We start from the raw sequence: 72,089 nt of genomic DNA, 5'->3' as shown, positions 1-72,089 counted from the left end.
TGGTGGCCCAGAGACAGGTACGCACCATAGGCTTTCAGAACACCAGCTCCTCCAAGGTGGACAAGCACCAGAGGAAAGCCACCAAAACGCTGGCCATCATCATGGGCGTGTTTCTGTCCTTCTGGGCGCCATTTTTCATCTGTAACATCATCGACCCCTTCATCGGCTACGCTGTACCGCCCGCCTTGTTCGACACACTCGTGTGGCTGGGGTATCTGAATTCCACCATCAACCCGTTGGTGTACGCCTTCTTCTACAGTTGGTTCAGGAAGGCATTACAAATAATCGTTTCCGGGGCCATCTTTTGGTCTGACATGTCTGACACAAAATTGTTTGCAGAGTGACAGTTATTGCATGTTGAAACCTTCCGTAAGTTGTAAGGCCATGAAAAGGAAGGCTTTTAAACTGATGGTTGGAAATTCATAATAATTATATATATTTTCCCCATAACAACTGTTAACATTTAAATTAATATTATATATTTTCTTTCAAACTGACAACATTTTGATAATGATATTTACCTAGGTGGTATTTCGGATCTCTGGCTTCGAAAGTCAGAACGTATTGTTTTTTAATCGACTATTAAAAGTGAATTGAAAATTTTTGTACTGTGGAAGAGGCAATGTTTATTTAGCTGTGGTGCCACAAATCAAGCAAAATGTATTTTAAGATGTACCACAAGCACTGGAAAGAAACAAATGTGCAAATAAGTGAAAATGCCTACAGGGAAGAACAGGCACACAAATAATACACCCATTTATTACACGGGTCTTCTCAATGCCGTGGAACGCTCCTTTTACTTGCATGGGCCCTTCACAACTTCCGGTGGTGAATTATATTTGATAATTCCCCGTTGCTAAGTATAATTCACCGCTGTCAAGGAAAACAAAGGATTTTTTGCCTATATTGACGTCTTTGGTATCACTCCGCAAGTAGTCCGGTAACTTGTCAACCCCAGCGTCTTCGGTTGCTAAGCGACGTCAACGTCTTTGGCGGACAATTTCTCTGCTGATCAACACTACGAATGCTCAGCATCTCAGCATTCGTAGTGTACCAGTGTACCAGCATTGCTGGTAACAAATAAATTGTAAAAAGACACACCATGTGAAGTTATTTTTTCATTTTTGCAAATAGCCGTGTAATAAGCAGGATAATGTAAAGAACGTCGCCGGTCATTATCGAAAATAGGCTTATTTTCCCGATAATGACCGGCGTTCTAAACATTATCCCTTTCATAACATCCATCCATATCCACCCATATAACCCATAGGCCTATATTACACCCATATAACATCCATACACATCCATACATTGTCTGTCATTATAATAATCCCATGCCATATAACACCTTGTATCTCTTAGAAATATATATATTAAAGATGACAACAATTTTAATATAATAAACAAAATACCTCCCTCACAACATTTAATCCATGCTGCTTTGTGCTCACAAATATGACACATAGAATAAGGAAGCATAAAGAACCCATGAACTGCAATTGATTGATTAGACTATAATGTTTAGACTATAATGCATGACAAAGTAAGTGTATGTGTGTGTGATGAAAATTATTTTATTGTAAGACATTCATGTTGGCAAAGCATTTGGTTTATTGGAGCAGGATGATGGGAAGGCCCAGTGGCAGTATTCACCAAGCATCTTCAGAGAGGCAATGGTTATACATGATCCTTATTGGGAAACTTTCGAATAATAGACAGTAACATCACAACAAAGACTTAGGTTTAATATTAATGAAAATAAGGTGAGGGGAGAGACGTATGTGGAGACTGTCATTGACTTGTTCAAGTCCACTCTTCTTAATGAAAAATCGGTGCTAAAGGACTGTTAAAGGGTCTTAATAATAATAAATAATACATTTAAAAAAAAGGCACCGGAGGGAAATGGCCCAGTCAGAGCAGTGGCTGACTGGTTTGTCCATGTTGTCATCTTTAAATTAGTTTCATTATAAAAAGCCAAGGCGTGATTATTTATTTGGGGACATTCTTTAGTTACGATATGGCTCAGATACATAGTATAGGTTTACAAAACTTTAATAAAAATTTGAAAATTTAAACTGGAATTTATTTGAACAATCACTTTGTGGAATGAAAACACTGAGCCAAAAAGTTGTGATCATTATGTCTCCTGTTGTCTGCCCCTGTTGTATTTTCCATGTTGCCATCAGCGCCCTTTCCTCAGAGATTGTTATTGCATCTTGCAACAGAGTCTAGGGAAACGGCCCACTCAGAACAATGGCTGACTGCTTTCACCCTGTTGTCCTCTTCAGTGACTGGAAAGGTTTTGTTATGTGTTTAATTTAATGGGTCCCAAGGTGCAAAGGTGCCAATTCTGAAATGGTCACATTCAAAGCCTACTTCCGTGACATGTTGTCATTAGTTTAGAGAATAGTAAATGTTCACTAAGTTACAACTTGAAGTCTAGCATAAGTCAAGTTTGAAGAAAACTGGGGTGTTTTGACCTCCTTTTAAAGTTCTTATAGTCTATTAAACAATATGATTATCAAAACAGAAACTACAGAACTTTAAATATTGTTCTAATAATGTTATTTCAAATTTCAAAAATTTGGTTTAAACAAGGGCATGTCGACCAACCAATTGACCAACCGACCCGAACTTGACAGCCCTCATGACCTTGGATATTTACCCGTCGAACAGCCAATCCCAACACGCCCAGAGAAGGAAGGTTGTTAGGACCACACATTTGCAAACCTGTTTATTTGCACACATTTTGTATTGTTGTCTGAGTAACAGCTACTTCTACTTATGCACATTGACCATCCATTCCACTTTTTCTATCCTAGGCTAGGTATTGTGGGTGCATGGTTTTGTTTAGGTGGGATATGTATTCATACATGTGTTTTGTTGTGTTGTGTTGTGTTGTGTTGTGTATGTATGCTGGCTGCTGGAACACCTCAATTTCTCTGCTCTGATGAAAAAAGTATATCTTATTTTATCTTAAAGACCACTACACAGACAAATCAATAACTGGTCTTGACCACTAGCTTACCTCTTCTCTCCCATTGAACCCCATGTTATTCACCGGCCGCCAACACTTCAGCGGAAGTGAATGGGAGTCAATGGAGGCTGAGGGAGGAAGGTCCTCCCTGAAGTAAGCAACCATGGTCGGTGAACAGACCACTGATTTGGCAACAATCCCATCTCCCTTTCCCGTTATATATTGGCAACAGGGTTAAGTGTAGCGAGGCTTAAGGTGCTCAAATACTTTGAAATCCCACATTTTCCCCCACTGAAAAGGTCGCCCAGGACAGAAAACAGAACAAGTTTCTCTGTTATTGGTTTCGCCTTGTTGCTGTCTGAGGGAAGGTTCTTTCAACCTTTTTAATTATTCCAGCAATATCTGCAGTTGGGGCGTTTTGATCTGCTTTGCAGCCATTTCTTGCAAAAAAACCTGGTGTGGTTCCTGTTATTTTTATCGTTTTATGCTTAATTAAGGGTGTGGTTTTAAGCCAACCAACAGCATGGCAACCCATTGAAAAATTTGTGTTCCAAATTTTGCATTTGACTTTTGGACTATTCCGCTCTTTAAGTTTGCAATACTTCCACACTGCTGACATGACCATTCTACAGTACCTCTCATTCTTACGCAACTAATTGGCTACTACTGGTTTTACTACACAATGACACGCTGTACGTATCAGATCATGTTTTCTGTGTTGTTTCCAGCGTTCTGGGCCAGTATCTGCCCGATACCGGTGCCGTGTATCGGGACAGGACATCCCTAGTTCATATAAAATCATTAATGTGGCATAGTTTACTCAAGAACACTCTCTCAAGTCCAATCTCCACTCACTCTTCTGCAGAAAAACCCAGAAAAGTGGAAAACATGAATAATGGATGACTTTGAATACTTGAATTGTTTAATGGCTAAATGTGAATGTTGTTCTTGACTGACAAAATATAAATCAAATCCTGGAGTAAATATATTGGTGTTCAGAAAACATATATGTCTTACTGTTCTATAAATTTCCATTTGAAGCTCTTTATCTTATACTGAAGGTGAATTATTTGTTTTAAATTGGCTTGTAATTGTGTTTGGCATCGTACATAATAAACCAAGGAGTCCCTTGACCAATTCAACAAGAATTATTAAACTAAAGATACCACAGCAAAAAGGTGTGGTCCTTATGTCTCTCTTTCTCAACGCATCTTGCCCTCAAAATAGTCCATTGCCAACCTCAGCCTTCTCCTCAGAGATTGTTGTTGCATCTGGCCACAGTCCAGGGAAATTGCCCAGTCAGAACAGTGGCTGACTGTTTTGTTCCTGACGTCATCTTGAAATGTAAACATATATGAGGCACAGCCGCTGTATCCACTGAGTTGACCTTTTCAGATATCTGAGGTAAGCCCCAAATAATGCTGTATCACTCTTTAAACTACTTTTCACCAAGTAAAATTTGAATCATAAGAGTAATGAAAACGGTTATTAAATAATGTTTCTATCTTTACTAAATATTTGGGGATGTTGCTTAAATAGCCGAGTTGTAGGTAATATATTAATATTATTTGTATGTAACCACATCATTATTTTTTTTACCATTTCAATTATTTATGTATTAATAATTTACCCTATTCTATCCGGTTTACTTTCAGAAGTATATTTGAATAGGTGTCCTGCAAAACATTTTTATAATACTAGCAATATAGAAAATGCAGAGACTGTAAATACAGTGGATAGGATAAGCATAGACAAGGCAATTTTTCTATGGTTTAGCACACAGCAACAGAAATGAAGTCCATTCAACTTTTAAGTAGTTTAGTTGCTCATAAATAAGGATTTCTTTCCTCATTCAGAGATCAAAAAAACTCATCCTAGCATAGACAAGCAGTTTTTCTATGGTTTAGCACACAGCAACAGAAATAAAGTCCATTCAACTTTTAAGTAGTTTAGTTGCTCATAAATAAGGATTTCTTCCCTCATTCAGAGATCAAAAAAACTCATCCTAATTATAAACAACTATAACCTACATATAGTTAACTAAGCTCTCAAGTAGTATGTGATGTAGTGGTTTATTAGGTTTATAAGGACTGTGGCATGACTTTTTTGACCCTCTGAATGCAGAATGTTTAGCAACTTGTGTAAACACATATGTTGGGTATGAACATCCAGAAAATTACATGTTGTCATAACTGAATAACACTAGATGTTCCAGATATTATCATCAGTAAATCCTTGCTGTCATTTGTCACCGTAATTTATCACTGAACAATGGCAAAAACAAATACATTATTTTATTTATAACATTATATATTGCATAGTCTATGAAAGCTTTTCCTAATAAATTACTTAAAGATTGTATATGGGCACTTTGTTTATGAATAGAATTAGAACAAAACTAACATGTAAACAAAGAAGTGACAGTTTACTAATGATTGCATCACTAAATGGATTGGGCTATGAAGAGGTCCTGCTGTACCACATTGTGACTCATCAACATGATTGACTCATTTAACCATGTGCCATGAGCTGAAAATTATACACGCTTGGGTGAAGGCCTACATTTAGCAACATTACAATGTATTGTCCATTGTAAACGCTGGCAGAATTCTGTCAATCCTCTCCTGATTATGATTGCTGACGAAATTACACAAATCTTATAATATAGCATTATTAAATGTGCTTTTATCATCAGAATTGTATACCAGCTCTATGACACAAGATGTTTCTGCACACGATTAAATTGTCTAATGTATATTTTGTCTCAAGTCCTTTGCATATAGGTGCAGAAACCCCTCAATCCCCCCCCCCCCCAGAAGAGTGACCCCATTTACTTAAACCCTGTCACCCCCCGCTGTTCAGTTCCACCGCCTTTTCTTAACTTCCTCCCTCCCTCCCAGCCTCCCTCCCAGCCTCCCTCATCCCCCCCCCACACACAGACCGATGGAGCCGGAGTTCTGCTACGGGAATGGCTCGTGTCTGAGGACGGTCTACCCTGTTGCTGTCCGCATCACCCTCTACTTGGTCTTGGGGTCTGCGGTGGTCCTCACGGTGCTGGGGAACCTCTTGGTGATCGTGGCTATTTCTCACTTCAAGCAACTCCACACGCCCACCAACTACCTGACCCTATCTCTGGCCATGTCAGACCTTCTCCTGGGGGTGATGGTCATGTTCCCTGGCATGATTCGCTCTGTCGAGACCTGCTGGTTCTTCGGGGAGATGTTCTGCAAGCTATTCATTAGCTCAGACGTCTTGCTGTGTACCGCGTCCATCTTGAACCTGTCCTTTATATCCATCGACCGATATTATGCTGTGTGCCACCCTCTGCTCTACTCCCGTAAGATAACCGTTCACACGGCAGTCATCATGATCCTGGTCACGTGGTGTGTCTCTGCTGTGGTCGGCTTTGGGATGGTCTTCCTCAAGCTGAATATTTTGGGAATTGAGGAGTTCTACTATAGCAATGTGCCATGTGATGGAGGGTGCGTTTTGTTTCAGAGTGGGGTGTCCAGCACTGTGTCATCCATTCTATCCTTCTACCTCCCTGGGATCATCATGATGGGCATCTACCTGAAGATCTACATGGTTGCCCAGAGACACGTGCGCACCATAGGCGTACAGAACACCAGCTCCTCCAAGGTGGACAAGCACCAGAGAAAAGCCACCAAAACGCTGGCCATCATCATTGGTGTTTTTCTGTCCTTCTGGACGCCGTTCTTCATCTGTAACATCATCGACCCCTTCATCGGCTACTCCGTTCCACCCATTTTATTCGACACACTCGTGTGGCTGGGGTATCTGAATTCCACCATTAACCCGTTGGTGTACGCCTTCTTTTACAGTTGGTTCAGGAAGGCGTTTCAAATGATCGTTTATGGTAGCATCTTTCGGTCTGACATGTCGGACACAAAATTGTTTGCAGAGTGACAGTGGTTTCATGTTAAGCCACATGGAAGATGTGGGGCCATAAAAAGAAGATATTTTTAACTGATGGGTTGAAATTTAAACCAATTGTAAATGTTCTCTCAATTAAATCAGTTCATTTATTATTTAAATCATTTTACAAAAAACCCAAATCACCAAATACCGTTATTTATTTTGCTATTATTTATCCTGGATCTCTGGCTCTGAAAGTCAGTGTTATTGTTCCTCAAGACTGTCTGTTTTCCTTTTGTGCTTTGGGAAACACAATGTGTCTGTACTTTGTTTGTTTCAATACAAAGTGTGACAATGGTAGCCTGGCTCCACTCGCCTAAGAACTTCCGCTCAATTTGCATTTCCCTTCAGTACGACGTCTGGGTTTGCGGTATATCCTTGGGTTTTCTCTGTCCAAATTTTGTGCGTCCAATCAGCGAACAGAGGGAGTGGCTGAGAACAATGACGTTAAAGTCAGCTCTCGTTGACGGACATCTTCACGCACGGTGTTTGGTTTTTTACAGCCTGCGCGAAACATGATTCCCGGCCGGTCCAAACGTTAGCGATCCAGAGTGGCACTGGGCAGATCCAATAGTTTTAAACTTCAACAGACACCCGCCTTCAATTGAGTTAACAATTGAGTGGGTCCAGACTCTCTGTGCAAATGCATTGAAGTACGAGAGTCTGGTAGGAACAGGCTATGACAATGGTATGGTACCAGGCAATTGAGCCAAATGTCTGGCAAGATGTACCAAAAGCACTGCAAAGACACAAATGGGCAAATGTTAGAAAGGCACACTATGGACTACAAAATAATGGAATACAAAATATAAAAGGCCCACTACATCCACATTATACAATACAATCAATTGTTGTCCTTCATGACAACAATTCCCGACAAATTCATGAACTACAATTGATAAACAATATGCAGAATATATTGACTGAAGGTAGTTGTTGTGTATTTATTGTTTAAGTTTGTCCCTCCTGGGACGCGGTCACGCCCTCTCTTATGCTACGTGCTGATGTTGTTGGATGTGCCTTCTCTAAGTTCAATACTAAAGCAGTGCATATCAAATGCTCACGGTCTCGTGTCCTTATTAGTTGTTGTATTGAGCATGATATCCTAGTATACAACAGTAGTGAATGAAGGGGTGTGTGTGTGTGTGTGATGAAGATTATTGATTGTAAGAAACTTAAAAGCATTTGGTTTAATGGAGCATTATCATTGTAGAGACACATGCAGCATTAACCAAGCATCTTCAGAGACAATGGGCATACATGATTGTTATAGCGGTGGGCTGATGGTCGATTCCATCGACTATCGATGAAAGATGGATTCCATCGTCGATCGTATCAAGTTGCAGATGAAAAGGCGTTTTTTTTCTTTTGCAATTGTTTTTTTTATTGCCAGAAAAACAGCGCTGTGGTGGGCTGTGTTTGGTGTGGTGGCTAATTTTACAGCTTAAAAAGCCCCCCAAATTGTAATTGAAGTTAACTGGCACAGGTGGAAACACACTCTGTAGCGCTCACCTGACGTATTCACTCACTGCTACGAGAGGAGAGGAGGGGGGAGGGTCTCGAAACCTACCGGTCTGCTCGCATGGCGAAATTACATCACACTCTGCTGCATGTCACCCTGAAAGACAGATGGTCGCTCATCTATGTGTGTGTGTTTATGTCTGTGTGTGTGTGTTTATGTATGTGTTTGTCTGTGTGTGTGTGTGTGTGTGTGTGTGTGTGTGTGTGTTTGTGTGTTAAGACAATGGTCGAGCCGTTGTGTGTGTGTCTAAGCCGCGTTAACATGGGCAATGCGTAAGAACAGCCTGTGGGTGATAAGCGGTAGTACGATGGAGCCACACACCCAGGCCCCCGGCATTCCACATCTCAGAAGTGAACAGAGGTCCCATGTCAGAGGAGACATCAGAAGGGGGGCCGAGGTGCCTATGAACGCCCGGGCCACGTCAGAGGCCATAGTGGACACCAGCGAGACGGCCTCTGGGTCCCACCAGGTCCACATGAACGTGGTCAAACCGCCACTCCGGCAACGAAAAAAGTTCCAGTGGAGCAGTCGCATGCCGATGCACCTTGGAGCGCTGGCAAACCACAAAGGTCAGAGCCCAATCCCGAATGTTCTTCTTGAGGCCATGCCAGATGAACTTACCGGCCACCTGCTGCTCCGACGGCCTCCGCCCAGGTTGTTGCTGTGCACAGCATCGAAACCCTGAAGCCGCCAACTACCAACTAACGGGCGTGACAGGCCTCGGCTGCCCCGTGGAAACGTCACACAGGAGCGTGGCACGGACGCTGTTGAACTTGAAGTCCTCCAACTGGAGGCCCATGACAGATGTCCTCAGAGCCTGGACTTCCAGGTCGGAGGCCTGCGATGGCCAGAGAGAGGCAATCAGCCACGTGGTTGTCCTTACCCACAACATGATGGATGTCCGTCATAAACTATGAGATGTAGGCCAGCTGGCGCCGCTGACGGGCACACCACGGCTCCGAAACCTTCGCCATTGAGAACGTCAATGGCTTGTGGTCCACGGAAATTGAGAACACCAGGGCCTCCAACAGGAAATGGAAGTTAATAATGGTGAGGTAGAGGCCAAGGAGCTCTCGATGAAAGGTGCTGTATGCCCGTTCGCAAGGGCAGAGCTGCCGGCTGAAGAACGCCAGCGCTGTCCACCAACTTCTCATGCACGGCACCAACAGCATAATATGAAGCGTCATTGGTCAGAGTCATCGGCACAGCAAGCAAAGGATACGCCAGCATAGTCGCCTCTGCGATATGTGAAGCGGAGCCGTGTTAAGCGGGGCAGCACGAAGAACACACAACCATTCTCATTTTCTGAGGTTCGGGATGAACTTTCTCAAAGCAGCCGCTCATCTTATTGCTGACCCAATCTCAAGGTTATTCAACCTGTCTATTCATCTCTTCACCTTCCCTTCTGACTGGAAATCAGCGTTGATATTTCTCCTCTTTAAGGATTGCTCTAGCTCCGACCCAAACTGCTACCGGCCTATTTCCATCTTGCCATGCTCAGCTAAAGTGGATTATTTTCTTACCACAAATCACAATCTGTCTGATCTTCAATCTGGGTTTTGTTCTGGCCATGGATGCATCACAGCCACGCTTAAGGTCCTTGACGACATCATTATTGACTTGGACAACAAGCAAGTCTGTATTGCCAGCTTTATAGACCTAGCCAAGGCGTTTGATTTAGTTGATCAATGCTCTCCAGCATTGGTTTATCCCCCACCTGTTGCAACTGCTTTGCCAGCTACCTGACTAACCGGATCCAACAGGGCAAGACAGAGAACATCCTGTCTGAGCCACTTGCCATTAATGAAGGGGTGCCTCAGAGCTCAATATTGGGTCCTACCCTCTTTTCCATCTATATTAATGATGTGGCCAAGGTTGCAGGCAGCTCCCGGATCCACCTTTATGCTGATATCACTATCCTGTATGCTTCTGGCCCTTCTCCCTGCTCCGCAGCCTCCACTCTTAAAGACTTAAAGTCGAACTGCTGTTTAGCACTCTCTTCACAACCTCCACCTTCGGCTCAACTAAAAGACTAAATGCATCCGTTTCGATCGCAAAAACAAGGACCCCATGATTCTTTGTGCTTAGCGACTCCGAACTGGATTTTGTCAAGTCCTATAAATATCTAGGGCTTTGGCTGGATTCTTCCCTTTCATTCTCTCCATATTAATAATCTTCAGACTAAAGTGAAAGCCGGATTGACATTTCTCTTCCATAACAAAGCCTTCTTCACACGCTCTGCTAAACGTACGCTTGTAAAAATGACCATCCTGCCGATCCTTGACTATGGTGATATAATCTATAAAATGGCTTCAAAAACAGGGCACCACAAACTGGACGTTCTTCACCATTCAGCTATCCGCTTCATCACCAATGCTCCTTTTAAAGCACACCACTGTGAACTTCTCAAACCGCTGGACTGGCCCTCCCTCCAAACCCGCCGACTCCGACATTGGCTCCAGTTTATTTATAAGACAATCCTGGGCAAGACCCCGTCTTACCTTTCCTCCCTTCTCCATCTCTCCAGAAGCACTTACTGCACAAGATCATCTGAGCTTATCAAACTCACCAACCCACACTCCAGGACTACCTTCGGCCGAATCTCCTTTCATTAATAGAAGCTTTTGATTGGAACACCATTCAAGACACGCTCAAACTTACAGCTTTTACATCACAGTCTGCCTTTAATCAGAAACTTAACAATGTTTTAGTAGACCCCTCCTGCTCCTGTTGATTCCCCAGTTTCTCACACCCTTCACACACAATATAACATTCACACATATTAATTATTATTTTTCCAACCAGGCACACGCATCAGCTGGCATACACACACGCATGCATTCTCGCACAAGCACGCGTGCACACACACACACACACACACACTCACACACACACACACACACACACACACACACACACACACACACACACACCTTCATTTTTATGTTGTCTTTTATTTATTACAACCTGTCCAGACCTTTACACTCGTTCCATGACAATTTTGAGTACATTTGTGTTGTCTATTTTCTTTCTGTACATAGGCTGTTAAGTTAAGTTAAGTCATTATTTTTCTAAGTGAGTCACACTTGTTTATTTGTTATTTATACCTGTTTCTGTTGGGGCTTCTTGGACCAGATCAATATTGTAAATAAGAAACTGTTCTTAATCCTTTATCTGAAAAACAAAGGTTAAAAAAACTCCTTTAGTAAAGCATACTTCCCACGGGCAGGGGGTTCCTCAAGAATATACATAGCCCTGACTGCCATCTAGCCACCAAGAGCGGAGACCACAAAATAAAACTTGGTTTCATCCACTGTAATCCCCTTCAACGCGATCTGGCCTCCGCCTGCGCAAACCAGGGTTACATGCTGCCATTCCGACGTGCTGCCATTCTGACGTGCTGCCAGTCCGACATGCCGCCATTCCGACATGCCCCCCATGCCATTTCAGTATTATTTATTTGTAATTGATTTGATTAATTCAAAATGTTGGTGATGATGATGTATGAAATAACCCATTCCATCAATTGACGGCTGCATTTTACAAATGTGTCACTTATTTAACATGCCCTGGTAATGTATAAATATATTATGAAACTTAAAAATGGACCATTTATTCGTTAGAGTTGGAGTTAAACTCAATGCAGGACCTCTTTTGGAGTAGATTGGATGAACATTGGAATGAAATTAATTGTTTGTGGTGCAGCGGCAGAATGAATCAAGGAATGGGCGCAGTTAACTTCATTTCGGCCCAAAGGCAATACAATGCACTTTACAAAGGAGTAAGGTGAGAATATAGCCTAGACCCACCCCTTTCTACACAAATTCTCGAAGGGGATCAATAAAAATGAACCTACAGTTTTTGTCCATTGAAGGCAAATCCGTTAAACATAGACTGTTAAAGGACAATTTCACCGGTGGAGACATGAATCTATTGAAAGTGGGTCATATATGTACAGTGTTGGGCAAGTTACTTCAAAAGAGTAATGCATTATTTATGACTTGTTAATGTCATTTCAAAGTAATTAGTTACATTACAATATTACTGTCTTTGAATTGTAAGACATTACACTACTTTTACATTACTTTTGCATTACTTTCACCAAAATAGCAGGAAATATGGATTTGGTGTTCTCAATAGATCTTGTGTTCAATGCAGCTCATTACACAGCAGGAGAGCTCATGTGATCTACCGGTCACACCGGTCACACGGTAACGTCCAAATCCATACCGTAGCACAAATTCACACCGGTGTACTATTTATACAGTTTATACCATACACCCCTATGTCCCGCCCACTGGCACTGATCTGTAATGTGCTTTTAGTTTTTTAGAGCCCCCCCCACCTTACACTTCATACTTTAAATGACGCAAAAATCGTAATTTTACGTCATTTAAAGCAGGAAGTGTTATAGGTAGATACGGATCTCTCCCGTCTCAGGGGAAAATTATGAAATGATGCAAGACCATTCAAAAATATGACTGGGTTTTTAACGATACAAAGCTTAATGCAAATGGGTGAAGTGTCCCTTTAAACAATATCCAACCAGCTACAGCAATTTATTGATATTAGAAAAATGTCATTTTTACTTTGGATACTAATAAGACGTATTGAATAATTTAAGTGATATATAGGCCTACACATACAAATCATAAGTCAGAACGGGCTACATTTGGCTGAATTATTAAAGGTATAAGTAATAAAGGTAATATGAAGAGCCGTTTGGGAGACGAAAGAGCCGGCTCTGATTGGTGAGTTGATCCTAATGATCCGGCTCCCTAAAAATAAGCAAAATTCCTACGTCTTGGGCCAAAGATCCACAGCGAATTAGGGTCGGCGACTATCCCCAATAACGAATGTCAGTGTAAGGACACTACAGTGCATGAATGCTGGGACGTTTGAAAAAAAGTAAAGTACCGCCACTCCAACAATGGAAACAGAAATTGCCGAAGTGGAGGGACGTTTGACAATGGAAGTGTCGCCACTCCAACAATTAGACGTCAATGTCAGAGTGGGGGTATGTCGGAATGGAAGGCGGTCCCCGCAAACCAGACCTGCGGCTGCTGCTCCCAAAACTCTGGCAGCTTCAGGGAGACTGCCATCACCGGAGTGGCAGCCACAGAATCGTCTGCAGAGTCCATTACTCCAACTTGCGTGTCCTTAAAATCCAGCATATTAGAAAAGTAATCAGGAATAACATCCGAAAAGTGTCAAGGTCACCAATGTAGGGGAATGCGTAGGAACAGACACGGAGACTTTGTTGCCGGTGAAAATATAAAGGAACCGATTTAATTCAGAAAACAGACTACCGGCACAGTCAGAGATGTGTCGCATAAATAAAGCGTTGCACCACCACGACCAACGCATTCTCACATTCTCATTCACTCCGAGTTCGTCAAAAAAACATATTCATATCAAATCAAGTGAACTGGCATAAAATAGGAGAACCCAATGGGGAAATGAGGTGCAGAATGAAAGATTGATAGTGAAGCTCAGCTAAGGGGAATAAAGCGGTTGCAGATGGGAGCGGCAGGATCTGTGAAGTGATGAAAAAGACTGAGGACATTTGTTGGACAGGGGCAGGGCAAACAGTTAACTTTGCCTGCCTTTCACAAAATCTTGTGAATGAACCAAACCCTCTATTTAACAGACCCAATTGATGGCTGGGAGTGAGTTCTAAAAAAACTCACTGCATTATAGGTTGCATTGAGTTCTAGTCCCGCAATATGAGTCAGTGCTCTCTGAAAAACAGATGACGGCGTGTCGGTCAGGTTGACCCCTTATCACTTACAGATTGACATGGCCCAATCTGTTCTTGCAGGGATGGGGCTGGGATACTGGTAGATAATATAAACTTGGGTTCCAAGTAATTCATGTTTTACCTACTTGAGGAACCTAATGTTCTGTAGGTTCTAAAAGCATAATGTGAGTATGAGGGTTAGTAGCTTCTTTCTGATTTGTAGGAAATTTACGCCAAGACAACTGCTTTAATCTTATGCATCTCAAACAGGCAAAGCACATCAACAGTCTAGATAGTCTTTCACGTACCCTCCAAAGAAGTACTCTGACATCAGCAAATGGGATAGGCAGTGTGGGCAACATGGGGAAAATATCAGTCAGTTATGCATTATACCCTAAAACAGAAGTATCAGATCACCCCCCTTCCCCTGTAACGTTATCACATTTGATTATCAACTAAACACATAGATTTGGGATGATAGTTCTGTAGCCGGAGGTTTGGTTTGTACTCGTACTGTTGAATCATACCGATAAACATTACAGTTTGTAGCTTTTTATCTAATACTGATGGGCAGTGTTTTTTTTTACATAGTGCAGAATGAACCAAGGCTACTTTTTCCCTAATTGGAAGTAAAACTAAATATTTATGAACTCAAACAGAATTTGTATTAATGGGAAATTTTAGAATGAAGATACGGCCCAAAAAAGGGTAGTTCTTATGGCTTTCTTTCTCAAGACACCTTTGGCCTCAACATGGACCATGTGGCCATTCAGGGCCCTTTCCTTAGAGATTGTTGTTGCATCTGGCCAAGAGTCCAGGGAAATGGCCCAATCAGAGCAGAGGCTGACTATTTGTATGCTGTCATCTTGACAACATACATATATAAAAAACATGCAGCTAGTGGCCACAGAGTTTACTTCTCCAGCCAACTGAGGTAAAACCACATATGGCGTTTACACACTTTAAAGTATTTAAACTGTAAGTTTATATTTGATAGCTGAGAGTGGTAAGTATTGTATTGATTGTATTGTTTTGATATTATTTGAGTGAAAACATTTGTAATATTATTATTATTATTATTATTACTACTACTATTATTATTATTATTATTATTATTATTATTATTATTATTATATGTATTAAACATATATTTTTGTTATATGACTCAACACATTATGTTACCAAAAACGTTCAGAAGTATATTTCAATAGATATCCTGCTAAAACAAATGGCATGACATGCAGAAAATTTTAAATTAAACATGCAGGGACTGTAACGGCTGGATTAGAAGAGACAATTGGGATAATTATGTGGTTGAACATATATAATACATGTTACAGTTCAAATATGGTCAATCAAGCTCTTAAATTATAATTGTTTATGTAGAATTGTGGTGTGACTATCTTTGCCCTCTAAATGTGGAATATTTGCAACTTGGGTCAGTACATATTGATGGTAAATAGGCTGATAATTGCTTGTTGTTATGACTGAATGCAATACAATATGCAAGATCAAGTATCTTGTGTCTATTGTCAGCCCTGTCATATCCTGTGTTGTTTATGGTGGCCGAGGAAATTACACATCTCTGATGATGTCAATATCAAAGGCGTTATCATGATCAGAATTGTATACCAATTGTATCACACGATGATTCTGAATGTGAGTCACATGTTTCATGTCTGATCCTTTAGGTCCTTTTCATATGTACAGTGGGGCAAAAAAGTATTTAGTCAGCCACCAATTGTGCAAGTTCTCCCACTTAAAAAGATGAGAGAGGCCTGTAATTTTCATCATAGGTATACCTCAGCTATGAGAGACAAAATGAAAAAAAAAAAAATCTAGAAAATCATATTGTCTGATTTTTAAAGAATTTATTTGCAAATTATGGTGGAAAATAAGTATTTGGTCAATAACAAAAGGTCATCTCAATACTTTGTTACATGCCCTTTGTTGGCAATGACAGAGGTCAAACGTTTTCAGTAAGTCTTTACAAGGTTTTCACACACTGCTGCTGGTATTTTGGCCCTTTCCTCCATGCAGATCTCCTCTAGAGCAGTGATGTTTTTGGGCCACACGGATTTTCAACTCCCTCCAAAGATTTTCTATGGAGTTGAGATCTGGAGACTGGCTAGGCCACTCCAGGACCTTGAAATGCTTCTTACGAAGCCACTCCTTCGTTGCCCGGGCGGTGTGTTTGGGGTCATTGTCATGCTGAAAGACCCAGCCACGTTTCATCTTCAGTGCCCTTGCTGATGGAAGGAGGTTTTCACTCAAAATCTCACAATACATGGCCCCATTCATTCTTTCCGTCATACGGATAAGACGTGCTGGTCCCTTGGCAGAAAAACAGCCCCAAAGCATGATGTTTCCATCCCCATGCTTCACTGTAGGTATGGTGTTCTTTGGATGCAACTCAGCATTCTTTCTCCTCCAAACACGACGAGTTGAGTTTTTACCAAAAAGTTATATTTTGGTTTCATCTGACCATATGACATTCTCCCAATCCTGTTCTGGATCATCCAAATGCTCTCTAGCAAACTTCAAACGGGCCCGGACATGCACTGGCTTTAGCAGGGGGATACGTCTGGCACTGCAGGATTTGAGTCCCTGGCGGCGTAGTGTGTTAGTGATGGAAGCCTTTGTTACTTTGGTCCCAGCTCTCTGGAGGTCATTCACTAGGTCCCCCCGTGTGGTTGTGGGATTTTTGTTCACCGTTCTTGTGATCATTTTGACCCCACAGGGTGAGATCTTGCGTGGAGCCCCAGATCGAGGGAGATTATCAGTGGTCTTGTATGTATTCCATTTCCTAATAATTGCTCCCACAGTTGATTTCTTCACACCAAGCTGCTTACCTATTGCAGATTCAGACTTCCCAGCCTGGTGCAGGTCTACAATTGTGTTTCTGGTGTCCTTTGACAGCTCTTTGGTCTTGGTCATAGTGGAGTTTGGAGTGTGACTGTTTGAGGTTGTGGATAGGTGTCTTTTATACTGATAAGGAGTTCAAACAGGTGCCATTAATACAGGTAACAAGTGGAAGACAGAGGAGCCTCTTAAAGAAGAAGTTACAGGTCTGTGACAGCCAGAAATCTTGCTCGTTTGTAGTTGACCAAATACTTATTTTCCACCATAATTTGCAAATAAATTCTTAAAAAATCAGACAATGTGATTTTCTGGATTTTTTTTTTCATTTTGTCTCTCATAGCAGAGGTTTACCTATGATGAAAATTACAGGCCTCTCTCCTCTTTTTAAGTTGGAGAACTTGCACAATTGGTGGCTGACTAAATACTTTTTTGCCCCACTGTATATCAATTATGTAATAATGTCTCTTTCAGGTTGCTTGCGGAAAGCATTCTTGATTGACTAAAACCCTGTCTTACCAACCTTACCTACCTCTCTCTCTCTCTCTCTCTCTCTCTCTCTCCCCACCCACCCCCCTCCCAGGCTGATGGAGCCGGAGTACTGCTATGGGAATGGCTCGTGTGTGAGGACGGTCTACCCCGTCGCTGTCCGTGCCATCCTCTACTTGGTCCTGGGGTCTGCGGTGGTCCTCACAGTCCTGGGTAACCTCTTTGTGATTGTGGCCATCGCTCACTTCAAGCAACTCCACACGCCCACCAACTACCTGACCCTCTCTCTGGCCGTGTCCGACCTCCTGCTGGGGGTGCTGATCATGTTACCCGGCATGATTCGCGCTGTCGAAACATGCTGGTTCTTTGGGGAGATGTTCTGCAAGGTTTTCATGAGCTCAGACATCTTACTGTGTACTGCTTCTATATTGAACCTGTCCTTTATATCCATCGACCGCTATTATGCCGTGTGCCACCCTATGCTCTACCCCCGTAAGATAACGGTTCACACGACAGTCATCATGATCCTGGTCACATGGTGTGTCTCTGCTGTGGTCGGCTTTGGGATGGTCTTCCTCGAGCTGAATATTTTGGGAATGGAGGCGTTGTACTATAACAACTTGGCGTGCAAAGGAGGGTGCATTTTGTTTGTAACTGTAGTCGCTAGCACCGTCTCGTCCATTATCTCCTTCTACATACCCGGGGTCATCATGTTGGGCATCTACCTAAAGATCTACATGGTGGCCAAGAGACAGGTGCACACCATAGGCCTACAGAACACCAGCTCCTCCAAGGTGGCCAAGCACCAGAGGAAAGCCACCAAAACACTGGCCATCATCATGGGCGTGTTTCTGTCATTCTGGACGCCATTTTTCATCTGTTACATCATCGACCCCTTCATTGGCTACTCCATTCCACCAACCTTGTTCGACATACTCTCCTGGCTGGGGTATCTGAATTCAACCATCAACCCATTGGTGTACGCATTCTTCTACGGTTGGTTCAGGAAGGCGTTTCAAATTATTGTCTCTGGACGCATCTTTTGTTCGGACATGTCGTACACAAAACTATTTGCAGAGTGACAGTGGTTTCATTTTGAAGCCTCCAAAAAGATAAATGGCCAAAGTAGAAAGGCTTATCCACTGACGGGTGGAAATTTTAATAAAGTACAAATGTTTGTCCCATTAACTGTCTTTATTCAACATTAAAACGAAAATTTTATTTTTCCTGAAACACAAAACCACCCAATGCTTATATTATATTTGGTATTAGTTATGCCCGCTGTGTATTGAGTTTCTCTATACCTTTTTCTTTTCCATGACAGAAAAGTCTTCGGTTGGGGCGTCTGCTCTGCTTTGTTGTCGTTTCTTGCGGAAATTCCTGGTGTGCAATCGACTTTTGTACTTTACCCACAGTAAGGTTGAAATACTTCAACATTGCTACAGGTACCTCTCACATGGTACCTCACATTATAATGTGACTAATGTGATACTACTGTTATCATGTGACACGCTGCGTGTATTGGATCTTGTATTTTTGTCCCCTCAGATCCAGCGTCTGGGCCAGGGTTAGGCGAGACCCACGATCCCGTGGGTCAGAACGGGACATCCATAGTTCAAGTAAAATCAATAATGTGGCATCGTTCACTAAAGTGGACTCTCTTTAACCGTAGAAACCTCCAGGAAAGTGGATACTATTAATAATGGTTGACTTCAAATACTTTAATTGGATTACGGCTAAATGTGAATGTTGTTATTGACTGGCAAAATATGAGTCTAATCTGGGAATAAATCTATTTAAGATCAGAAAACCTATGTCTTACTCTTCCCTACATTTTCTTTCAAATTACATTTCCATTTAAAGCTCTTTATCTTATACTGATATTCTTGTTGTTAAGTATAACATTGTACATAATAAACAAAGGCAACTTGTTCCCTTGAGCGAGGTGAAAAAAAAAGTAACAATTTCAGGAGAATATCATGTAATATGAGAATTCTTAGAATAAAAATAACACATCAAAAATGTGTGGTCCTTCCTCTGTTTCCTCTGTATCCATTGTGCCATTCAGGGCACTTTCCTTAGAGATTGTTGTTGCATCTGGCAACAGAGTCCAGGGAAATGGCCCAGTCAGAACAGTGGCTGACTGTTTTGACCCTGTCGTCATCTTGGAATGACAATATATATAAAGCCCATCCTGCTAGTATCCACTGAGTATACCTCTGCAGCTGACTGAGTTAAGCCCACATAATACTTTATTATACTTTAAACTGCTAGTCTCCAAGTCAAATTTGAAATGGAAATGTTTATTAAGTAATTGTGTACCTTTATCAAATATTTTTTGATGTTCCTTAACTATTACAGGTTTTGTAGGTAATGTATCAATATTATTTTCGGTAACTTCTTTATTTATATACCATTCAAATTATTTTTGTTTTATGAATAACCCTACTCTATCAGATTTTCTTTTCAGAAGTATATTTTAATGGATATCCTGCTAAAACCACTCATATTACTGGCAATATAAAAAGTGCAGGGGCTGTAAAGACAGTAGATAGGATAAGCAGAGACAAGAGAGATTTTCTATGTTTTATCAAAAAAAGTCGTTCCTCAATCCTTAATTATCAACAACTAACAACATAACAGAAATATAATCAAGTTAGCTCTTAGTAGCAAATTATGTAAGTAAGCACATATGTTGGATGTGAACAGCCTGAAAATTGCATGTTGTCATGGATGAAAACAGTACGATGTGACAGATATTATTAAGAGTCAAGCATTCCTCTCATTTTTCTGTGTCATTTATCGCCGAACGATAGCAAAAATATACATTGTGTTATTTGTAGTAGTATATATGGTGCAGTGTATGACTTGCGTCATCATGATTAGAATTGTATACAAATTGTATGGCACATGATGTTTCTGCATCTTATTCACATGTTTCATGTCTGATTTTCTTCAGGTCCTTTGCATAAGGGTACCCAAACCCCACAGCCAATTGTTGTTTCTATATCAATGATGTAATCATGTCTCTTTCAGGTTGCGTAGAGCGTTGTTGAATTTACCTAAACCCTCTCTTTCCCATACCTCTCTCCCTCTCTCTCTCTCTCTCTCTCTCTCTCTCTCTCTCTCTCTCTCTCTCTCTCTCTCTCTCTCTCTCTCTCTCTCTCTCTCTCTCTCTCTCTCTCTCTCTCTCTCTCCTTCTATCTCTCTCTCCCTCCCCTCCTCCCAGATCAATGGAGCCGGAGTTCTGCTACGGGAATGGCTCGTGTGTGAGGACGGTCTACCCTGTTGCTGTCCGCGTCACACTCTACTTGGTCTTGGGGTCTGCGGTGGTCCTCACAGTGCTGGGAAACCTCTTTGTGATCGTGGCCATTTCTCACTTTAAGCAACTCCACACGCCCACCAACTACCTGACCCTCTCCCTGGCCGTAACCGACCTTCTCCTGGGGGTGATGGTCATGTTCCCCGGTATGATTCGTTCCGTCGAGACCTGCTGGTACTTTGGGGATATGTACTGCAGGCTCTTCCTTAGCTATGACATCTTGCTGTGCACCGCATCCATCATGAACCTGTCCTTTATATCCATCGACCGCTATTATGCCGTGTGCCGCCCTATGCTCTACCCCCGTAAGATAACGGTTCACACCGCAGTCATCATGATCCTGGTCACATGGTGTGTCTCTGCTGTGGTTGGCTTCGGGATGATCTTCCTCAAGCTAAATATTTTGGGAATGGAGGAGTTGTACTATAACAACTTGGCGTGTGAAGGAGGGTGTGCTTTGTTTACGACTGTTGTCGCCAGCACTGTCTCGGCGATCATCTCTTTCTACCTCCCAGGGGTCATCATGCTGGCCATCTACCTGAAGATCTTCATGGTGGCCCAGAGACAAGTGCGCACCACAGGCCTGCAGAAGACCAGCTCCTCCAAGGTGGACAAACACCAGAGGAAAGCCACCAAAACGCTAGCCTTCATCATGGGCGTGTTTCTGTCCTTCTGGACGCCATTTTTCCTCTGTTACATCATCGACCCCTTCATCGGCTACTCCTTTCAGCCCGCCTTGTTCGACACACTCTTGTGGCTGGGGTATCTGAATTCCACTGTCAACCCGTTGGTGTACGCCTTCTTCTACAGTTGGTTCAGGAAGGCGTTTCAAATCATCGTTTCTGGTCGCATCTTTCGGTCTGACATGTCGGACACCAAACTGTTCTCAGAGTGATAGTGGTTTCATGTTGAGGCTTCCCAGAAGATGTGGAGCCCTGAAAAGAAATGCTTATCAACTGATGGGTGGAAATTCTAATCAATTAAAATGTCTGTCCTATTCAATCTGTTTATTCACTATTAAAATATAAAAATATTTTTCCTGAAACCCAAAATCGCCCAAAACTGATATTATTTGTAATATTATTTATGCCCACTGTGTTATTGAGTTTCTCTCTATCTTTTTTTTTATGATAGGCAAAGTCTTCTGTTGCAGCGTTTTGCTGTGCTTTGCATACGTTTCATGCAGAAATGTTGTGTTGTTCCTTATTGTGTTTTTACCAATGCTTAATAAAGTGAATGGTGTTATACTGACCACCAGCCCTGACACCCCAGAAACAATTTGACTATTCTACAGGTAGCTCTCATGCGGTAGTTCTTGTTGTCATGTGACTAATTGGCAACTACTCTTGTTGTCATGTGACACGCTGCAGATATCAGATAATATTTTCTGTGTTGTTTCCTGCGTTCTGGGACAGTATCTGCCTGATAAATATGCTGTGTATCGGGACAGGACATCCCTAGGTCATATAAAATCAATAATGTGACTTGGTTAACTCAAGTCCACTCTCCTTTACCGTAGAAGAATCCAGGAAAGTGAAAAACATTCATAATGATTAACTTCAAATACTTTAATTAGTTTATGGCTAACTGTGAATGTTGTTCTTGACTTACAAAATATAAGTCAAATCTGGGAATAAATCTATTTAAGATCAGAAAAGCTAATGTCTTACTCTTCCGTCCATTTTCATTCAAACTACATTTCCATTTAAAGCTCTTCATATTATACTGATAGGCTTATTGTTTAGTTTGACATTGTACATAATAAACCAAGGCAAGTTGTTCCCTTGAGAAAGGTGACAGTTAGATTTTCAGGAGAAAATCATGTAAAATTAGAAATATTAGAATAAAAATAACACACCATAAAGGTGTGGTCTTTATGGGCGTATTCACACCAGGAAAGTCCTTAGTTTGATCTCTATGGTCCGGACCAAAACGCAATGTTTATTTTTTGGTTTGGTGCGGTTCCTTTTCACATTGCAATTTTTCCCAACAGTCAGAGAATTTGTCAACAACGCACGTGTGTGCATAGATCGTTCAATCATTGGAGAAGACGGTCGGGGGCGGGGTAACGCGGGGTAACGCATCAAAAAAGAAAGTAAACAAAGAAAACAAACTATGGAGATTATCATACCTGCAAACTAGTCACCTTTCGGCGAAATTCGCCGTTTTCAACTCAAAATAGGTCATTTACGTGAATCGTGTAGATCCAAAGATTTTTTTTTTTAAGGGGGGGGGGGGGGAGACGACTGACCGACCAGCCAACCAACCATAGACTGTATAATAACCGACAGTATAATGAGCGAGAAACAAGTTTGCTATCTTCACAATAAAAATATCTTTGGCCAAATGACTCGTGTTCCACGACCACCAATCATAAACAAGATAAACCACAGCGCGCGTCCGCGTCCCCCCCCCCCCCCATCGTTCTAGTCATGGAGTGGACTGCTCAGTCGTCAGCGAGTTACAGATATAAGTTTTGAGGTAAGTCTATTAACCTGACAAAAAAATGTATGCTGTATAATTTTAACGTTGCTTAAGTAAATTATTAGCTATACCAGTTCTACGGCACCCAGTTAATGCGAAAATAATACGATTGTGAAGGCTAATCTCCACAGCATCCGTTTTGTTATCTGATATTACTGGCGGTTATGTCATTGTGGTTAGATATGAGAGGGATGAAAACGAACAGGTAATGAAAAATACACATCCATGTGTGGTTTAATGAGTAGCTAGCAGTAATGGAAACACCAACTCTTACGGATCATTAAACCTGGACGGATGCAGTTGGGTTTAGCCTTAACAAACGTTTATGATAGAAAATGAGCCCCGACCCAAACGATAAATATTCAGATGATTATCTTTTCAGAATGAGAGAGCTTAAAGAGGATGAAGCATTGTATGTAGCACAGCTTGAATCCGGGCTTAAGTGCAGGGGGAGCTGTGCTTGGCTAAAGCTGGAGGTGAAAACGGAGGTGAAGGGACAGCAGTACAGCTTCCCGCTGTCACAATATTTTTAAAAAATCGGCAAAGCGGGCTATTCCAAGTGCAGCCTTTTCGCTAAGGAAATAAATTATGGCAAAAAGGGCTCCCATGCTCTCATGACTCTCATGAGTTATGAGAATTGGATCATGATAGGACCTGGGTCTAGAAAAATAAATTTTGCCAACTCGAAGTCTAATAATTCATGATATTTTCTTTGAGCACAGGGTATCTGCAGTTCCTTATTATGTTTGTAGCCCTTTTACCCCTATAATAAAGGGCCCTAGGTTCTTCTATCAATCTTAAATTATTATTTTTGAATTCCTATATTTGGTAACCATATAACAAGAGCATCCTTAATGAATATTAAACACTAAACATACACAATATCAACACCACACGTATTAGTAAGCAGCCAACAAAAAAGTAAGTAGGAGAACGTTTACTTATTTAAGAACAAAATATAAATGCATGTGCATGTCACAGATACCATATCACAATATCACAATACAGGCTATAAGTAATAATAACATTACTAAACTAAACTAAGCCGGCATAATATATAAAAGAAAACAAAAGAAAACAATCCTGTACAAAAAGAAAACCCTGTTGCAGGCCTTTTGATTTTAGTAGTCCTCTTCGCTCCTCCGAGCCAACGGGAACACGGTAGGCTACTCACACGTCCAGGTGAACGGCAACGGGCGTCCTTGAATGTCCGTGGAAAGGCCAGTATCGGGAAAGTCTGCGAAAGTCTGTCGAAAGGACAAAGACGCTCCTCACTGGCTTGTCGCTTGATTCCTCTTCGCCAGAGGAAGGTGAACCAACTCTCGTGGTCACACTCACTATCTGGTGCGGTGGTCCACGGGAAAATCCATTTGTACTAGAATCGCTAGCTGCGCTAGTTAGCAGGCCACTACTGTTCAGCTCCTTGCGTTAATTAACTGACCGGGTCGTTAATGTGGACTGGTCCGGTGGAGCTTTTTAGTAAAGTTCGTATTGAACTTTATCTTGCATCTTCAGAGTTGCTGATATGTCATCAACAGACGGTACTCTAACGAAAAACATCTAACGAACGTCTTTCCTCCATTCTCCCCAACTCCAGCACGTCTTCTCTCCTCTCCCTTCCCGCCTTCACCCATTCACCCACAAACACCTCATTGCGCCCCCTCCTGGCTGGATGGCCATATCACAGTTCAATTAAGCAAAGGATATATACAACATTTACAATACATCAAATAACATCTACAAAGTTTGCAACCATTACACAAACGTCAAAAAACATTATGAAAAATAATACTCGTATATAATGTTGTTTATTCTTATGAATAACCAGAACCCGAATCCCAACTGGGTTACATGTTGTTATGCTTTTTCATAGGAAAGTGATCCCAGTGAATCCTAATACTTTTCCTGAGCTATAACTGGCATGCATTCCTTGTGTGCTTTTTTGTGCATTGAACCACAATGTTATTTTCTTTATAGGGCAGACAGACACTTGTCCATACACTGCATGACAAACAGTTGCAAGTTTTCATGAACTTTCTGGCCTGCTTTGTCAAATCTGAACACCTGAATCTGATGCCCAAATCCCTGGCTACTCTTGAACTTGACAACAAGCTGCTACCTTTGAGGGAGATGTATGTGGGACGGGAGACTAGTAGATTCAGATCAGAACATCCACAAAATCCTGTGAGTACATAAAAATGAATGATTAAAAAATTGCTATCGATACTCAGTATGGTGTATCTCCATTTTAGGGGTGCCCAAGAACGTGTAACATTTTTCCATATAATTCCACCTACTATAAGTATTGTTGATCTGTTTCAGCTACTGAAGCCATTCCTGCAGGAAGTGTCCCAGGCATACAAAACCTGTGCAAAATACCTGCAAAAGAAGCTGCCTTTGCAGAGTGAAACTCTGCAATCTTTGTCAGCTGTGGACCCAATTGTGAGAGGGCACTACCTAACCACGGTCAACTTGAGGAAGCTTACACATATGATGGGTCACCTGCTGCCACCAGATGCTGACACAGACCAAGAAATTCTGCGTTTTAATGTTGACCAGGCGCTTCCCAGTTTTCAGAATGGAGAAGATGTTGTCAAGTGGTGGGCCATCGTCTTCAATACAGGGAAGTATCCTGCACTGTGTCAGGCAGTCAAGGCTGCCCTCTCAATATTCCATGGTGCCCTGGTTGAGTCGTCCTTCAGTGTCATGGGGAACATCATTGATCAACATCAATGAAAACCTCCACCCTCAGTGCTGTGCAGACTGTTTAATACACTTTGCAGACCAGGAACCAGACTGGGGTGGAAATGTTCAGAAGGGATGATTTGAAGTTTGGGGAGGTAGATAGGAGGCTGTGTTCCAACATTAGTGCAGCTGGAACTAGGGACAAAGCCCAACGACAGGAAAATCAGCTTGAAATCAGGAAAAGGAGGGTTGAGTTTGGCTGCCAGCCATCTACCAGTGCTGCTAGTAATAGGGCAGAGGTAGTGGAGAACGATAGTGTGGCCCCGAAAGAGGCACATTGCCAAGCAGAGAAACGGGCCCTTGGAAGGCTTGTCCAGGCCAAAAGGATGAAAAAATGAAATTAATATTATGTTGATATATTGCCAAATTTGGCCAATGGGATTTACTGTTTTCCTGTCCTAAATGTTCATGTGTGGTATAGCGCCCCCATGTGGCAGCAGAAATAATGGTTATAGTGGATAGACCTTTTCACATTTAAAATGTTCTTAACTGACCAGTTTATGGGTTAATAAATGTGCCATTTTTACCATAAGAAAATGTTGTCTTTTCCCTTTATTTTCTTCATGGAGTACACCAGAATGCTTAATTGACATGTTAAAATAGCAAAATGTGGCTGGGAGGGATGCCCCCCAGACCCCCCTGCAACAGTTTAGTTTGTCACCTTTTTCAACCCAAATGAGTTTGCAAGTATGGATTATGGAGATTCAGCGTGCTGCCCTCGTTGTGCTTATACTGATTGGTTTCATACAGTTACAAACATTTGCAGTACTTTTGGAGCATCAGAGGCGTTTGGCACAACGTAGATTTTATGATGCTATGCTATCCGCGGACCGCTCGACGCCTTCTCCCCCATCCTTGTACCGAATGTATTAAATGCATCGGTATGTTCTCCAACATACTTTATATGTTGGCGACTGCCCAAATATCCAAAAGACATTTTGTCTCCTCTTCGCTACATGTTGAGCCACGGCTCATTTTTAACGGGTCTGATAACCTGATGCTGGTCTGATATCGTGACGATGATCTTTGAATTTACTGTGCTAATCAAACAATATAAATATACAAGCAGCAATGGGAGCCTGTTGTGTCCAAAAACTGCATATTATTTTTAGAACTGGGTCGGACCGAGCGCGGTCGCTTTCACATCTCAAGCGAACCGCACCAGGGTTCGTTTGGAAGCGAACTGAGACCACCTCTCCGGCTGGGTCTCGGACCGGCTGTTTGGTCCGCACCAGAGTTCGATGGTTTGTATTCACCATAAAGGTGTGGTCTTTATGTGTCCCTTTCTCAACACATCCTGCCCCTCAACATTGTCCATGTTACCATTCAGGGCCCTTTCCTTAGAGATTGTTGTAGCATCTGGCCACAGAGTCCAGGGAAATGGCCCAGTCAGAGCAGTGGCTGACTGTTTTGACCCTGTCGTCATCTTGGAATGACAATATATATAAAGCCCATCCTGCTAGTATCCACTGAGTTTACCTCTGCAGCTGACTGAGGTAAGCCCACATAATGCTTTATCACACTTTAAACTGGTACTCTCCAAGTCAAATTTGAAATGGAAATGTTTATTAAGTAATTGTGTATCTTTAGCAACTATTTTCTGATGCTCCTTAACTATTACAGGTTTTGTAGGTAATGTATTGACATTATTTGGGGTAACTTCTTTATTTCTATACCATTCAAATTATTTTTGTTTTATGAATAACCGTACTCTTATCAGATTTTCTTTTCAGAAGTATATTTTAATGGATATCCTGCTAAAACCAATCATATTACTGGCAATATAACAAATGCAGGGGTTGTAAAGACAGTGGACAGGATAAGCAGAGACAAGAGTGTTTTTCTATGTTTTATCAAAAAAAGTCGTTGCACAATCCTTAATTATCAACTAACAACAGAAATATAATCAAGTTTGCTCTTAGTAGCAAATTATGCAAGTAAGTACATATGTTGGGTGTGAACAGCCTGAAAATTGCATGTCATCGAATACAGTACGATGTGACAGATATTATTAAGAGTCCAGCATTCCTCTCATTTTTCTGTAATTGATCACCGAACAATAGCAAAAATATACATTGTATTATTTGTAGTAGTATATATGGTGTAGTTTATGACTTGCGTCATCATGATCAGAATTGTATACAAATTGTATGGCACATGATGTTTCTGGATATCATTCACATGTTTCATGTCTGATTTTCTTCAGGTCCTTCGCATAAGGGTACCCAAACCCCACAGCCAATTGTTGTTTCTATATCAATGATATAATCATGTCTCTTTCAGGTTGCGGAAAGCGTTGTTGAATTTACTTATACTCTCTCTCCCCACCAACCTTTCCCATCCCTCTCTCCCCCTCCCTCTATCTCTCTCTCCCTCCCCTCCTCCCAGTTCAATGGAGCCAGAGTTCTGCTACGGGAATGGCTCGTGTGTGAGGACGGTCTACCCTGTTGCTGTCCGCGTCACACTCTACTTGGTCTTGGGGTCTGCGGTGGTCCTCACAGTGCTGGGAAACCTCTTTGTGATCGTGGCCATTTCTCACTTTAAGCAACTCCACACGCCCACCAACTACCTGACCCTCTCCCTGGCCGTAACCGACCTCCTCCTGGGGGTGCTGGTCATGTTCCCCGGTATGATTCGTGCCGTCGAGACCTGCTGGTACTTTGGGGAGATGTTCTGCAGGCTCTTCCTTAGCTATGACATCTTGCTGTGCACCGCGTCCATCATGAACCTGTCCTTTATATCCATCGACCGCTATTATGCCGTTTGCCACCCTATGCTCTACCCCCGTAAGATAACGGTTCACACCGCAGTCATCATGATCCTGGTCACATGGTGTGTCTCTGCTGTGGTTGGCTTCGGGATGATCTTCCTCGAGCTAAATATTTTGGGAATGGAGGAGTTGTACTATAACAACTTGGCGTGTGAAGGAGGGTGCGCTTTGTTTACGACTGTTGTCGCCAGCACTGTCTCGGCAATCATCTCTTTCTACCTCCCCGGGGTCATCATGCTGGCCATCTACCTGAAGATCTTCATGGTGGCCCAGAGACAAGTGCGCACCACAGGCCTTCAGAAGACCAGCTCTTCCAAGGTGGACAAGCACCAGAGAAAAGCCACCAAAACACTGGCCATCATCATGGGCGTGTTTCTGTCACTCTGGACGCCGTTTTTCCTCTGTTACATCATCGACCCCTACATCGGCTACTCCTTTCAGCCCGCCTTGTTCGACACACTCGTGTGGCTGGGATATCTGAATTCAACCATCAACCCGTTGGTGTACGCCTTCTTCTACAGTTGGTTCAGGAAGGCGTTTCAAATCATCGTTTCTGGCCGCATCTTTCAGTCTGACATGTCGGACACAAAACTATTTGTAGAGTGACAGTGGCTTCATGTTGAGGCCTCCCAGAAGATGTGGAGCCCGGAAAAGAAATGCTTATCAACTGATGGGTGGAAATTCTAATCAATTAAAAATGTTTGTCCTATTAAATCTGTTTATTCACCATTAAAATAAATATAGATTTTTCCTGAAACCCAAAATCACCCAATACTGATATTCTTTGTAGTATAATTTATGCCTGCTGTGTTATTGAGTTTCTCTTTTTTTTTAAAGCTAGGCAAAGTCCTTATTGTGTTTTTACAAATTTATTAGCTTAATAAAGTGTATGGTGTTATACTGTCCAACAGCCCTGACACCCCAGAGTCAATTTGACTATTCTACAGGTAGCTCTCATGCGGTAGTTCTTGTTGTCATGTGACTAATTGGCAACTACTCTTGTTGTCATGTGGCACGCTGCAGACATCAGATAATATTTTCTGTGTTGTTTCCTGCGTTCTGGGACAGTATCTGCCCGATAAAGATGCTTTGTATCGGGACAGGACATCCCTAGTTCATATAAAATCAATAATGTGGCATGGTTCACTTAAGTCCACTCTCCTTTACCGTAGAAGAATACAGGAAAGTGAAAAACATTCATAATGATTGACTTCAAATACTTTAATTAGTTTATGGCTAACTGTGAATGTTGTACTTGACTTACAAAATATAAGTCAAATCTGGGAATAAATCTATTTAATCTCTTCCGTATATTTTCATTCAAACTACATGTTCATTTAAAGCTCTTCATATTATACTGATAAGCTTGTTGTTTAGGTTGACATTGTACATAATAAACCAAGGCAACTTGTTCCCTTGAGAAAGCTGAAAGTTAGATTTTCAGGAGAAAATGATGTAAAATTAGAAATTTTAGAATAAAAATAACACACCATAAAGGTGTGGTCTTTATGGGTTGTGGCAACCCGTTTCCCCGAATGTCAATACCCGTAGGAACCACACAGGAATCAAGGGTTAAAGCCGCAGTCAGCGTTTATTTTGAAGCCGTGCAACACACTAAGTACGATTATTGCTGAGCTAGGGTCTCCGCGAGCCTCGTAGTCTCTGGCGCCTTCGTGTCGTCCATGTCTCCGTTCTCCTCGTGTCAGTCCACCGCTCCCCTTTTAGAGGTCTGTGTCCACGTGTTCTCCCTCTGGCCAGGTGTCCCTCATCCGGCTGATTGGGTTGAGGGTTGTGCTGCTCTCTGTTGCCGGCTGGTGGATGGCGGTGGTATACGCCCTCCACCACAAACCCCCGGACCCTCCCGGTGGGGGTCGGGATGCCACAGGGTGTATTCACAAAAGGAAAGTCCTAAATTCAATCTCTATGGTCCAGACCAAAACGCAATGTTAATTTTTTGGAACAACAAAAAATCAGCAACAGTCCGAGAATTTGTCAACAGCGCACTTGTGTGCATAGATTGTTCAATCATTGGACAAGACGGTCGGGGGCGGGGTAGCGCGGAGTAACGCATAAAAACAAACTATGGAGATTATGGATATTCAGCGTGCTGCCTTCGTTGTGCTTATACTGATTGGTTTCATACAGTTACAAACATTTGCAGTTCTTTTGGAGCATCAGAGGCATTTGGCACAACGTAGATTTTATGATGCTATGCTATCCGCGGACCGCTCGAACGCCTTCTCCCCCATCCTTGTACCGAATGTATTAAATGCATCGGTATGTTCTCCAACATACTTTATATGTTGGCGACTGCCCAAATATCCAAAAGACATTTCGTCTCCTCTTCGCTACATGTTGAGCCACGGCTCATTTTTAACGGGTCTGATAACCTGATATCGTGACGTTGATCTTTGAATTTACCGTGCTAATCAAACAATATAAATATACAAGCAGCAATGGGAGCCTGTTGCGTCCAAAAAGGCATATTATTTTTAGAACTGGGTCGGACTGAGCGCGGTCGCTTTCACATCTCAAGCAAACCGCACCAGGGTTCGTTTGGAAGCGAACCGAGACCACCTCTCCGGCTGGGTCTCGGACCGGCTGTTTGGTCCGCACCAGAGTTCGATGGTTTGTATTCACACCAGCCCAAAATATCCGCACCTGCGATTTTTTTGGTTTGTTTCGAACCAAACAAGACAGGTGTGAATACGCCCTATGTGTCCCTTTCTCAACACATCCTGCCCTCAACATTGTCCATGTTGCCATTAAGGGCCCTTTGCTTAGAGATTGTTGTAGCATCTGGCCACAGAGTCCAGGGAAATGGCCCAGTCAGAGCAGTGGCTGACTGTTTTGACCCTGTCGTCATCTTGAAATGGTAACTTATATAAAGCCCATCCTGCTAGTAGCCACTGAGTTTACCTCTGCAGCTGACTGAGGTAAGCCCACATAATGCTTTATCAAACTTTAGACTACTACTCTCCAAGTTAAATTTATCTAGAAGACTAATCAGAAATGTATTAAATAATATTTGTATCTTTACTAAATAATTGGTGGTTTTCCTTAACTATTATAGTTTGTGTATGTAATGTATTGATATTATTTGTGGTAACTTCTTTATTTTTATGCCATTCATATTCCTTTTGTGTTATGAATAACCATACTCTATTTGATTGTATTATCAGAAGTATATTTGAATTGATATCCTGCTAAAACAGCTCATATTACTGTCAATATTGAAATGCAGGAGCTTTAAAGACAGTGGATAGGATAAGCAGAGAGAATACAGTTTTTCCCCGTTTTAGCAAAAAAAGTTGTTCCACAATTCTTAATTATAGACGACTACAATATAAATATAATTAAGTTAGCTCTTAAGTAGTATATGATGTTCTATTAATTAATGATTAAGGATTGTGGCAGGATTTTTTTACTTTCTGAATGAGGAATATTTAGCAAGTAATTAAGCACATATGTTGGTTGTGAACAACCAGCAATTTGCATGTTGTCAAGACTGAATACAGTACGATGTTACAGATATTATTAAGCGTGCATTCCTGTAATTTTTCTCTATCATCACTTAACAATAGCAAAAATATGCATTGAATATTTATATTATATATGGTGTGTATGAAAGCTTTTCATTATAAAACACTTTAAGATTGTACATTGTACTATAATAGTTTACAAATGATTGCATCATGGAATGGATAGGGCCATGAAGAATTCTTGCTGTACCACATTGTGACTCATTGACATGATAATGTAACAAGATGATAAAATCTTAGGTGAAGGCCTTAATTCAGCAACAAAAGAATGTATTGTATATTATGTATGCATTGTACACACTCGCAAAGCTCTGTCAAATCCTCCATTGATTATGATGGCAGATAAAATGAAACAACTCTCATAATATCATTATTAAATGTGCTTGTTACAAAGCCAAATGCTACATGCCACCTAGGTTGCTCGTACACTCCAGCTTAGTGACTTTTATAAGGCTCCTCCAAACAAGGATACAAGGTAGTGGGGTTGAAAATCCAGTTCATTATAAGTCTGATTACTCAATGTGCAACTAGTGTGTAGACTCAATCAGCCCAAATCATACTTGGCCAGGCCAGCTGTTTAAACCAGCCATCATCAACACACACCCCCACAGCCCTATCATCATTTGAATTGTATACCGCATATTTGTCATGTATTTTTGCCTCTGCCTCAGGACCTTTGCACATGGATGCCCTGACCACACCCTTTCACTCCCTTTGCCTCACTCCCTTACTCCCCCTCTCGCAGGCTGATGGAGCCGGAGTTCTGCTACGGGAATGGCTCGTGTGTGAGGACGGTCTACCCTGTCGCCATTCGTGCCACCCTTTATGTGGTCCTGGGGTCTGGTGTGGTCCTCACGGTGCTGGGTAACCTCTTTGTGATCGTGGCCATCGCTCACTTCAAGCAACTCCACACACCTCCCAACTACCTGACCCTCTCCCTGGCCGTAACCGACCTCCTCCTGGGGGTTCTGGTCATGTTCCCCATCATGATTCACACCATCGAGAGCTGCTGGTTCTTCGGGGAGATGTGTTGCAAGCTCTACAACAGCTCTGTTGTCATGCTGTGCACCGCATCCATCTTGAACCTGTCCTTCATATCCATCGACCGGTATTATGCCGTGTGCCACCCCCTGCTCTACCCCCGTAAGATAACGGTTCACACGGCACTCATCATGATCCTGGTCACATGGTGTGTCTCGGCTGTGGTCGGCTTTGGGATGATCTTTCTAAAGCTGAATATATTAGGAATTGAGGAGTTCTACTATAATAACGTGGCGTGTGAAGGAGGATGCTTTTTGTTTCAGAGTGGGGTGTCCAGCACCGTCTCGTCTATTCTCTCCTTCTACATCCCCGGGGTAATCATGCTGGGTATCTATCTGAAAATCTTCATAGTGGCCCAGAGACAAGTGCGCACAATAGGCCTACAGAACACCAGCTCCTCCAAGTTGGACAAGCACCAGAGGAAAGCCACCAAAACCCTGGCCTTCATCATGGGCGTGTTTCTGTCATTCTGGACGCCGTTCTTCATCATTAACATCATAAATCCTCACATCGGCTACTCCGTACCACCCGCCTTGTTCGACACACTCGGGTGGCTGGGGTATCTCAATTCCGCTGTCAACCCGTTGGTGTACGCCTTCTTTTACAGTTGGTTCAGGAAGGCATTTAAAATTATAATATCCGGGAGCATTTTTCGGTCTGACATGTCGGACAAAAAACTGTTTGCAGAGTGATAGTGGTTTCATGTTGAGGCTTCCAATGAGATGTGGGATTATACAAAGAAAGGATTATCAACTGATGGGTGGAAATCCAAATTAAGTTGAATATAGTCCATGTTTTAACTCTTAATTCATGGAAATTACCATATTATTTTTCATGAAACCGCAAAATATTGATTTTGCTGGTGGCATTATTTTTGCCGGTGTTATTATTGATCTGTCGTTCCGACAGGCATCACACATTGTTTTTAATCAATTTCGAAAACAGCCATTGGAATTTAAAAAGTAGGACCATGCAATGTATATTTACTTTGTGTGCTGTATCACAAAGTGGGAGAATGCTGCAATCACACAAATGCGCAAATTAGTGCAAAATGGTATAATACAACCGTACAACAGATAATATCCATACATTGTCCATCACGATAATAAGTCTATGCAAGGTGATACATTTTGGGAAATATCTTGGAAATATATATATTAAAGATGTAAAAACTTTTTATTGTACCTCCCTCACAACATTTAGTCCATGCCATTTTCTTTTTTGATGTGCGGTCATGTTCTCAAATATGACACAAAAATGAAAAAGCTTAATAAACTGGTAAACTTCAGTTTAATGGAGCATGATCATTGGAAGACCCACTGTAACAATAGTATTGTTATGTGGTTAATGTTGCAGTACTGATGTCATTAAGGGTAAAGGACATGTGAGGTTGGTATACATTGGTCTGTGATTGGATCCTGAGTGCTGAGAGTATGTTGGTATAATAAAGCGTTAAGCAGCTAAAATGCTACTGTATATCTGTATAGAAGGAAAAACAGAATGAAACATGGTGGCAGTCCTATATAGCGGTCCAATCCAGAAAAAAGAACCCTGAGTTAGCAGAAATCTGCAACTAGCTAGCTAGAGAACTTGAATTGCTAATATAAAATGTGCGAGAGAACAGCGACTAACAGCGTTAGAAGATTGATGGTTTGAAGCCTCTGCCAACATTGTGTTTCCACTGTAGCAACCTAGTTGCTACAGTTGGCCTGACAGTTTATGGCCGAAGTCATGGAAATCGTGGAAAGAGAAGTTTACTCCATATATGGATCGTTCTATGCCAGAAGCAGATGAAGGTGTGAGAGTGAAACGTTTCTATTATCTCAATGGTGAGAATGGCAGGGAGCTGTGTTAAACTTCCATGAGTAATGTGACTTCGGCCAGTAGAAAAATGTGTACTATGAGTACAATGATGGAGAAACTTGATGAACATTGTAACCCAAAACGGAAAGAGACTGTGGAGAGATACCGTTTCTCTATGAGGAATCAAAGAATATAAGAAAATATAGATAAATATGTCACAGATCTCAGAGTATTAGCCAGTACCTGCAACTTTGTAGAAACTAAGTACTCACATATTCAAGATAGAATAGTGTGTGGTAAAAACCACTCAGGACTGAGAGAAAGGCTACTCAGAGAGGAAAGGCTAACATTGGACAAATGTTTACATTTCTGCAGAGCCACTGAGTTGTCATGAGAGAATATTGGAACCATTGAAGGAAATGCAGTGGAAGAAATGCAAACAGTGAGATCTGCAGCAGGATAAGATAAGACAAGGACATTGTTTCATGCATTTTCTGTCGGAAAGTGCATGAACGGAGTAATAAGAAATGCCCAACTTTTGGAAAGCAGTGCAAAAAGGGTGGGAAAGACAAGCCCTTCACTGCCAAATGCAAATCAAACCGGAGAAAGGGAGAAGAGAAAACCAGGTACACAGTGTGACTGACCTGACAGTGATAGTTACGAGGAAATCATGAGTTTCTCTACTACAGAGACTTATACAATGACTGGGAAAGATGAAAAATATGAAAAAGCCAAGGAAAGACAATTGTTTGTAGGTATGCTGATCAGCTGGTGAAATTTCAGATAGATGGGGGGTACCTTTCATGTCATTCCAATAAATATGCTTAATCCAGATTCTCAGTTGGAGCCCACCAAGAAGGTTATAGTGATGTACATGACCAAGTTGCACCACTTTGCAAATGTAAGCATAATGTCAGAAATCTGAGAAACCAGAACCTCTACCAACTGGAGTTTGTGGTAGTGGATAAGGACTGTAGTTAGTTCCGTTACTTGGCAGGAAAGCAAGTGAGGCAATTAAACTGATCAAAGTACAGTATGAGAACATATTTGCCATATACAGTATAGTGACTGAAGAGAAACCAACTCAGTGTCACTTATCTATGGAATGAATACAGAAAGAGTATGTCAATGTGTTCAAAGGTGATGGTTGCCTACAGGGGGAGTATAAAATAGAAATTGAAACATGCTTGGAGCCTGTGAAACTCCCTAAGAGAAGGGTTCCGGTGGCCATGATGAAGTTACAGAAGAAAGAGCGAAAGGATCTTCAAAGAAGGGAGATCATCACACCTGTGGAGGAAGCACAGATTAGATAAGCAGTCTGGTCACAATACAGAAATCAAATGGGAAGCTAACGATGCGTATTGATCCGATACCACTAAACAAAGCAGTAAAGCACAGTCATTTTCCCCATCCTACCATCAATGACATCCTCCCAGACCTGTTTGGGAGATTTAGATGGCTCAGGATGGCTATGGGGATTAGCCCAGTGCCTGACATTTTCCAGAGAAAGTTGACACAATCACTAGAAGGACAACTACACATATACATCCTAGCGAATGATGTGCTCATCACAGGAGAGGGTGAAACACAAGAGATTTTGTACAAAGACCATGATGAGATGATGAGACAGTTCCTGAATAGATGCAGGGAACAGAACATCAAACTGAACGTTGACAAGTTCAGACTGAGATGACAGGAAGTGTCGTACATCGGACTCCTGTTGACAGCAGAGGACTGAAAGTTGACCCGGAGAAGGCCAGAGCAGTGAGCGAGATGCCTGACCAACAGAGGAGAAAGGGGTACAGAGACTTGTGGGTATGGTGAATTATCTCTCAAAGTCCGACTTTGTGAGAGACTATATGGGACTGGACTGAATTGCATGAGGACACATTTGTCAGATTGAAGGACAATATAGCCAAGCACCGGTATTGAAGTACTACAACCCAGAGGAGGACCAGACAGCGACTACAGTGTGATGCATCAGAAACAGAATTAGGAGCTGCTCTGACACAAAGAGGTAACAGAGGTAGCATTTGGGAGCAGAACACTGACACAGAATAAAAAGGGCTATGTCCAAATAGAGAAATAAGGTTTGGCTATCGTTTTTGGTATGGAAAGGGTCCATCAGTATACTTATTTACATTTAAATTTAGTGCATTTAACAGACGCTTTTATCCAAAGTGACTTACAATAAGTATATTTGTCATAAGAAGGTGAACCAATATATCGCCGCTAGGTTAACCCATTCCCCATACACAACAAAGATAGCTAGGATAAGATGCTACACAACTAAGTACTATAACTAAGTACGACATACAATATGTGCATACATTAAGTGCCAGGACAAACAACATATAATAAGTAGGAGGGGTCACCTTATGGCCATAAGATGACTGTGCAGAGTGATCATAAGCCTATTGAGCACACCAAATAAACTTCAAGGTTGTTACTTAGGCTCCAGAGATATGACATAGAAGTGATGCATGTTCCAAACAGTTACTTTAATTGTCTTCAAATATTGGTTGTCTTCAAATACTTGAATAAGTTCATTGCTCATATTAAAGTTGTTGTCAAAAAAATAACACTCAACTCAAGCCAATCTTTTGGAGATCAGAAAGTATGAATCTGAGAAGGTACTAATTAAAATGGTAATATATAGAATGAAAATACTGGGCCTAAAGGGTGTGGTACTGTCTCTCTTTGTCAACACATCTTGCCGTCAACATTGTCCATGTTGCCATTCACAGCTCTTTCCTCAGAAGTTGTTATTACATCTGGCCACAGAGTCCAGGGAAATGGCCCAGTCAGAACAGTGGCTGACTGTTTTGTCCCTGTCGTCATCTAGGAATGATAACTTATATAAAGCCCATCCTGCTAGTAGCCACTGAGTCTACCTCTGCAGCTGATTGAGGTAAGCCCCACATAAACTAAACATACATATGCTACATAGAGAGTAATGTTAATGGTCATTAAATATTGCATGTTTGTATTTATTAATAGCTGGGGTTCTTCCTAAAATATGAAAGGTGGTATGCCTTGATATTAACTTTGCGTGACAACGTAATGTATTTAACTAAGAATTATGAATTTATTATGAATAAACGTCCATATTTTTTATCAGAAGTATACTTGTAAACATGTCCAGCTTAATATTATTGGTTATTACTGGATATTAAACATGCAAGGACAGTTAAGACTTAATAGATTTAGAAATTGCAGTTATTCTATGGTTTAACATTCAACAACAGAAATGTTGGAGTTGTTTATGAGTACAGTTTATGGCCTGACGTTTTTGTTCTCTGAATGAGGAATATTTCACATCTTGCAGTAACACATATGTTGGGTGTGAATCTGCTTATAATTACTTGTTGTCATGCAATACAACGTTCCATATAAATCATAAGGCCTGCTTTTAAGGTATTGAGTGTCCACTGTCAACTCAAAGCTCTGTCAAAATCCTCCTCTGATTATTATGTCAGATGAAATGACGAAACCCTCATGGTATCAATATCAAATGCTATTGTGGTCAGAATGGCAAAACACCTTTATGGCAAATTATGTTTCTGCATTTGATTTGCCTTTTTCATGTATGTTTTACCCCCCCCCCCACACACACACACACACACACACACACACACACACAACCAATTGAATAATAATGTCTCTTTCATGTCGCGGAAAGAAAGACCTTATTTACATAGCTCTCTCTCTCTTTCCCCCCCTCCCTCTCCATCCCTCCCTCTCTCTCTCTCTCTTCCCCTCTCTCCCCATCCCTCCCTCCCTCTCTCTCTCTTTCCCCCCCTCCCTCCCTCTCTCTCTTCTCCCTCTCTCTCTCTCCCCCTCCCTCTCCCTCCCTCCTCCTCCCAGGCCGATGGAGCCGGAGTTCTGCTACGGGAATGGCTCTTGTGTGAGGACGGTCTACCCTGTTGCTGTCCGCGTCACCCTCTACTTGGCCTTGGGGTCTGCGGTGGTCCTCACGGTGCTGGGGAACCTCTTGGTGATCGTGGCTATTTCTCACTTCAAGCAACTCCACACGCCCACCAACTACCTGACCCTCTCCCTGGCCATAACCGACCTCCTCCTGGGGGTGATGGTCATGTTCCCCGGAATGATTCGCTCCGTCGAGAGCTGTTGGTTCTTCGGGGAGATGTTCTGCAAGCTATTCATCAGCTCAGACGTCTTGCTGTGCACTGCGTCCATCTTGAACCTGTCCTTCATATCTATCGACCGCTATTATGCAGTGTGCCACCCTCTGCTCTACCCCCGTAAGATAACCGTTCACACGGCAGTCGTCATGATCCTGGTCACATGGTGTGTCTCTGCTGTGGTCGGCTTTGGAATGATCTTCCTAAAGCTGAATATTTTGGGAATAGAGGAGTTCTACTATAACAACGTGGCGTGTGAGGGAGGGTGCTTTTTGTTTACAACTGGGGTGGCCAGCACACTCTCTGCCATTATCTCTTTCTACATCCCCGGGGTCATCATGCTGGCCATCTACCTGAAGATCTACATGGTTGCTCAGAGACAAGTGCGCACCACAGGCCTACAGAACACCAGCTCCTCCAAGGTGGACAAACACCAGAGGAAAGCCACCAAAACGCTGGCCTTCATCATGGGAGTGTTTCTGTCTCTCTGGACGCCGTTTTTCCTCTGTTACATCATTGACCCTTACATCGGCTACTCTGTTCCACCGGCCTTGTTCGACACACTTGTGTGGCTGGGGTATCTCAATTCAACCATCAACCCGTTGGTGTATGCCTTCTTCTACAGTTGGTTCAGGAAGGCGTTTCAAATTATCGTTTCTGGTCGTATCTTTCAGTCGGACATGTCAGACACAAAACTGTTCTCAGAGTGACAGTGGTTTGATGTTGAGGCCTCCAAGAAGATGTGGGGCCATTTAAATAAAGGCTTATCAACTGATGGGTTTAAATTCCAATAAATTACAATTGTTTGTCCCATTAAATCTGTTTAGTCATCATTAAAATAAATAAATACAATTTGATTAAACCCAAAATCAGCCATTTCTGTTATTATTTACGGTACTATTCATGCTTTAATCATACTATTCAAGTTTCTCCCGCATAAATTCCTAGTGTTGTGTCTTATTGTGTCTTTCGAAATGCTTAATTAAGTGTGTGGTGTTAAACCCTGTTAAACCCACCCCTGAATCATTTGCGTTCCGAATTTTAGGATTTTATACTTCCACACCTGACATGACCACAGGTCTACAGCTATCTCTCACATAGTAGCTCTCCTTCTCACGCAACCAATTGGCTGCTATTGTTGTTATCACGTGGCATGGATTATATTTTCAGTGTTGTTTCCAGCGTTCTTCCCAATAATGTGTATCGGGACAGGACTTCCATAGTTCATTTAAAATCAATAATGTAGCATGGTTCACTCGAGTCCACCCTCTTTAACTGTAGAAACCTCAGAAAAGTGGAAAACATGAATGATGGTTGACTTCAAATACTTGAATTGGTCTATGGCTATATGTGAATGTTGTTAACTGACAAAATATAAATCAAATCTGGGAATAAATTTATGGAAGATAAGAATGTGTCTTTCTCTTCCCTACATTTCCATTCAAACCACATTTCCATTTGAAGTCCTTAATCTTATGCTGATGAGCTTGTTTTTTTGTTTGACATTGTACATATATAGCAAGGCAACATTTTCCCTTGAGCAAGGTAAAAAAAAAGTTGGAATTTAATAAAGTCATTAAAATACAGCGTCAAATGGTGTTGGCGATATGTGTCTCTTTCTCAACACATCTTGACCTCAACATTGCCCATGTTGCCATTTACAGCCTTTTCTCAGAGATTGTGATTGCATCTGGCTACATTGTCTAGGGAAATGGCCCAGTCAGAGCAGAGGCTGACTGTTTTGACCCTGACGCCATCTGAAAAAGATACCTTTTATAAAGAACATCCTGCTTGCAGCCACTGAGTATTCCTTTCTAGCTGACGGAGGTAAGCCCCACTTAAGGGTTTATCAAACTTTAAATTACTTGCTCTCCAAGTTAATTTGATACGTAAGAGTATTGGAAAGGGTTATTAAATAATATCTATATTTACTTAAAATTTGGTGATGTTCTTTAAATATTAAAGGTTTTGTGGACAATGTATTGGTATTATTTGTCTGTGAAAACATCTTAAATGTTCTACCATATTAGTTATTTTTGTATAATGAATAACCCTACTCAATTGAATTTTCTTTTCAGAAGTAAATTTGAATGGATGTCCTGCTGAAATCATAATACTGACAATATTAATGTGCAGGGACTGTAAAGACAGTGGATAGGATAAGCAGTGACGAGGCAGTTTTTCTATGGTTTAGCAAAAAAAGTCGTGCCACAATCTTTTAATTATAAACAACTACGACTCAAATATAGTTAACTTAGCCCCTATTAGGATGTGATGTTCTGGTTATTTACGGACAAGGATTGTGGCATGACTTTTTTTACTATCTGCATGAGGAATATTTAGCAAATTAATTAAGCACATATGTTGGGTGTGAACAGCCTGAAAATTGCATGTTGTCATGACTGAATAGAGTACGATGGGCCAGATATTATTAACAGTCAATCATTCCTGTCCTTTTTTGCTGTCATTTATCACTGAACCATGGCAAAAACAAATATTTCGTATTATTTTAATTAGTACAAATGGTATAGTCTATGAAAGCTTTAAAAGATAATTTAAAGAATCCTTTGTAATGAATGTTTTATCATGTAATATAATTCATAATACTTGTAGATTGTACATTGTACTGTAAACCAGGAAGTGACAGTTTACTAATGATCGCATCATGGAATGGATAGGGCTATAAAGAGATTTAGCTGTACCACATTGTGACTCATCAACATTATCATTTAACAAGGTGATAAAAAGCTTTGCCGAAGGCCTGCATTTAGCAACATAAGAATGTATTGTATATTGTAAACACTGGAAAAGCTCTGTCAAATCCTCTATTGATTATGATGGCAGATGAAATGACACAACTCTCATAATATCTTTATTCAATGCACTTGTAACAAAGCCAAACGATACATGCCACCTAGGTTGCTTCAACACTCTAGCTAAGTGACTTTAATTGGGCTCCTCCAGACAAGACCCACATGGCCTGGTGCTGCATGGATGAGGTCTCCTTCCGAGTGTGTGGTGATGGCTGGTCTAACCTGTGCACACTGATTACTCAATGTGCAACAGGTGTGCAGCCTCACCCAGCCCCAGAGTCCAATCATACTTGGCCAGGCCAGCTGTTTAAAGAAGCCATAATCCACAAACACCCCCACAGCGTTATCATCATCTGAATTGTATCCCATATACAGTCTGTGTGATGTATTTTTTGCCTCAGGTCCTTTGCATCTGGGTGCCATAACCCCTCCCCCCACACCCTTCCCTTCCACTGCCTTTCCCTCACTCGCTTACCTCCCTACCCCTACCCCCATCCAAGGCCGATGGAGCCGGAGTTCTGCTACGGGAATGGCTCGTGTGTGAGGACGGTCTACCCTGTCACTGTCCGCGCAGCCCTCTATGTGGTCCTGGGGTCTGCGGTGGTCCTCACGGTGCTGGGGAACCTCTTTGTGATCGTGGCCATCGCTCACTTCAAGCAACTCCACACGCCTACCAACTATTTGACCCTCTCCCTGGCCGTAACCGACCTCCTCCTGGGGGTTCTGGTCATGCTCCCCGGCATGATTGAGTCCGTCGAGAACTGCTGGTACTTTGGGGAGATGTTCTGCAAGCTCTACAACAGCTCCACCGTCTTACTGTGCACCGCGTCCATCTTGAACCTGTCCTTTATATCCATCGACCGCTATTATGCTGTGTGCCACCCTATGCTCTACCCCCGTAAGATAACGGTTCACACAGCAGTAATCATGATCCTGGTCACATGGTGTGTCTCTTCTGTCGTTGGCTTTGGTATGTTCATCCGGAAGACGAATATATCAGGAATTGTCTCCTTCTACATCCCCGGGGTCATCATGCTGGGCATCTACCTGAAGATCTACATGGTTGCCCAGAGACAAGTACGCACCATAGGCCTACAGAACACCAGCTCCTTCAAGGTGGACAAGCATCAGAGGAAAGCCACCAAAACGTTGGCCATCATCATGGGCGTGTTTCTGTCATTCTGGGCTCCATTTTTCATCCTTAACATCATCGATCCCTTCATCGGCTACGCTGTACCGCCCGCCTTGTTTGACACATTTGTCTGGCTGGGGTATCTGAATTCCACCATCAACCCGTTGGTGTACGCCTTCTTCTACAGTTGGTTCAGGAAGGCATTACAAATTATCGTTTCTGGTCGTATCTTTCGGTCTGACATGTCAGACACAAAACTGTTTGTAGAGTGAGGGTGGTTTCATGTCGAGGCTTCCCAGAAGCTGTTGGGCCATGAAAAGAAACGCTTTTTAACTGATGGGTGGAAATTCAAAGAAATTAGTTTATAAATTATTATTGTTTTTCCCATTAAATCTGTTTAGTCATCATTAAAGTAAAAATATATAATTTCATGAAACCCAAAACCACCTAATACTGATATTATTTATGGTACTTTTCATGCCGGCTGCGTCATTTGTTTGTTGTTTATCTGTTTGTGTTGTTCCTTGTTGTGTCTTTTCAAATGCTTAATTAAGTGTGTGGTGTTAAACCAACCAACAGCTCTGCCACCCCTGAATAATTCGCGCATTTTTTATCACCTCATAAGGTTGTAATACTTCCGCACCGCTGACATGACCATTCTACCGGTAGCTCTCATTCTCATACAACTAATTGGCTACTACTGTTTTTATTACATGACACACTGTACGGATCAAATCAAATTTTCTGTGTTGTTTTCAGCGTTCTGGGCCAGTATCTGCCCGATCCCAATGCCGTGCATCGGGACAGGACATCCCTAGTTCATTTAAAATCAATAATGTGGCATGGTTCACTCAAGTCCACTTAACTGCAGATACCTACAGAAAAGTTGAAAACATGAATAATGGTTGACTTCAAATACTTGAATTGGTCTATGGCTATATGTGAACGTTGTTCTTAAGTGCCAAAATATGAATCAAATCTGGGAAGAAATCTATGGAATATCAGAATGTGTTTTACTTTTCCCTACATTTCCATTCAAACTACATTTCCATTTGAAGCCCTTAATCTTATACTGATGAGCGTGATATTTTGTTTGATATTGTACATATAAACCAAGGCAACGTTTTCCTTTGAGCAAGGTAAAAAAAGGATATGTATGAATTTAATAAAGTAATAAAAATACAGCACCAAATGGTTTTGGCATGATGTGTCTCTTTCTCAACACATCTTGCCCTCAACATTGTTAATGCTGCCATTTACAGCCCTTTCCTGAGGGTTTGTGATTGCATCTGGCCAAATAGTCTAGGGAAATGGCCCATTCAGAGCAGAGGCTGACTGTTCGGACCCTGACGCCATCTAGAAAAGACAACTTATATAAAGCACATCCTGCTTGTAGCCACTGAGTATTCCTCTCCAACTGACGGAGGTAAGCCCCCACTTAAGGATTTATTAAACTTTAAACTACTTGATCTCAAGGTTATTTTAATACATAAGAGTGATGGAAATGGTTATTAAATAATATCCATCATTACTTCAAATTTGGTGATGTTCCTTAAATATGACAGGTTGTTTGGTCAATGTATTGATATTATTTGTGTGTAACAACATCTTAATTGTTTTACATCTTTAGTTATTTTTGTATTATGAATAACCCTACTCAACTAAATTTGAATCGATGTCCTGCAGCAGGACAGCAGGACTCCTGCTAAAACAATTCATAATACTGGCAAAATTAAAACTGTAAAGACTGTAAAGACTGTAAAGTCAGTGGTTAGTATAAGCAAAGACAAGGCTGTTTTTATATGGTTTGGCAAAAAAATGCCACAATCTTTAAATATAAACAAGTACAACTGACATATAGTTATCTTAGCCCCTATATAGGACTTGATGTTCTAGTGATTTATGCATTAGGTTAGCATGATTTTTTTTACTCTATGTATGAGGAAAAGTTAGCAACTTAACTAATTACATATGTTGGGTGTGAACAGCCTAAAAATTGTATGTTGTCATGACTGAACAGAGTACAATGTGCCAGATATTATTCACAGCAAATCATTCCTGTAATTTTTCGCTGTCATTTATCACTGAACAATGGAAAAAACAAAAACTTTGTATTATTTGTAATAGTACATATGGTATAGTCTATGAAAGCTTTTCATTATAATATAATGAATCATTTTAATGAATGCTTTATAATGTAATATAAACTTGTAGATTGTACTTTGTCCTGTAAACTAGAAAGTAACAGTTTACTAATGATTGCATCAGGTAATGGATAGGGCTACTAAGAGATCCTGCTGTACCACATTGTGACTCATTTAAACAAGATGATAAAAGCTTTGGTGAAGGTCTGCATTTAGCAACATAAGAATGTATTGTCAACACCGGCAAAGCTCTGTCAGATGTCTCTATTGATTATGATGGCAGACAAAATTACACAACTCTCATAATATCGTAATTAAATGCACTCGTTACAAAGCCAATTGCAACATGCCACCTAGGTTGCTCCAACAATCCAGCTAAGTGACATTAGTTGGGCTCCTCCAGACAAGACACACATGGCCTGGTGCTGCATGGATGAGATCTCCTTCCGAGTGTGTGGTGATGGCTGGTCTAACCTGTGCACACTGATTACTCAATGTGCAACAGGTGTGCAGCCTGACCCAGCCCCAGAGTCCAATCAGACTGGGCCAGGCCAGCTGTTTAAACCAGGCATCATCCAAACACACTCCCACAGCGCTATCATCATCTGAATTGTATCCCATATACAGTCTGTGTGATGTATTTTTGCCTCAGGTCCTTTGCATCTGGGTGCCATAACCCCTCCCCCCCACCCACCCTCCCCTTCCACTGCCTTCCCCTCAATCACTTTCTCCCTCCCCCCCCCCCCCCCCCTCGCAGGCCGATGGAGCCGGAGTACTGCTACGGGAATGGCTCGTGTGTGAGGACAGTCTACCCTGTCGCTTTCCGCGTCATCCTCTACTTGGTCCTGGGGTCTGCGGTGGTCCTCACATTGCTGGGGAACCTCTTTGTGATCGTGGCCATCGCTCACTTCAAGCAACTCCACACGCCTCCCAACTACCTGACCCTTTCCCTGGCCGTAACCGACCTCCTCCTGGGGGTTCTGGTCATGTTCCCCTTCATGATTTTTTCCATTGAGACCTGCTGGTACTTCGGGGAGATGTTTTGCAAGCTCTACAACAGCTCCACCGTCTTTTTGTGCACCGCGTCCATCTTGAACCTGTCCTTTATATCCATCGACCGCTATTATGCCGTGTGCCACCCTCTGCTCTACCCCCATAAGATAACGGTTCACACAGCAGTCATCATGATCCTGGTCACATGGTGTGTCTCTGCTGTGGTCGGCTTTGGAATGATCTTCCTAAAGCTGAATATATTAGGAATAGAGGAGTTCTACTATAACAATGTGGCGTGTGAAGGAGGATGCTTTTTGTTTCAGAGCGGGGTTTCCAGCACTGTGTCATCCATTCTATCCTTCTACATCCCCGGGGTCATCATGCTGGGCATCTACCTGAAGATCTACATGGTGGCCCAGAGACAGGTACGCACCATAGGCCTACAGAACACCAGCTCCTCCAAGGTGGAAAAGCACCAGAGGAAAGCCACCAAAACGCTGGCCATCATCATGGGCGTGTTTCTGTCCTTCTGGACGCCGTTTTTCATCTGTAACATCATCGACCCCTTCATCGGATACTCTGTACCGCCCTCCTTCTTCGACACACTCGTGTGGCTGGGGTATCTCAATTCCACCGTCAACCCATTGGTGTACGCCTTCTTCTACAGTTGGTTCAGGAAGGCGTTTCAAATCATCGTTTCTGGTCGCATCTTTCGGTCTGACATGTCAGACACAAAATTGTTTGCAGAGTGACAGTGGTTTCATGTTGGAGCTTCCATGAAGACGGGGGCCATGAAAAGAAAGGCTTATCAACTGATGGGTGGAAGTTCAAATTAAGTTTAATTATTTTCCCCATCATAATTTAATTCCTTTAGAAGTCTATATTTTTCATGAAACTCTGAATCACAAAATACGAAAACGGCCATTATAATAAAAAATGTATGTACTGTGAACCATGCAATGTATATTCACTTTGTGTGCTGTATAACAAAGTCCGAAAATGGTGTGGGTCCACAAAATGTAGCAAAATGTGTTAGTCAAAATGCCTGCTATGGAAGAACAGGATTCCATATAATACACCCATTTTTAACAATTATTCGCCAAAGGCGAAGTGAATAGTGTGAATAATTGTTGTAGTATATACTACACGTAAACACTCCAAAATAAACAAGATAACAGTTTTTACCAGGATTTATTTGTTTTTATTAGCAGTTTTTCTTTATTAGCATGACGAGAACACTGTCACGCGCGATCCCCATGATTAAAACAACATCCCAAGTTTGAGATCTCAATCATGGGATATTGCCCAATATCCCGAGATAGCGAACCAATCAAATTGCACCATCTTACGTGGTTCACGTGCAGTGTTTGTAATAACGCCGTTATTTTTTCAGTAACGGGGTAATCGAACTAATTACTGTTTCCGTCGTTACAACGCCGTTACGTTACTGTACATTATATGCGGTGCGTTACTATGAATTGATTGAATAAACTGCGTAATCCGAATTCACCCCTGGCTCCAAACACAAACTGCTAGTGAGGAGACCGGGTGGGTTAACAACGAGATAAGCGATTATGATTGGCTAAGGCAGAGTCATGTTTCATGGTAGCCAATTGGAGCCAGTGTTTTTACATACAAGCCAGGACACGCGTGCCACACACACACATCAAACAGATTCGATGAAGTAGCAGAAATGGCGAGTCCGGAGCAATCCTATGAAAAGTTGGCATTTTCTGTAGTATTCGGCAGATGTTCCACAGCCTTTGCAACAAAGCAAAAATTCAGTTGGAAGTATATCAGGGCTTTGAATGGGCAGTTCAACCATTTAACACATTAAGGCCAAGTGAAAACTGCTCAGAAAAATCCAAATTCTATGACATATAGCAACTTTCTTTTTTTACAGTAACGCAAATAGTTACTTTCCCTGGTAAGTAGTTACTTTTATTATGGAGTAACTCAGATACTTTTTGGAACAAGTAGTGAGTAACTTTAACTAATTACATTTTTAAAGTAACGCTCCCAACACTGTTCACGTGTAGCATATACTAAAATACAACCCATCTATACGTCATGAAAATAAGTCTGTGACAGATGATATATTACATTTTGACATATATGATATATTATTGTATGTCTTTAACATACAATAGCATAAACATTAAAGAGGACAACATTTTTGTTGTAAAACAAAATCAACCTGTTCTCCCCCATCTGCTTTTATTATACTTCCCTCACGACATTGAATCCATGCCATGTTTTCTATTGTGATGCTCACAAATATGACAAAGACAAATAAAAATATATAATTGTGTGTGTGTGATGAATCACTGGCAGCATTTATAAAGCATATTCAGAGAGACAATGAGTACACATGATTCTTGTTTGGAAACTTCCACATCAGAGGCAGTAACTGCAAAGGACTAAGGTCTTATATTAACAAAACAAAGGTGAGGAGAGAGAAGTTTTTGGAGACTATCATGGATTTGATGAGTCCATGAATATAGGTTGTCTTCTAATACTTGAAAACTTCAATACTCATATGAAAGTTGTTCCCAACTGGCAAAAGAAGACTAAACTCAGAGTAAATACTTCGATCAGAAAGCACATTTTACCCTTGAGGGAAGTAAAATAAAAAAAACCTGTATAAATTAAAAAAATGAAAACTTTAACATTTAGAATGAAAATACGACGCCAAAAGAGTCAACATTTTCCATGTTGCCATTCAGAGCCCTTTCCTTAGTGATTGTGTTTCATCTGTCCACACTGGAAAATGTCATCTGACCCTGTCGCCGTCGTGCAATGGCAAAATATATACAACATAGTACATCCGGCTCATCCACGGACAGAGAGTTTTGTCCTTGGAGGGTTGTGATCACCTCAAGTTTCCAAATCCATCTTCTGGGTCCTTTCTTGAGTGGAGGGAGTCTGTAAGCCAGACTGATCAGTTCAGTTCAGTTTATTTTTGCCATTTGTCCAAGTACAGGTGCACAGGGGCATTGGTATTCTTGTCCGGTCAATGATATTTAAAAAAATAGCACATAATATTAAACACATAGTAAAACAGTACACAGAGTAAAAAGGTCCACATTCTAATATGTAGTGCAAAAAGTGCAATTAAAGACAATGTGTGAGAAGAAGAGGTATGTGTATGTATGTGTGTGTGCGTGTATGTGCGTATGCATGTGTGCGTCTCAATGGGTCAGAGTCTGAGATGGGGTATAGTTTGTCGGTCCAGCTTGAATGTCCGCTGCCAGCAGTCTGTGACTGCTGGATTAAAACTGTTATAAAACCGCTTCCTCTTTGCTCTGATACTCTCTGGGCGGTGGTGTATCTCTGGTGTTGCCATACCACTCAGTAATGCCCCCTGTGAGGACGCTCTCCACCAGACCTCTGTAGGCCTGCGTGAATGGTTGACAGCTTAGGCCGGCTTTTTTCAGGGACCTAATGAAGTAAAGCCTCTGCTGAGCCTTTTTCACAGTGGCAGTGGTGTTCTCGGACCAGCTGAGGGTGTTGGTGATGTGAAGGCCCAGGAACTTCAAGCTCTCAACACGCTGCACCACAGCACCTTTGATGTGCAGGGCTTGTAGGTGGGGAGCTTTCTTCCGGAGGTCCAGAATTAGCTCCTTGGTCTTGTCAGCGTTCACAACAAGACAATTCTCCTCTCCATAGGCAATTATGCTGTCCACCAACTGCCTGTAGTGCGTCTCATCTACGCCCCAGTTGTTATGGGAATAATGGAATCCATGGCCTTCAGCACTAGTTTTTCAAGGCACTTCATGGCAACTAAAGTGAGTGCCACTGGACGGAAATCATTCATGCAGGTTGTGTGTGGCTCCTTGGGGACCGGTATGATTATGGATTTTTTGAAGAGCAGTGGGACAACAGCCTGAGCCAGTGAGCTGTTGAAGATGTCGGTGTACACCTCAGCCAGCTCTGCTGCACAGGCTTTCAGAACTCTCGGTGATACACCGTCTGGCCCTGCTGCAGAGATCTTAAAACCTGTGCCCGTGCTACTTGGAGGCTTTTCCCCAGGTCACCTGATGGTAATACTGGCATGGTGTTCTGCTGGTGGGTATCAAACCAGGCATAAAAGGAATTTAGTTTATCCGGCAAGGTGGTGTCTGAGGTGCTAGCTGTGTGCTTGTTCCCCTTGTAATTCATGACAGTCTGAATTCCCTGCCACATCCTGCGGGAGTCATTACCAGTGCAGCAGTTCTCCAATTTTTCTGTGTGACTTTTTTGCAGCTCTGATTGATTTGAGCAGGGCGTATCGGGCCAGCCTGTACTGTTGTTCATTTCCAGACTGATCTTGGCTCGGATGTCCTGGTTAAACCATGGTTTTTGATTTGGAAATCTTCTGTAGATCCTGGGGGGCACACAGACGGATGTGCACCAGCTAATGTAGCAGATCAGTCTGGCAGTATAGTCATGAATGTTGTCTGTGGCAACCCTGAACACATCCATGTTAGTTGTTTGTAAGCAGTCTCTCAGTTCAGATAGTGCATTGTCTGACCATTGTTCTACTATCATGGCTTCTTGCTGTATGTTGGTTGCAGTAGAATGGCAATGTGATCAGATTTAGCAAAGTTGGGCTGAGGCACTGCAGTGTATGCCTTTGTTAGATTACTGTAACATTTGTCCAATATGTTTTTCCCTCTACATTTACATTTAGGGCATTTAGCAGACGCTTTCATCCAAAGCGACTTACAATAAGTACATTTGTCATATGAAGTGAAACAATATATCACTTTCAGTACAGTAAAGATGTTCATAGAACCAAGTGCAAGTGCTAACAATCACTAGGCTAACCCATAGCCCGTGTACAGCAGTGATAGCAGCTACTGCAGATGCTACACAATTAAGTACTATAAATAAGTGCGTACAATAAGTGTGTACATTAAGTGCCAGGATGTAATACAAACAATGGTGGCCGGAAGGGGCTGGGGTGCTATGAAGAGTCGAGGTGAACTCTGAACAGGTGAGTTTTGAGTCTTTTGCGGAAGCTGGTGAGCGACTCTGCGATCCTGACATCGGCAGGGAGCTCGTTCAACCACTGAGGTCACAAAACAGAGAAAAGTTGTGACTTTGCTAACCAAACTTTGCTTGCTCTTAGCGATGGCGGTACCACACGTCCAACTGAGGTAGTTGAGCGGAGGGATCAAGCTGGGGTGTGTGGCTTGACCAACGCTTGGAGGTAGGCAGGGGCAGTTCCATTGACTATCCTGCAAATCCTGCAAATCTGCAGGATCGGGCCACCGCGGTGATGTTTGCGGTGCAGCATAACTGATTGTCCAGTACCACACCGAGGTTTCTGGCATTGGAGAAGGATATACAGTGATGTTCTCAACAGTGACCAGTAAGTTCATGTGTAGGAGATCTTTCCTTGGTATTAGGAGGAGCGCAGTCTTGTTGAGGTTAAGCCTCAGGTGATGAGCAGTTGTCCAAGTGCTGACGTCTGCCAGACATTCAGATATGCATGTTGCAATCAGGGGTTTGTCAGATGAGGGGAAAGAGAGAAATAGCTGAGTGTCATCAGCGTAGCAGTGATAGGAAAAGCCGTGTGATGTAATTACAGAGCCCAGAGATCTGGTATAGAGGGAGAACTGAAGAGGCCCCAGTACAGAGCCTTGAGGGACACCAGTTTCAAGCGTGCAAGGTTTGGACAAGGAGCCATTCCATGTTACCTGATAAGGGTGATTCATCAGGTAGGATGTGTACCAGGAAAGGGCAGATTCAGCAATGCCAAGTTTGGCAAGAGTGTCAAGGAGGATCTGGTGGTTTACCGTGTCAAATGCTGCTGACAGGTCGAGGAGAATGAGAACCGATGAGAGGGACGAGGCTCTGGCAGCACGGAGGGACTCAGTCACCGCGAGGAGAGCCGTCTCAGTGGAGTGTGCCTTCTTGAAGCCTGACTGGTGAGGGTCAAGCAGGTTGTTAGATGAGAGATAGGAAGACAGTTGGTTAGCAATGGCACGTTCCAGTGTTTTAGAGAGGAATGAAAGAAGAGATTCCAGTCTGTAGTTATGGATGTCGGTGGTATCAAGGGTAGGTTTTTTCATTGTCGGTGACAATGTGGGGACTAGAGAGGAGGGGGGAGAGGAATTCAAGGGGAGAGAAAAACAAAGTGATGGTCAGACACGGGGAGCGGGGTAACAGAGAGAGCAGAGGTGCCGCAGGACCTTTTGAATATCAGGTCAAGTAGGTTCCTGGCCCTGTGTGTGGGAGGAGAAGGGGATAGTGTTAAGTCAAAGGTAGTGAAAAAGTTGGTTAATTCAGGTGAGTGCAACTTCTCTGGCAGGATGTTGAAGTCGCCAAGGATAACGAGTGGTGTGCCATTTTCAGGAAAGCAGCTGAGAAGGGCATCCATCTCGTCGTAGAAGTCACGAAGGGGATCTGGAGGACGATAGATCACCACAATGAAGAGCTTGATGGGAAGAGTGACAGTGACAACGTGAAGTTCAAATTCAGATCTGGCCAAGTGTTCTAGTGCAGGGGTCTTCAACTAAAATTGAACAAGTTCCAGTTACTAAAAATTCCTTCCAAGAAAGGTCCGAACCTCTAACCTACCACCTCCTAATAGGCTACTTTTGTCAAATACAATCAACACAGCATATTTCCTTATAATTTCAGATGTATTTATTTTCAATTTCCAAATAGCCTACTTTTAACAATGAAAAACAAGTAAGACAAAGTAACGCATATTAACATTTCGAGCAAACAAAACAGGTACATTAGGCCTACATTTCAAGTAAACATAAAAAGTGCATAAGGCCTACATGTCAAGTAAGCAGAACAGGTACACTAGGCCTACACTTCAAATAAACACAAAGTGCATTAGGCCTGCATTTCAAGTAAGCAAAACAGGTACACCAGGCCTACATTTCAAATAAACACAAAAAGAGCATTAGGCCTTCACTTCAAGTAAGCAAAACAGGTACACTAGGCCTACATTTCAAGTAAGCAAAACAGGTACACTAGGCCTACATTTCAAGTAAGCAAAACAGGTACACTAGGCCTACATTTCAAGTAAGCAAAACAGGTACTTCATCTGTAGTGACTGAGACAACCTTTCTTAAATCAATCCCCCTCTTTGACAGCATCTCCTTAATAGCCTCATAAATATCTTCTCATCTTGTGTGTGTCTGAAGTGGTGTTAGACCCAACAGGTCCTCACAGATCGCACATAAACCAAAAGCTGGGCATTATCCGTTACATCTGAAGACTCATTCATGGCTAAGGATATGCATGGGGCACTCTGATCAAGCTGTGATCGTGCGCCATCTGATAACATTTTGGATTTTCTGGTTGTCGTTGCAGCTGACATTGGGATTTGCTTTATATTTTCACACAAATCATCCCTTTGTTTACCTTCAAGTAACGTCTCGGCAGCGGCGTTCAAGCACTCCTTCACAACAGTCGCGTCACTGAAGGTTTTTTTATGTTGCCCCAAAATCCATGCAATCTTAAGTGAGCATTCATTTGCACATTGCTGGCCTGTAAATGAGTGTGTGAAGACTCGCGTAGACCTCTCATACTAAGCTCTCAGCTTGGATATTTTCCGCGCTCTTACTTCTGACTTCTGGGGATACTTTTCCTCGAAGGATCTGTGTTTGGATTCGTAATGACGCTTAATATTCCCGCTTTTTATCAGCGCCACGGTTGCAACACATAAAAGACACATCAAAGGTTTAGTACTGCCTTGCGGGAGAATGAACATGTATTGGTCGGTCCATTCATTTTTAAAATGTCTGTTTTCGTGGTCAACTTTCCTAATTTTCGAGCAAGCCATTTTCTCATTCCAAATCACTCTTCCGGTAAACAAACGATTTGATTGGCTTTTTTTTGAGTGACACTATTACGCACATGCCGTGACAGACAGAAGGAGGGGGGGAGTTCGGTGAGTGCATGATCTTCGCTCTGTGAAGATCATTACTTTTTGCTGTTTTCATGCTGTACTACGGACTATTCTGCCTTTCAATTTGTATTTCGGTGAGAAATGTCTTCATAACATAATCATGCTTTGTATAGTGAAATCATAAAAAAATTTAAAAATAAATCATAAAAAATATATATATATATCGCATTGTTTTAAATTGATCATGGGTCCAGATAGGACCGTCACTTGTTCCGGACCCGGACCGCGGCCCGCTGTTTGGAGATGCCTGTTCTAGTGGAAGGACCTGGTAGGACCACTTTGGCGAGATGAGGAGTCCGGTCCCTCCTCCTCGCCCTGATGGTCTTGGGGTGTGTGAGAATGAGTAGACGGTGGAGAGGGCAGCAGGAGAAGCAGAGTTATCTGGAGTGATCCAAGTCTCTGTCAGGGCCAGGAAGTGGAGGGTTGTGAGGGACGTGTAGGCCGAAATGGAGTCTGCCTTCTTGACCGCTGATTGGCAGTTCCAGAGTCCCATCATTTTAAGGTCAGCGTAGGCAAGGGTCGGTAGATGGCACAGATTGGATGGGTTGCTGGTGGGGAAAGTAATGTGCTGTACATATTTAGGTAACACTGACTTTAAGTTACAATGATTAAAAAAATTAAAAAATGATTTAAAAAATCACCACAAAAGCAGCATCAGTGTATGTATCATATTTAATGATCATACTGTGGCGAGCAGCATGGGAAGGACGAGACGGGAGCCCAGGTTCAGCAGTTATACAACTCTCGCTCCCCTTTCACCCCACGACTACGAGAGTTGCCTTTATTTGACGCACACACGACCCACTAAAACACACTCGACATAACCAACCAACATAAACGTCTCGGTGACGTTGTCAGGAACAACAACTCAATAACAGCAACGCTAACCCACCCATAGCGATAAACAAACCCCACACAATGTCCCCGCCGCGAAGGACCTAGGAGGGCCAGAGGTCCAACTCGCGATGTTCCAAACACCCCCCCCCCCCAGGACCCCTTGCAGCACCCTGAACACCACGGTCGCCACACAGCCCCCACCTTAGGGGTCAGACGTCCCGTCGACCCCAACACCCAACATATAGTCCCGATAGTTCATGGGGCCGGCGCCGCCGACTTGGCCCCTGCCAGCGGCGGCGCAACCTTCCTCCCTGGTTGGGACGCCCGTCTCTAACAGTCCGCAGAAGTCCTGGGGGTGTGGTTGGGGACCACGTCCATCGGGGCCCCCAACAGGTTCCGCTGTAGGGGGCCTCTGGAGCGCCGTTCGGGCACCCCATCCTCCGCCGCCCTCCGGCGTCTGGCCCTCCGACGGCCACGCCGGCGGCTGGGACGAGGATGGGTGGCACGCTGCCCCGTCCACCCGCAGTCCTCGACCAGCCCCAGCTGCCGACACTGCTGCGGCTCACGGTCAGGCCTGACGTGCAGCCACAGGGCATGGGTGGCCGTCCGGACCCGGCCCTTCCGCTGCCTGGACTGGACCCCCACGTCCTTTGTGCCGAGGGGGAGGGCTGCCCCAGCCGCGTCCACGGATGCACCACCGCGACGGCGGCAGCGCTCCACCAAAGCCCGTTCTGCCTGGTCCAGAGCTGCATCGAGGGTCTGGGGCTCGGTGAGGCGGACATGCTGCCTACGACACTCAGGGCCTCCCGTGCAGCCGCGGAGAATTCCGGGTAGCTGCGTCAGGTCAAGAGCTGGACGTCAGCAGCGTAGACCCCCAGGCTCTCCTCCTCCTTGCGGCGGTGAGAAGCCAGCAACTGCCGGCTCTGGTCTCCAAAGACCCGTTCACCGAACCGCCTCTCCAGTGCTCTGATCAGGGCCTGAAGGTCTCGCTGGTCCGCTTGGTCCAGGTCGAGCAGCACCCGTGCTGCCGTCCCCTCCAACGCCAGAGCAAGGTGGACAACCGCCTCCTCGGCACCCCAGCCGTTGTGCCACTCTGCAAGTCGGAACTGGGCCAGGTATGGCTCCAGCTGCGTTGCCCCGGAGAACTTCGGTAGCTTCACCGCCGTCTTTGCCACCAAGGGGCGGTTGACAGCTGCCATTTCTCCCTCCGTGGGCCGCTGCGCTCCCACAATGCAGGGTGTGTTGGCGTCGGTTGGAGCTTCCATGGGCTCGACCGTCAATCCCAGTCCTTCATCCGCGTGTGCAGGCCAATCCCACTTCTGACACCAATGTGGCGAGCAGCACGGGAAGGACGAGACGGGAGCCCAGGTTCAGCAGTTATACAACTCTCGTGCCCCTTTCACCCCATGACTACGAGAGTTGCCTTTATTTGACGCACATATGACCCACTAAAACACACTCAACATAACCAACCAACACAAACGTCTCGGTGACGGTGTCGGGAACAACAACTCAATAACAGCAACGCTAACCCACCCATAGAGATAAACAAACCCCAAACAAAGTCCCCGCCGCAAAGGACCTAGGAGGGCCAGAGGTCCAACTTGCGATGTTCCAAACCCCTCCCCCCCCCCCAGGATCCCTTGCGGCACCCTGGACACCCTGAACACCACGGTCGCCACAATACTATAGAGTTCCAACAGTGCCTCTTCCCCATTGGCTGATGGGAGAATGTAAACAACTGTCAGTAGGATGCACTGTAGCTCCCTCGGTATGTAGAACGGTCTGCATTTACTGGTCAGGTATTCCAGATTAGGTGAACACAGTTTTGCAACAATCTTAGTGTCTGTTTGACGAGGGCAGCAACACCCCCCACCGCGAGTTTTCCCGGACTCGCAGGTACGGTCGCACCGGAAGATTGCGTAACCTGGCGGTGTGACAGCCTCGTCGGGGGTGGATTCGTTTAGCCAGGTTTCAGTTGCACATAGCAACGAGCAGTCTCTGATCTGTCGCTGTGTGGCAAGCTTACAGGAGATATCATCCATTTTATTATGATTGATTGCATGTTACTCAGGAGGATGCTTCGTAAAGTTAATGTCCCGCGACGAGCTAGGCGCCGCATTCTCCGCTCGGTACCTCCCCGCCTGCCACGTTTCCTCTTCGGGTTGTGTTTCCCAGATGAGCCCGCTGTCAGCCTCCTCCGTGCCTTCGGCTGCAGCTCCGGGAATGCAAGAAGCTGAAGTTGGTCAAATTCCACCCCATAACAGGCCTCTCTTATGTGTAAAATTGTTTCCCTATCATATGTGTATCTGGTCGCTTTGAATCCGGGAAAAAGTCAAAATAACACCAAACAAAATAACCTTTGACTGAGCGAGAGCCGCAATGTCGCACCACAGGGTGCGCCATCTCATAGCGTACGTGTGGACGTAACCTCATCATGTCTTGTGTGGCCCATTAATGTAATTTTGTAAGGAAGCTCTCCCATTTCGGACTGTGAGCAAGAAGACTATGCAGGGGGATCCCTGGAGAATTTTAGCCATTTGGGCATGACCAGTCTTTATATGGGTGTTCGGTCTGAGGTCTTCTTCTGTGTTGGGCCATGATCTCGGTTGTGGTATTGGACCTTGGTTTGGTGTTGATAAGGGGTGTTGGAGCTTGGCGGGGATTTCCCTTCCATCATTTTGAGGAAGAGGTAGAACGACTGGTCCAAGAGCTTTTGTGTTTTGTGGTTGTTATTTTCAAGCACCTTGAAACCAGCGACCTCCAGGAAAGTGGAAACAATGAATAATGGTCACTTCAAATAATGGAAGGCTAAACGTGAATGTTGTACATAACTGACCAAAAAAAAATCAAATCTTGGAAGTAAATCTATTGAAAATCAGAAAACGTCCATGTCTTACCCTTCCCTACCCTATACAAACAACATTTAAATTATAAGCTCTTTATCTTATTCTAATGTTCTTTTTAAAACACACTTGCTGTTAAGTTTTACATAGAACAAAATAAACCAAGGCAACTTGTTCCCTTGAGCGAGGTAAAAAAAAAGATAACTTGATTTAAACAGATATTTAAAAACAAAAATTCTAGTAAATACAGCCCCAAAAAGCTGTGCTGAGCTCTTTATGAACACATCTTGCCATCAACATTGTCCCAGTGGCTGATGTTTTGACCCTGTCGTCATCTTGAAACGACATGCATAAAGCACATCCTTCTAGAAGCCACTGAGTTTGCCTCTTCATCTGACAGCCTCACATAAGGCTTTATCAGTCTTTAAACTACTTACTCTCAAGTAAAAATTAATACATACAATTATTGTAAATGGTTATTAAATAATATGTGTCTATCTTAACTAAATACTTGGTGACATTCCTTAAAATAATCCAGGTTGTGGGTAACATATTGATTTGAATGATTTTTGTTATATGATGAAACCTATCCTATAGTCGAAAGATGAAAAATAGAGAAGTCTATTTTAATGAATACATTTTCTGCTAAAATGATTAAAGTGACAAAATTAAATATGCAGGGACTGTAAAACCAGTCCACCAGTCAAAAAAAGTAATGCAACAATGCTTTTGCAGAGTTCATGAATCTCTTACGTCATGTTGTAGTTGTTTATAATTAAGGACAGTAGCATGACTTTTACTTGAACTCTCTGAATGAGGAATATTTAGCAACTTGTGTAAGCACATTTGTTGGGTGTGAATAAGCTGATAATAACTTGTTGTCATGGCAAAATGAAATACGTTGTGCCAAGATATTATTAACAGTAGAGCATTGGTCATTCTTCACTGATTAATCGATAAAAAAATAAATATATATTATAATATATATTTTAATGAATAATATTATTTATAATATTATTTATGGTCTAGTCTACGAAAGATTTTCCTGTTAAATTAATTGACAATTATAACCCCCCACCCATCACCCCAAACATCTATGTGAAACCATAATGTTGATTTCAGCTTGCGGAAAGAATGACCTAAACCTTGTCTCTTCCCCACCCTTCCATTCCACTGCCCACCCCTCCCCCCTCCCAGGTCGATGGAGCCGGAGTTCTGCTACGGGAATGGCTCCTGTGTGAGGACGGTCTACCCTGTTGCTTTCCGCCCTGTCCTCTACTAGGCCCTGGGGTCTGCGGTGGTCCTCACGGTGCTGGGAAACCTCTTTGTGATCGTGGCCATCGCTCACTTCAAACAACTCCATACACCTCCCAACTACCTGACACTCTCCCTAGCCGTAACCAACCTCCTCCTGGGGGTTCTGGTCATGCTCCCTGGAATGATTGAGTCCGTCGAGAACTGCTGTTCTCGCAACAGTTCAGCCGTCTTGCTGTGCACCGCGTCCATCTTGAACCTGTCCTTTATATCCATTGACCTCTATCACGCCGTCTGCCACCCCATGCTCTACCCCCGTAAGATAACGGTTCACACAGCAGTCATCATGATCCTGGTCACATGGTGTGTTTCGGCTGTGATTGGCTTCGGGATGTTCTTCCGGCAGCTGGATATATCAGGAATTGAGATGTACCATCACAATGTAGTGTGTGAAGGAAGATGCTTTTTGTTTCATACTATGATGTCTAGCACCGTCTCATCTCTTCTCTCCTTCTATCTTCCCGGGATTTCCCCGTCATCATGCTGGCCATCTACCTGAAGACCTTCATGGTGGCCCAGAGACAAGTGCGCACCATTGGCCTACAGAACACCAGCTCCTCCAAGGTGGACAAGCACCAGAGGAAAGCCACCAGTACGCTGGCCTTCATCATGGGCGTGTTTCTGTCCTTCTGGACGCCGTTCTTCATCTGTAACATCATCGACCCCTTCATCGGTTACTCCGTTCCACCTGCCATGATTGAAACATTTTTGTGGCTGGGGTATCTGAATTCTACCATCAACCCGTTTGTGTACGCCTTCTTCTACAGTTGGTTCAGGAAGGTGTTTCAAGTAATGGTTTCTGGTCGCATCTTTCGGTCTGACATGTCGGACACAAAACTGTTCTCAGAATGAAAGTGGTTTCATGTTGCAGCCTCCCAGAAAATGTGGGGCCCTGAAAAGAAAGGCTTATTTACTTATGGTTGGAAATTCAAATGAATTATCCCCATTATCTCTGGTTATTCATCATTTAAATCACTACTTTATTTTTTGTCATGGAATACTGAAAAAAGTCACAAAATACTGTTTACTATTGATTGTGGTAGTATTTATCCTGATGGTATTTTTGACTCTGACTGGGGAAGTCCTTTAACATTGTTTTTTATCTACAGTAGTTCCAAAAGGGCAAGTGTCTTTAAAAATGTTTATGTTGTCGGCCATGCAATGTATGTATATATAAAGTTTACAAAACCTTTATTAAAAAAAATCCTCCCCACAACATTTTATCTTGCTTATGAATATTTCACATAAAAATTCCAAAACAAGCAAACTAACTCAAAATCTACAATTGATCAACGCCTACTGTGATACATAAATGTGTGTGTGTGTGTGTGTGTGTGTGTGTGTGTGTGTGTGTGTGTGTGTGTTTGTTTGTTATGTAACTTTTTTTCATTGTAATACAATTCATTCTGGGTCCTGTTTCCCGATAACGATGGATCCACGCTCGTACGATCATTCTCAAGAAGGATCTTGCGAACCATTGTAAATTTCTTTGGAGCGTTTCCCGAAACTCCTCTTAACATGAACACGCATGCACTGCACTAACGACGTTCGTAGGATTGTAACTGTCCACTGACACGGTGCTGAAATGGGCCCTGTAGGAGGGGGAGACGCAGGAATGTCACAGGAAAATGGGGTTAAAAAGGGTTATAACATCTCCCCTTCAAGGCCAACAGCAGAGTAGCCTATGAACAGAATATACTGCAATAATATTAATGCTAAAGATATTAAAACACAATTGATTAGGCTTAGGCCGACATATGTATCAGTCCCAATCCTGAACGCACTGTGCGTATTTTCTTTCATGCCATTTTCCCCCCTGAAATGATTCCATATTGCAAAAATCGAAATAGCTTGTGTGACAACTACATTTATCTTAATGTGCTGATTTCTGAAACATGCTTTGCGCAGCAAAGATGGCCGACTTTATCTGATTCTGCATAAGGTTTCATTGATTGGCGCGCACTCTCTAGTCTAGAATCTTTGGTGTAAACATTAAAAATGCAACTCAATTAATTCATTATCATTCAAACATAGAGGCTGGGCATTGACACACGGCTATTGCTGACCCGATTAGGAGAGCTTGGTCTAGATCCTGCCCATATTGTTGGGCAGGATGATGTATAGGCCATTTTAAACTGCCTAGTCGGTTCGGTCGCAGCCTGGCACGCCCGGCGATTTCACAGCTTTCTTGGTTCACTGGAGAAGGCGTAGTCTAGACCTCTTTAGAATAATTTGCATACTCCCGAATGATTTTATTCTTTTATGAATGAAGACACCCGAATGCAATAATGAGTTCACGTCTGATTGTAGGCTACAAACGTGATTAACTATGGTCAGGGATGTTCGTAACTGTCTAGACACGGTCCAATAAATAGTGAACTTCATCACAGCGCCAGTACAGTGCTTAATGCAAACAATCGCAACAAAAATCGCCTGCAGAAATTCTCAGACAACCGCTGGTCTCAGCATGATTCATGTACAGTATGTCTGCTGTCATTGATCAATATGAGGACATTTTAACCACGATGGTTGAATTAAAATTAGAGGGAGACAGCAAGTGCAGCTCGAAAGCGACCTCCCACACAAGAGCAATGGAATCATTTGATTTTATTATAGGCCTATACCTTGTGACGTGGCGTTTGATATTTCGGCTGCGCATGTTTTTTTTGAATTTTAAATTGTTGCAATAACCCATGTTGTTTTTGACTTCTAACATGTCTTCGTCTTTGCTGTTTAAATCTAACAGTAGTCTATGAATAATATATCGGCGGTAACCACTGTTTTTGGGGTATTGCGAAATTGAATGTCCAGCTGGCGACACTACTGAGGCTATAGTAACGATGGTCATAGCACCCTACGAGTACCCCTGGAGCCCTCGTTAGCTACGAGTGTTTTCACGACTTTTGTTACAGTTCATTGCAGTCTATCCGTTATCATGCTGGGCATCTACCTGAAGATCTACATGGTGGCCCAGAGACAAGTGTGCACCATAGGCCTACAGCTCCTCCAAGGTGGACAAGCACCAGAGGAAAGCCACCAAAACGCTGGCCTTCATCATGGGCGTGTTTCTGGAAGCCATTTTTCATCTGTAACATCATCGACCCCTTCATCGGCTACTCCATTCCACCTGCCATGTTTGACACACTAAAGTGGCTGGGGTTTCTGAAGCATTGTTTATTATCTTCTACAAAAAGGGCAAATGTATTTGAAAATGTATATGCTGCCGACCATGCGATGTATGTATATATAAAGTTTGCAAAACCCTTATCAAAAAAAATCCTCCCCACAACATTTAATCTATGATATTCTTTATTCTGATGTGCTGTCTTGCTCAGGAATATTTCACATAAAATACCAAAAAAAGCTAACTAAATCATGAACTACAATTGATAAACTCTACTGTTAAACATACGTGTGTGTGTGTGTTATGTAGATTGTTTTGATTGTAATACAATTCAATTTGGGCAATAAATTTGTTTACCAAGCATCTTCAGACAATGCGAACCTATGGGAAACTTTCACAAGAAATAGCAACTTCATATATCCGTTCATTTAAAACCACTTCTGTTGAAAAGTTAACATTTAGAAATCATATTTCTTTAATAAAAATACTGCAACAAAAATGTGTGGTCCTTATGTCTCTTTCTCACATCCTGCCCCTCAACATGTTCCATGTTGCCATTCAGGGCCCTTTCCTTAGAGATTGTTGTTGCATCTGGCCACAGAGTCCAGGGAAATGGCCCAGTCAGAGCAGTGGCTGACTGTTTTGACTCTGTCGTCATCTTGTAATGATAATATATATAAAGCCCATCCTGCTAGTATTCACTGAGTATACCTCTGCAGCTGAGGTAATCCCCACGTAAGTCTTTATCACACTTTAAACTCATTGATCTACGAGTTTATATTTGATACATAAGGTTAATGGAAATCGTTATTGAATAATATGGGTCTATCTCTACTAACTGCTTTGTGATATTCCTTAAATAGGACAGGTTTTAGGTCAAGCATTGATTTTATTTGTTTGAGACATAATTATTTGAACAATTTGTAAAGTATTTGTATTATGAAGAATGTAATTATTTTGAAAAAATATAAGCAAATTAAGTATATTTCATTTCATATTTTTAAGCATTTTCAAAATTCAAATTATTGCTGTAGTGGATGAATGCAATACAATGTGCCAGATATTATCTATCATTGGTAATTTCTCACTGAACAATGGAAAAAACAAATGCACCATGAGGTGAAAATTATAAAAAATGATGATGGCCTGCATTCAGCAAAATTAAAATGTATGGTCTATTCTAAACGCTATCAAAGCAGTCAAATCCTTGATTGATTATGATGGCAGACAAATTACATAACTCTCATAATATTATTAAATGCGCTATCATCATCTGAATTTTATACCAGTTCAATAACACATGTTTCTGCACATGATTCAAATGTATAATCTATGTTTTGACTCAGGTCCTGCAAATGGGTGCCAAAATCCCTCAATCCCCGTCTTTTTCAGATAGATGAAAGTATGATCTAATTTACTAGAACCCTGTCTCTGCCATGCCCTTCCACTCCCTTACGCCCTCCCTCCTTACCTTCCTCCCTCTCTCTCCCCCCTTTGCCCTCCACTCCCAGGCCGATGGAAACGGAGTTCTGCTACGGGAATGGCTCGTGTCTGAGGACGGTCTACCCTGTCACTGTCCGTGCCATCCTCTACTTGACCCTGGGGACTGCGGTGGTCCTAACAGTCCTGGGTAACCTCTTGGTGATCGTGGCCATCGCTCACTTCAAACAACTCCACACGCCCACCAACTACCTGACCCTATCTCTGGCCGTGTCCGACCTCCTGCTGGGGGTGCTGGTCATGTTCCCCGGAATGGTCTATTCTGTTGAGACCTGCTGGTACTTCGGGGAGATGTTATGCAAGCTATTCACCAGCTCTGACATCCTGCTGTGTACCGCGTCCATCTTAAACCTGTCCTTTATATCCATCGACCGCTATTATGCCGTGTGCCACCCTATGATCTACACCCGTAAGATAACGGTTCACACAGCAGCCATCATGATCCTGGTCACATGGTGTGTCTCTGCTGTAGTCGGCTTTGGGATGATCTTCCTAAAGCTAAATATATTGGGAATGGAAGAGTTCTACTATAACGATGTGGCGTGTGAAGGAGGGTGCGTTATGTTGACGACTGGGGTGTCTGGCACACTGTCGGCCATAATCGCCTTCTACATTCCCGGGGTCATCATGTTGGGCATCTACCTGAAGATCTACATGGTGGCCCAGAGACAAGTGCGCACCATAGGCCTACAGAACACCCGGTCCTCCAAGGTGGACAAGCACCAGAGGAAAGCCACCAAAACGCTGGCCATCATCATGGGCGTGTTTCTGTCCTTCTGGGCGCCATTTTTCCTCTGTTTCATAATCGACCCCCACATCGGCTACGCTGTACCGCCCGCCTTGTTCAACACATTTGTGTGGCTGGGATATCTGAATTCCACCATCAACCCATTGGTGTACGCCTTCTTTTACAGCTGGTTCAGGAAAGCATTTCAAATTATTGTTTCTGGTCGCATCCTTTGGTCTGACATGTCGGACACAAAACTGATTGCAGAGTGACAGTGGTTTCATGTTGAGGCCTCCCAGAAGATGTGGACCATGAAAAGAAAGGCATGATGGCTGGAATGGTTTGATGGTTGGAAATTCAAAGAAATCAAAGAAACTGTTTCTGATTATATCAGTTCATACATAATTAAAAATACTTTATTTTTTGTCATGGAATCCCAAAATAGAGATATTAATTGTGGAATTATTCATCATGGTGGTACGCTGACTGTGAAAGTCACTAAACATTGTTTTTAATCTAATGGGTGTTGCTGGTACTGGCGGAACACTCTAGTCATGGGCTGCCTGTTAGCTGACGGCTAACACAGTCCAATCTCTTTTTTGTATGCCATCCATACAGAGAACTTTGAAAGATCTGAAGTACCCCATGGGGAATTGTATAGTGCTCCCTGTGTCAACTGTTAGTATGCTGATGGTGTTATGTATCCAACATCTGTATGTCATGCTTTAGATCCTACAACAGGGATCACCATTAAAGAGTGCAACCATACTGTCAAGCTATATTGTATGACCATTTAAGGAAATGAATAGTTAAATCTATGACATGAGGGTTTCCTGACAGAACCACAAAAGGGCAACTGAATTTGAAAAAAATGTATGTGCTGTGGCCAATGCACCGATGTGTACTTTTTTTTTTTTTTGGCCACAAAGTTGGTCAATGGTATGGTACCACAAAATTAAGCTAAATGTATGTGAAGATGTACTTAAGGAACCGGAAAGTCAAAAAATGTGCAAGAAATTCAAAAGACATCCTATGCAAAAACTTTTGTTAAAAAAATACCTCCTTCACAACATGAATCTATGCTAGGCGTTTTGATATGCTATCTTGGTCAGGATTATTTCACAAATTGATTTAAATAAAAAGCCACTACGATTGATCAACATGTTGTCATGTTGACTACAATGACCCACCAAACATGTTGACTTCCAGGAAGCGCCGGTGCAACATCTGTCCCCCAGATTATTGGCTAGTTATTAAAGTTATTTTGACGTTGGTCTCTGATCCGACATCAAATCGCTCAACGTTATTTCGACATCGCTCATCTGACCAACGTCGCAACGACAGACGTGATATCGAAGACCCACAATTGGCAATTTATGAATGGAAAAGCTGTGTTTGTTTAAATTTCAATAAAATCAAAACTGTACTTTCTGATAATTACATGGAAATCATTTCCTGAACCCCTGCGCACTGTGATCAGGGAGGTCGACAAAGTAAATTCCTTGGGTTCTTGGGCAGTCTTCATACCAACATTATATTATACATATCTTACTATCTTACTACTATAATAGCAGGCTTGTCGCACCAGTTACTCAAGTGCGCATGTGCCAAGTTCGAACGCATACATACACTTCAAACAAGCACATGCGCAAGAACATACACGGAAACGCACACACATGCGCACGCACAAGCACGCGGACGCACCGCACGTCAACACAAAGGCAGTGACACATACACGGAAGCGCACACACAAAAACGTTAAATTCAAACATCGCACCAACCAGCATATCAACACAGAAGTCACGTGATTCTTAAAGAGACAGTGTCCCTATAACACAACGAAAACATGTCAATAACACAGTATGGTGAATTATGTCTATAGAGTCCACCACCAGACTACACTTTGTTGCTCAAACCTAATATTACTCTGCTCCTTGAGCCTCCCCAAATGTCTTGCGATATTGATATCCCCCCCTCCCCCCTGTGGACTGTTTTAGTTGTTTTATTTTTCTTATGTTTTGTGTGTATGCTATGTGTGACTGTAGGCTACTGCTGCCTGACTTGGCCAGGACACTGGAAGAGATGTTTAATCACAATGATGATTATTATTTTTCAACTAACCAGTTGCCTTGCATTTTAAAATGTCAATGCACTTTTCAGCACTGCATAACAGTAAAAGCTATTTAATAATTGATTTGCATGCATAGATGATTGTTAAACGGAAAGTAATTGTTAAACTTTCCGTTTAACAATTACCCCTGTTACCATAAATTGACCAATTTTATAATGTAATCAAATGCTCACACACTAGCTGCTTTCATACATGGTGATCGTGAGACCTGATATTCTCCTTATGGGCCGTATGTGTGAACAACATATTTCTCTGTAGGAAATGTACATTACCTTTGTGAATGAGGAGTCGAAAGTTGGTATTTCTCACAATACTTCAGTTAGCTAGTTGATGATGGTCATTGAGTGGCCCCCTAAATGATAATCAGCCTGTTGCATTTTGTTCACTGAATGGTTAAAAAATATTAAAATGTTGGCACTGCTTTTAAGAGTCATTTGTGGTGAACGCATGTTATATGTTGTAAAATCATAGGCAAAATGTTATTATATTATGCGCTCAGAAATTTGTTACATTATCGACTGGGGTTCCCACACTATTGCCATGGGTTTAATTACAACTACATGTTGAGCGCACGCAGTGCCCGTGCGAAAACTCTAGTATACGTAATGTTAACAAGTTATATTTCATTCATACTGACTGCCAGAGGCAGTGCTTAACACTGGATGCTATCCATTGCGCATGTTCAGGTCGAGTATTTAAGATCAACAAAGTCAGACGTGACCGGGAATGACGCCGGGCCGCCCGTCTATATAAGCCCACGTCACTCTCCAAGATGTCCCCTTGTATCTTCTCACAGTAGCGAATACAGGTTTAGAGTACGAAATAAGCTTGAATAGAAGCAATATTAGCTGGTGACTCTTTGCTGGTAGCCCTGCAACCGCATGGTTGGAGCCACGATTCGTCCTCCAAGGGCTGGGATTAGTCATGCACGGCTATGTTGTGAACGCCGCGTACCGGTGTTTTCGTCGGTGAGCTCGGCTCGCATAATGCTAGGCTAACACAGCGTCATCACCAGCTGTAGCGGCTGCTAAGGTAAGTATTCTCTCTGTGTTAGCTTTAAAGTTAAGTAAGATAAGGGGATCCTGTTTTCGGCACCCGCTTAAGCTTACGTCTTGTTTTGTTTGCCTCGCTGCATCGGAGATTGCCATTACCGGCGTTTGCTGCTTTTTTGTGACAACTTTCATTTCAGTTAATTAAAGGCTCCCTGATGAGTGTTTTCACTCATTAAAGCATGTACTCCCTTGTTTGGAATTTAAGAGCAGAAGCTCCCCATTACAGTTAAGGCTAGTGGGTAAATAAGGAAAATAAATTAATTGTGAAGCTTCCCTGGCCACGGTTAAGCCAGTGGCCCGAATGGCACTGGCAAGCTTAGGGTTGGATGAGGCTCCAGGCTTCAGCTAGTGCATTCTTTAGACTTGTCCCGCCACAAGATACTTTTTCATTCCCTCCCTCTCAGACATATATTGAGGAGCTTCACAGATGCTGGCCAGACCCCAGCTCTCCATCTCATCACACCAGTGACAGCAGGGCCTTGGCTTCAATGCAGAATGCCAGCAAGCATGGACTTCACAAAATGCCAGCAGTAGAGCCGACCATTGCCTCCCTCATTGTGGCACCAGAGGAGGTATTGAGGCTGAATGCTCGCTGTCCCAGGCCACAGTGTTGCATCACACATGACCTATTAACGAAATGCTATGACACAGCAGCACATATGGGCCGTATCAGGATCCCCTCTTCCGATTTGATACTGGCCCTGTCTCAGTCCTTGCCATCATCCAGTGCAGATACTTCAGTGCAGAGCCTAAGTGGCACGTCTTTGCAGGCGTTTGCCTTCATGACCAGAGAGCTTGGTAGGCTGATGTCGTCGCTTACGCTGGCTCGCCGCCAGGTAGTTCTGGGAGAGCTATTTGGTCCAGCAGCACAACAGGCCTCGTATCGTGGCATCCAAGCTAACTAGACACGGCAGCAGATTGCTAGCCTTCGGGGAGCTACATCCCTACTGAGACAGCCGCCTCCACAAGGTTATGGCAGCAATCATCCTATGCCGCCAGCACGTCCTACTGGTCATCCCAGGACCTCACCAGCTCCTGAGCGACCCTATCAAACCCGTCGGGCTCCCACAAGGCCAGCACCACAGGCACAGAGGGGTCGGGGGCAGATACTGATGGCTCAGGGCCGGGCGTCGGGCTCTTCGCCCAGCAGCAGCTCATCTGCTGGGGAAGTTGCACTACAGACCCTTGGATGGTGGCCACGCTTTCCCAGGGTTAAAATCTCCAATTCCGATGCCGGCCCCCAGTTTTCAGGGGGATCAGACTGACTACATTCAGCGATCCCACAAGGCGACAGGCCCTCGTCCAGGAGGTATCCACCCTCCTGGAGAAGAAGGCCATCGAGATCGTAGATCCTCAGACACAGCAAGGTGTAATTTTTAGTTCCAAAAAAAGAGGTGGATTTCGCCCTATACTGGACTTTCGAGGGCTGAACAGTTTTCTGAAAGTATTGCCCTTTCACATGCTAAAGACAGCGGAAGTGCTCCAGGCCGTTGCACGGCAAAGCTGGTTCACATCTAAAGGATGTATAATTTCACGTCCCGATAGCACCACATCACAGGCCATACCTGTGAACGCTTCGCATTCGAAGGGCGGGCCTACCAGTACAGGGTCCTCCCATTTGGGTTATCCCTAGCCCAACGGATCTTCACAAGGTGCATGCGGGCAGCGCTCGCACCAATGCAAGCCACCGGAATCCAAATCCTCCCTTATCTGGACGATTGGCTTATTTGCGCACCAACCCAGGAACGGGCAGAGCAGGACACCACAGCCCTCCTAGGCCATGTGGAAAGGTTGGGTCTTACAGTCAACTATGGCAAAAGTTGTCTAATACCCAGCCAACAGGTACTGTTCCTTGGCATAACCCTGGACTCCGTCCAAATGCTTTCCTTCCTGTCCCCGCGGCGGGTAAAGGCCATACTCCAGATCCTCCTGCTTTTTCAGGAGGATCGGGAGGACAGGATGGCAAGGTACAGCCTTTTTCTCAGGCTGTTGGGAATGCTGACGTCAGTAATGTCAATAGAGCCACTGGGCCTCCTCCACTTGTGGCCGTTCCAAGTTTGGACCAATGACCTCCACTTAGATCGCACGGATCCAGGAAGGTCAGGGTGTCCAGTCAATGCTTCCTGGCATTACAACCCTGGAGACGCAGGGCATATCTTGCCAAAGGTGTCACACTGGGTTCGATCCCCTCACGCCGCGAGGTGGTGGTGACCGATGCTTCACTCTCTGGCTGGGGGGTAGTGTGGCAGCACAGGCCGTTGAGAGGGCTCTGGAGTGCGCAGCACAGGACACAGCACATAAATGTGCTTGAGCTCCGTGTTATTTATTTAGCGTTCTGCAAATTCCTGCCATATTTGAGGGGCAAACATGTTCTGGTACGATGTGACAACAAGTCAGCTGTCTACAATGTGAACCACCAAGGGGGCACAAGGTCGGCTCAGCCATTACAGGTTGCACAGCAACTTCTTGTATGGGCTCTCCCTTACTTTTCCAGCCTCAGGGCTATGTACCTTCCAGGGCCACAGAACATGGTGGCAGACTTTCTTTCACGCCAGAGACCTCCGTCGGGGGAGTGGCGACTCCACCCAGAGGTAGTAGAGGCAATATGGAGCAAATATGGCACAGCAGAGATCCATGGTGCCTGCCGAAGAGGCGGGACCTGCTCTCACAACTGGGGGGCCACATCTGGCACCCCAGACCAGAGTGCCTGCAGCTATGGGTTTGACCCTTGAGGGGCCTGATCCATTTATAATGGAATGTGACCAGGAGGTAGTTCAAACCATCATAGACTCAAGAGCACCCTCCACCAGGGCACTTTATGTTGACAGGTTGAAGATATTTGCAAAGTGGTGTGAGGCTCAGAGAGCAGTACCGGAGTGTTCCTCAGTGCCAATTATACGGCGTTTTTTGCAGTCCTTACTGGAAAGGAAGCTATCTGCTTCCACTTTAAGGGTCTATGTGGCTGCCATTTCATCCAGGCACATTAAGGTTGATAGCCAGACGGTGGGGTCTCATTCTTTGGTGACCCGATTTCTTAAAGGAGCCGAACGGAGGAAACCCCCACGGGCTGTCAAGGTTCCCTCATGGGACCTACCTCTGGTACTTGGAGCCCTCCGTCTCCCCCTTTGAACCCCTTGATCAGACGCCACTGAAATGGCTGTTGGCAAAGGTTGCCTTTCTTCTAGCGATCACATCAGCCAAGCGTGTGAGTGAGCTGTATGCGTTGCCAGTGAGTGAACAGTGTATACGCTGGAACTCAGAGGGCACAGGGGTGGCACTGTGGCCTAACCCATCTTTTTTTCCAAAGAGACTGCCTTCGGCCCACTATAATCAGGTCATAGAGCTAGCAGCTGATGGCCCCTCACACCCACTGGATGAGGAAGCTAGTTCAGCAGAACTACTCTGCCCAGTGAGAGACTTGAGATGCTACATACAGGAAACTGCTGGTTTTCGCCAGTCTGATGGCCTGTTTGTCTGCTACGGGGGCCCGAGGAAGGGGCAAGCGCTGTCCAGACAGAGGCTTTCCAAGTGGGTGGTGGAGGTAATTGAGGAGGCATACAAGTCAAGAGGACTGCCTTTGTCTCTTTACATCAGAGGCCATTCCACCAGGAGTGTCTCAACCTCCTGGGCAGCACTACGAGGAGTGCCTCTAAGTGAGAATTGTGCAGCGGCCTCCTGGGCTTCAGCTTGCACCTTTGCCCGATTTTACAGGGTCAATGTAGCTGCTCACCACGCAGTGGCTGCAGCTTTTTTTCAGGAACCATCCTGTACCCTTCCTAATAGGTGGGTACAGGATTCCTCGTGACTACGTTGGTAATAGTCATCCAGTGTTAAGCACTACCTCTGGCGTTCAGTAAGAATGAAATAGAACGAGAGTTACGTATGTAACTACGGTTCTATGAATTCTGGATGACCGCCAGAGTTCTCTGTCACTCGGAATCTTGCGAGAAGATGCTGAAGGGACATCTTGGAGAGTGACGTGGGCTTATATAGACGGGTGGCCCGATCCCCGTCCCCGGTGACGTGTGACTTTGTTGATATTAAATACTCAACCTGCGCATGCGCGATGGAAAACATCCAGTGTTAAGCACTGCCTCATCCAGAATTCATAGAACCATAGTTACATACGTAACTCTCGTTCTAATGAGACACAAATATATCAGACTGTAATGCAGTTTCATGCCAC

At 43.1% G+C, this 72,089-nt stretch overlaps 9 protein-coding genes and 1 pseudogene across 10 annotated transcripts in view; all 10 read left to right on the top strand.

Moving 5' to 3' along the window:
• Window positions 1-344, top strand: part of LOC307073437 (trace amine-associated receptor 1-like) — a gene marked incomplete at both ends in the record, with an annotated part of 984 nt that extends 640 nt beyond the window's left edge. Inside the window, one exon of the mRNA XM_079733283.1 lies at window positions 1-344. This exon is cut by the window's left edge and continues 640 nt beyond it. Coding sequence (XP_079589409.1) covers window positions 1-344 — 344 coding nt within the window.
• Window positions 345-5,920: 5,576 nt separating this feature from the next.
• On the top strand, window positions 5,921-6,904 carry LOC307072662 (trace amine-associated receptor 1-like; the record flags this gene model as incomplete). The annotated part of the gene is made up of 1 exon (XM_079732053.1): window positions 5,921-6,904. The coding sequence occupies one exon, from the start codon at window positions 5,921-5,923 to the stop codon at window positions 6,902-6,904; it is 984 nt and encodes a 327-aa protein (XP_079588179.1).
• Window positions 6,905-17,621: 10,717 nt separating this feature from the next.
• On the top strand, window positions 17,622-18,605 carry LOC307072663 (trace amine-associated receptor 1-like; the record flags this gene model as incomplete). The annotated part of the gene is made up of 1 exon (XM_079732054.1): window positions 17,622-18,605. One exon carries the CDS (start codon window positions 17,622-17,624, stop codon window positions 18,603-18,605), a length of 984 nt encoding a protein of 327 aa, XP_079588180.1.
• A 2,151-nt stretch (window positions 18,606-20,756) lies between these two features.
• LOC307072665 (trace amine-associated receptor 1-like) lies at window positions 20,757-21,740 on the top strand (the record flags this gene model as incomplete). The annotated part of the gene is made up of 1 exon (XM_079732056.1): window positions 20,757-21,740. One exon carries the CDS (start codon window positions 20,757-20,759, stop codon window positions 21,738-21,740), a length of 984 nt encoding a protein of 327 aa, XP_079588182.1.
• Window positions 21,741-28,466: 6,726 nt separating this feature from the next.
• On the top strand, window positions 28,467-29,450 carry LOC307072712 (trace amine-associated receptor 1-like; the record flags this gene model as incomplete). Its single annotated transcript, XM_079732128.1, has 1 exon — window positions 28,467-29,450. The coding sequence occupies one exon, from the start codon at window positions 28,467-28,469 to the stop codon at window positions 29,448-29,450; it is 984 nt and encodes a 327-aa protein (XP_079588254.1).
• A 3,685-nt stretch (window positions 29,451-33,135) lies between these two features.
• On the top strand, window positions 33,136-34,119 carry LOC307072711 (trace amine-associated receptor 1-like; the record flags this gene model as incomplete). The annotated part of the gene is made up of 1 exon (XM_079732127.1): window positions 33,136-34,119. The coding sequence occupies one exon, from the start codon at window positions 33,136-33,138 to the stop codon at window positions 34,117-34,119; it is 984 nt and encodes a 327-aa protein (XP_079588253.1).
• A 4,982-nt stretch (window positions 34,120-39,101) lies between these two features.
• On the top strand, window positions 39,102-47,209 carry LOC307073772 (trace amine-associated receptor 7d-like; the record flags this gene model as incomplete). Its single annotated transcript, XM_079733732.1, has 2 exons — window positions 39,102-40,081; window positions 46,222-47,209. 2 exons carry the CDS (start codon window positions 39,102-39,104, stop codon window positions 47,207-47,209), a joined length of 1,968 nt encoding a protein of 655 aa, XP_079589858.1.
• On the top strand, window positions 42,693-43,592 carry LOC307072714 (trace amine-associated receptor 1-like; the record flags this gene model as incomplete). The annotated part of the gene is made up of 1 exon (XM_079732129.1): window positions 42,693-43,592. One exon carries the CDS (start codon window positions 42,693-42,695, stop codon window positions 43,590-43,592), a length of 900 nt encoding a protein of 299 aa, XP_079588255.1.
• Window positions 47,210-59,256: 12,047 nt separating the features above from the next.
• LOC307072713 (trace amine-associated receptor 1-like) lies at window positions 59,257-60,221 on the top strand (annotated as a pseudogene). The gene has a single exon. The product of its transcript is annotated as a trace amine-associated receptor 1-like (transcript).
• Window positions 60,222-64,008: 3,787 nt separating this feature from the next.
• On the top strand, window positions 64,009-64,992 carry LOC307072709 (trace amine-associated receptor 1-like; the record flags this gene model as incomplete). The annotated part of the gene is made up of 1 exon (XM_079732124.1): window positions 64,009-64,992. One exon carries the CDS (start codon window positions 64,009-64,011, stop codon window positions 64,990-64,992), a length of 984 nt encoding a protein of 327 aa, XP_079588250.1.
• Between the last annotated feature and the right edge of the window lie 7,097 nt (window positions 64,993-72,089).

This window comes from Pollachius pollachius (assembly GCF_949987615.1).
Source record: "Pollachius pollachius genome assembly, chromosome: 3".
NCBI lineage: Eukaryota > Metazoa > Chordata > Actinopteri > Gadiformes > Gadidae > Pollachius > Pollachius pollachius.
The sequence above is the reverse complement of the archived record's forward strand: the minus strand, read 5'-3'. Positions and strand labels throughout refer to the sequence as shown.